General features: G+C 42.2%; 1 protein-coding gene across 1 annotated transcript; it reads left to right on the top strand.

Moving 5' to 3' along the window:
- The first annotated feature begins 16,903 nt into the window (after nucleotides 1-16,903).
- Nucleotides 16,904-38,084, top strand: RHBDL2 (rhomboid like 2). The gene is made up of 8 exons (XM_075195383.1): nucleotides 16,904-17,088; nucleotides 24,280-24,500; nucleotides 29,568-29,716; nucleotides 30,990-31,102; nucleotides 32,633-32,733; nucleotides 33,284-33,344; nucleotides 35,500-35,561; nucleotides 36,404-38,084. The coding sequence occupies exons 2-8, from the start codon at nucleotides 24,285-24,287 to the stop codon at nucleotides 36,581-36,583; spliced, it is 882 nt and encodes a 293-aa protein (XP_075051484.1). The 5' UTR covers nucleotides 16,904-17,088; nucleotides 24,280-24,284; the 3' UTR covers nucleotides 36,584-38,084.
- The last annotated feature ends 34,005 nt before the right edge of the window (nucleotides 38,085-72,089 follow it).

The raw sequence follows: 72,089 nt of genomic DNA, 5'->3' as shown, positions 1-72,089 counted from the left end.
CCACGATTTCAAAAGCATCTTGAGATCCATGCTAAATTCGGGTGGGCGTACGCAAAACCTAAATGCGTGCACATAATACTGAACGCGGGTTGCGCTCAGGATGCGTGCCTTGATGAATCAGGCCCTTTATTTATACTTTTTGTGCCACAGCAGCATACTTGGGTTGTAGATAATAAAGTAACTATATACATCTCTTGCCTCCTCCTTCACAGTTCTTTGACGGTTGACAGCTTTCACTTGCAAAATATACTTTTCCTTATTCCTCCTACACAGTACTTAAAGCGGTGACATGGTTATGGTAATAGGACAGGCACATATAAAGTGGTGTCTTGCTCTTATTGTTATAATATAATTAGTGACAGAGTACTCTGTTCCTTACCATGCCACGCACTGCCAAGACAAAAGGGGTGCACAGCCCCTCTCTTCCCTAGCTCCACTAAGTTTGAACTGGGAAAATTGACTTTAAACTTTAAATTTCCAGTCCGAATTACTTCCAGACCTTGTGTCCCTAAAGTCATGTGCCCCTCCTCACCAAATATGGCTCCAGGAGAATGGGACCCAGATCTCGGAGCGGCACTTCGTGCACGGCTGTGGTGCTTTGCTCTCTGGGACTCCCAAAGGATTAATTAGAATCCTCCAGACATTACTTGAAGGGGAGCCAGTGCTGTTGCTCTTCGATCCCTATGAGGGAACTCTGGTTGCTGCATCCCATATACTGCCAACAGACAGGAGTTGGGAAAGGCAGCCCAAACATTTCTGTGACCCGCTGAGCTCACACTCTGCCACCAGAGTGAGTGGTTCTATTAGTTTTCTATCTTTAAACATTAAAGACATTTAAATATGGCTATGAGAATGCTTAATTGAACCCATAACTGTTTTTTTAATTAGAGAATGTTTTATAATGGTGCTAAGAATAGTGGGCCGCAGGATAGGAAGATCCAGAACAGAAGCTCTGTCATAGCATGGAGCTAATAATTGTGTGGCTTTGGATGCAAATACTTTTTTTTTTTTTAAAAAAAGGCTAAATTCCCAATAATGCTCCATTTTAGCCATTTAAATCTTCTGAGTTGAAAAAAGCAACTATGTCAAGATAATTATTGTATAAGATGTAGACAGTTATTTGTAGCCTAACTGGTCTTAAGGATTTTCATGAACAGCCTATTTCTTATACTGAAATGAATTTCCAATTCCCCTGTAATCAGGAAAATCTCTCTAGCTACAAGCTCAGCTTTGTGTGACCGCAGTTTGTTTTCATAATCAAGACGGCAAACTTAAGCAAACAAAGTCCTTTTTAAAATTGCAGTCTCGTTTTACAGAGAACCAAGTGTGAGTCATGTTTTCTTGTTGGTTTTGCCTGTGTAGGTTGAATCAAGTTTTTCTTCTGTAACCTGGGGAAAATCGACTCACACCAGTAAAACTGATAAATAGTATTTTTCGTGTCAGAGTAAAAGGGGCAAATGCTAACCATTAAAATGTATAAGTTCCCCCCAAGTTAAGCTGTTTTAGTGTATGTTGCAGTGTAGGCTAAATTGAACTGCTCAGAGCTTTGTTTACTCAGAAAGAAATGCTTATAAATTGCTCAATAGATGCTGAGATACCTACAAGAAAGCCCATTTCACATCCGAAGTCACTGACTGGGGCTGGGGCTATTTTATAAATGGTCCCATAAAGAGCAATGTATGTTTGCTTAAGATGAGTGAAATTACTGTGAAACTGATTATTTGGCAAGCCAGTCTAATTTTTGAGTTCTTCTGTAGCTTTGTCTTTCCATTTACTGCCATTTCACACAGTCTGTGTGTAAATTGTCATTAAGCAGAATGTATAATCTATAAACAGAGCTGGGATGATGATGGTCAATTTATTGTGTAGTATGGTATGGTTGGGATAGGATTGGGAACACTTAATTTCTACTTTTCGTTATACATGCACACCTCCTACAGTATATAGCTCAGGAGTCCGTATGGAAGAAGGTAAGTATAAGAGGGCACTTACTGGAATATGGATGCTGTTGGCGGGTGGGATGGAGTGGGCTATTAATTTAATGATGTGGAAAGGGTGGGTGCTATTAATTTTATGGGGGGTAGGGGCTATTAATTTATTAGTGGGAGCTATTTATTTAATAGTGGGATTATTGCATTGGTGAGCGCTATTTAATAGTGATGTCATGGTGTTACCTATTAATTTTAGGTGGGCTGATGGGACTATTAATTGGATGCTGGGGTGGTTTGGGTGTTTTTAATTGAATGTCGGCCGAGTTGGGGTAGAATATGATCTATTTATTAAATGTGAATGCTATTAATTTAATTTCGGGAAGGAGGCTAATTATTAAACATTGCTATTGATTTAATGTCAGGACAGTTTGGAGAGAAGGGGTCCTAGAGTGTTCACTAGTTGCTTTGCATTCCAGCATGTGAATAGTACCTATCTCTTCTCTAAACCAGGCCCAAGATTGAAGAATCCAACCAAGCAGCAACTAAGCTTAAGACACCAGCAGGAGCACCAAGTAGTCAAACTTGCAAGCACAGGTAGTAGAAAGCATTACTTCACTGTGTCAACTATCCCGATTTTCGTGGGTCAGTTCCAATTTTGGGGATTCGTGTTACCCAGTCAGGGCTTTGCCCTGAACATGCTGAATAGGACAACTGTGCAATGCTGCAGGTTCCCTGTAATAGTGTGACAAGCCCAGCCTCTCATAGTCTGGTGCTGGTTGTGGCTCTTGTCAGTGGGGACAACGCTTTTTGTCCCCCAGATTAGTGGTAATCAGGCCTGTTGTTTTTTGGGTTTTTTTTTAAGAATTTTTATTTACTGCTATACTAAACTAAATGGTGTGGATGAGGGTATCTGGGCATTAGGGCCGGACTGGCCATCTGGCAAATACCAGAAGGGCCGATGGCCAGATGGGCCGGTCCGCAACATGCCCGCCGAGCAGCAGCACCCTGCGCGCTGCTCGGCAGGACGATGATTCAGTGACTGCCGATTATGTCAGTAATCACATGGGACGGCACCACGTGACAGGTGCCGTCCCATGTGATAACTGGCATAGGCGGCAGTCACTGACTCTCCGTCCGCCGAGCAGCGTGCAGTAAGGACGTAACAAGATAAGTGTCTGTCTACAGTGTGTGTGTGGCTACAGTATGTGTGTGTGTGATTGGATGCATCTTATAGATCAGCAGTTGCAGATTGACTGCAACTGCAACATAACCTATCCAACATAGCTTGCATCTTACAGACTACAGGGCAACAACAACAGATCATTGCCTTTTCTTCAATGGGTAATACATACTTATTATTTAAAACATTGAAAACAATGTAATGACATTGTATACATTAATAAAAAAAAAAAAATACCCAGAAGCATTGCAATAGGCAAAGTTGCAGTACAAGGACAGCATCAGAAGTAAAGAAACAAGGGCAGTACAATAGACAAATCAGGCCAGTATAGCTTTGACTGACAGGAGGATGATGGTACTCAAGATGAATCGGATTACTTCTAAAAGAAAGAACAAAAGAAACTTGTCTCAAGTGTGTTTGATAAAAACAGATGTAAGAAAGTAAAGTGCCAATGGGCTCTGGTTGGAAGAATAATAGAATGTATAGCCACCAAGGAACTCTATACTTGTGAAACCTGGACAGTTGCATACATGCTTTCATAAAAGTCATGAACAGTAAACATAGAAGCTATTTTTTCTATTATGGAAAATGGGAATTGTTCATTTAAAAAAAATATAGACAATTTAGGTGTTATAAGAATGTAATACAGATAACAATATATTTCTTTTTCTATTATATGCTTTAACCCAGTGTTGGCTTACCTGTGACACTCCAGGTTTTGTGAAACTACAAGTCCCAGCACACCCTTTCAGCAATAAGCTGCTATATATTGGCAAAGCATGCTGGGACTTGTAGTTTCACAACACCTTGAGTGTCACAGGTTAGCCAACACTGCTTTAACCTATACCTGCCTACTCTCCTGGAATTCCCGGGAGGCTCCCGAATTTCACACAGTCCTCACGGACTCCCGTAAGAGTAGGCAAAACTCCCGAAATTTGGCGAAATTCAGGGCAGTGAATGGAGGGGCGTGGCTTAATCGTGTCATTAAGCTCCGCCCCTCCATTCAATGCCGTGAATATCGGCTTTTTATAGTGGGGGCAGGGCTGTGGTGACGCAAAACACCACGCCCTACTCCTACCCCTGGTCACATGACTTCTCCCCGGATCTCCCGGGGGAAAAATCAAGTGGACATGTATGGTTTAACCATTACCATAGCTATACATTTCTATTGAAGTTCACTTTAAAATTGACAAGTAGTGGCATCGCATTTCACTGATAAGTTGATGTAGCACATTAACCCCTTAGCAACTCCTACTTAGAACCAAGCTAACAAGCACTAGATTCATGCATGCTGCTTGTCTCTTGCTTCCTATTAAACTACCATCAATGAATGTTATACGAAGTGAAGAAAAATAATATTTCAAAGATATTATTATAATAATAATAATCGTTAAATTATAATTTATAAAAAATATATACAACATAGTCTACATTACAATAATCTACAGGATATATTATCGTCGACAGAAATGTTCGGTAAACATATTCGTTAGTTGTATCTAACAAATTCAAAAGTTGCTACTCTGTTTAACTTCAGAAAAGCTTAAGTTCTTCAAGGACATGTACTCAATAAGGCGTTGAAAGAGCAGAACAATAGGATATTGACTCAAGTTGACTGCAATGTGTCCCATTAAAATTTAGCTAGAGGTGGATCTCTACTCCAAACTGCTTGTTTTATCTCATCTCACAGATGCTCAATTTATCTAAATTTACTGCCATGTTCCTTGCACTACTGCCTGTGAAGGCAGCGCTGTGTGCTTCTAACAGTAGCAGGGGCGGATTGGGAACATAAAGTGGCCCTGGAAAAAAATCTGGAAGTGGCCTCATGTGGGCGGGACCAAGTCAAGTGTAGGCAGGGCAAACACAAAAAGAGGTGGGGTTAATACAAAGTTGATTATGCCATCAGAGGGCTGAATATTGCTCATACCACTGTTGTCCCAACATTCCCACTCATGGGACAGAGCCCTAAATCAGGACTGTCCCGCTGAAACATATTCATGTTTATTTAATAACATGTTGCAGAGGAACTGCCAATATAGAAAAATACAGTTGGCAGACTGTCCTGCTCTCTCCTACCTGTTCTTGATGCTTTCCCTACCTGTGGTTGCTGGTGTCTCTTGATCAGTTGCTGCTTGTCTGGATCCTGGAATGCTGGGGGCCCTATTTGGAAAAAAAATAGTACATAAAATTTAGAAAACTCCAACCAGCTTCGGTTTAAATCAAAAGCACCCACATTTAATAAATAGGCTTCCCTCCAGCCCCAACATTAAAATGCTAGAACTCACATTTACTTAATAAACATATTTCCCTCCCTCCAAACAGCCCCAGCAATAAATCAACAGCATTTACATTTAATAAATATAACCATTTCCCACGACCATGCCGGCATTAAATAATTCATATTTAATAAATAGCCCTCTTCCCAAACTCACCCCCACATTCAATAGCCCCCAAATCATCCCATCTTAAATAGTCCTGCTATTAAATTGCCCCACCATCAATCCACAAACCAAATAGCACCCATTAATTAGCCACCACCTACCTCACACCTATATTACATTGCCACAAGCTCCCTTTGCCAACACACACCATTTCCACAAGCCCCCTTTGCCAACACACACCATTTCCACAAGCCCCCTTTGCCAACACACACAATTGCCACAAGCCCCCTTTGCCATCACACACACATTGCCATCAGCCTCCCCCTGCTGCCTTCACATACACATTGCCATCATCCCCTCCCCTGCTCCCTTCACACACACATTGCTATCAAACCCCCCCTGCTGCTGCCTTCACACACACACATTGCCATCATCCCCCCCCCCTGCTGCCTTCACACACACATTGCCATCAACCCCCCCCTGCTGCCTTCACACACACATTGCCATCAGCCCCCCCCCTGCTTCTGCCTTCACACACACATTGCCATCACCCCCCCCCCCCCGCTGCTGCCTTCACACACACATTGCCATCAACCCCCCCCTGCTTCTGCCTTCACATACACATTGCCATCATCCCCTCCCCTGCTGCCTTCACACACACACATTGCCATCAACCCCCCCCCCCTGCTGCTGCCTTCACACACACATTGCCATCATCCCCTCCCCTGCTGCCTTCACACACACACATTGCCATCACCCCCCCCCCCCCCCGCTGCTGCCTTCACACACACATTGCCATCAACCCCCCCCTGCTGCCTTCACATACACATTGCCATCATCCCCTCCCCTGCTGCCTTCACACACACATTGCCATCAACCCCCCCTGCTGCTGCCTTCACACACATTGCCATCAACCCCCCCCTGCTGCCTTCACATACACATTGCCATCATCCCCTCCCCTGCTGCCTTCACACACACACATTGCCATCAACCCCCCCCCCCTGCTGCTGCCTTCACACACACATTGCCATCATCCCCTCCCCTGCTGCCTTCACACACACACATTGCCATCACCCCCCCCCCCCCCCCCGCTGCTGCCTTCACACACACATTGCCATCATCCCCCCCCCTGCTGCCTTCACATACACATTGCCATCATCCCCTCCCCTGCTGCCTTCACACACACACATTGCCATCAACCCCCCCCTGCTGCTGCCTTCACACACACATTGCCATCATCCCCTCCCCTGCTGCCTTCACACACACACATTGCCATCACCCCCCCCCCCGCTGCTGCCTTCACACACACATTGCCATCAACCCCCCCCTGCTGCCTTCACATACACATTGCCATCATCCCCTCCCCTGCTGCCTTCACACACACATTGCCATCAACCCCCCCTGCTGCTGCCTTCACACACATTGCCATCAACCCCCTCTGCTGCTGCCTTCACACACATTGCCATCACCCACCCCCCCTGCTGCCTTCACACACACATTGCAATCAGCCCCACCTCCACTCACATACACACACTGGTATCAGCCCCCCTTCCTCTCATACATACATTAGAATCAGCCCCCCGCCGCTGCGCACACATAGACTAGAATTAGTCACCCCCTCTGCTCACACACAAACACTGGAATCAATCCCCCCGCCGCTCTCACACACACACACAGGAATCAGGCCCCCAGCCGCTGCGCGCACACACTAAAATCAGCCTCCTCTCACACACACTAGAATCAGCCTCCGCTCACACACGCTAGAATCAGCCTCCGCTCACACACGCTAGAATCAGCCTCCGCTCACACATGCACACTGGAGTCAGCCCCCCCTCCACACACGCACACAGACCCTGCCATAAGCCCGCTGCTGCCGCGCTCACTTACCTGTCAGCTGCATCCAGCTGCGCTTCTCTGCTCACGTGGGACGGCACCTGTCACATGGTGCGCGTCCCATGTGTTTGTGGAATAGGCCACTCACAGGGGGAGATCCGCGGCACTTGTTTAAAAAAAAAAAAAAAAAACAGACAGGCGGCCTCATTAGGTCATCAGCCTACCGGTAAAGTTCCCGGTAAGGTCTATGACCAATTCGCCCCTGAACAGTAGTGCCTGTGTATTTGTCTAAAATGATAACCATGTTACATAATAGGGGTCCTGCTGTCTTAAATACCCTGGGCCCCTGAGCCTTAATCCACCTCTGTGTAACACTTGTGTAACGTGCAGTAAATAAGTAATAAATATGGAGTACTTGCCTTACTCTAGATTAGCGCTGGCCGGTCAGTGGTGCTAACAAACCCCCTGGTGTTCACAAAGGACCGCCGCAAGGTGGGATGGGCTTTGCTGCGGAGGAACGCAGGTCGCGGTCCACTGGTCTGCCTCTAGAGGTAAGGATGTGGGAGATATAGCCGTGGTCAGCAAGCCGGGGTCTGGTACACTGGAGCAGAGATACAACGTAGTCAATCAAGCCTGGGTCTGGTACACTTTGAGCAACGAGGTAACGTAGTCAATCAAGCCTGGGTCTGGTACACTTGGAGCAAAGAGGTAACGTAGTCAATCAAGCCTGGGTCTGGTAAACTTGGAGCAAAGAGGTAACGTAGTCAATCAAGCCTGGGTCTGGTACACTTGGAGCAAAGAGGTAACAAGGTCAAACAAGCCTGGTCTGGTACACTGGAACAGAGTCTGGAGGATCAGCAAGATTCACTGGGAAGCACAGGAAACGTTTAGTCAGGAACAGGAGGAAGTTGCTCTGACGCTGCCCAGACGTCAGAGCAGAGTTTTTATAGAGCATCTTTGAATTCCCTGCCTAGCGTGTCATGTGACCGACTGCCGAGACCCGGAAGCAGCGGGGATCGCGGCGCTGGAACGGGGACAGGTAAGTGTGTAACACTCTGGTTAGGGGAAGGGAACTGATAGCTGCTCCCAGTTCTCTGAACAGGACACAGACTGCAGAGCAAGCCGAGGAGCTCTAAGTATCACAAGATTTGGTAATCTCGTGAGACAAAGAGCTTCCCTGCTCACTCTACAGTAAGTGTCCACCATTAGGGATGTCTGTAGCACCAGAAGCATAGATTAGTACAGTGGGTTGGGGGTGTCATAATGTGCCTGTGGGGATGGCGTGATGTGGCTGGGAGGGCGTGATAAATGTAATGTTTTATTATAATGTATGTTTCACTGCCCCATGTTGGCCACACCCACAACATAATGTGGCCACGCCCTCACATGGTTTCTTTCCTGCTGGAACTGAGGTGGGCCTGTTGGGCATGCACAGTGTTCACCCAGCTTTTAGGTGTGAAGAAATATTAATTTATAAATGAGGAGGGAGCTAATTTGTAGATTGTAGGTTGGCGCCAATAACCCAGCCATGGCACTTATATAAAAAACAGTCCTTTCCCTTCCATTCAGGGAACACATAAGGTGACATTTCAATGGTGAAATATGTGAAATTTCACAACTAATTGAGAAACAAGATGCTGACCAGTTTAGAAATTGGAATCATCATAATGTTTAATAAATTTAATAAATAAACAATAAACTGCAGACCCGTTTTATTATCATATCATTTTATCTTCTCTTCATATACCACAAGGAACAAGCAAAGGATTTTGGAGGCAGTGAATTCAGAATGTAAAAGTTATAACAGAATGCCAGCTTTCACAGGGACAAGGAAAGACGTTTCATGAGCATTATTTTACACATAGTTGATATAGCATTCTGAAAATTTAGCTTGACATGATCAGCACACTGATCTGTTACTCAAGGGCCAGTTTGTTGGGTGTCACCCCATGGTTTGGAGCACAAGATATAACTTGTTTGAAAAGGGATAGAACATTTACCGCATTTTTTTTTTTTAATACCATGGCATTTCCTGTATTTTGTGAGGGCAGAGTGTGTTAGGGCTCATCTGTACAGGGCTTCAGCCCTCTTGGGTGTCAGCAAGACCTGTATTTTTTAACACCTATATTCTCTTTTCATCTCTGCTACTCTGTGCTCTTTTCTAGGATAGCTGCCAAAAGGAGCTGTCATTAACTACTACTATCCAGTGTTCAGCTGCTTTTGCCATTAAATCTGTCAGACAAACTTACCACACCAGCTCAGAGCAGCTAGCAGGGGTGAGCACAATAAAAGCAAACTGAATTTAACTCTGTATGGGGTAGCAGCCTCCAGGATACAGTCCTACATGGTATACTAGCTACACAATCATAGTCTGCATAGCATATTAACCACTGGAATTGTGCCAGAAGAACAGTATATGCTATGTGAGTGTATACCCTCTCCATTGTTTGGGTCTCTGTTGAAGAGAAAGATATTGGCATCTTGTTACTTATGCCCCCTGGCTTCTACTGTTGGTAACATGTAAGTGCTGATGACAGGAAGTGTGTCTTTGGATTCCCTAGGTGGGTTCCTTCCAATGATGGAAAAGTTGTGGTGTCAGATTCAGTTGATTATATCACTAGCTTCTGATTTATGCTGACAACACTCTAGCCACACTCATTAGGACACTTTGAGCCAATGACAAACTTATAGCAACTGCTACTTTGCAGGGCCATAACGAGGGCAGTGTGGCCACTCAAGGAGCAATGTCAAGGAGCAATGTCAAGGGACAAACAGCCATCCCCAATGTTCCGCAGTCATACATGGTGTTCCACAAGGCTCCACACTTCAGCAAGACCCTGTGCTTTACTGCCCATGAGGCACCTGGCTCCAAGCTCTCTGAAGCATCTGTCACTCACTGGAGTGTGAGTCTCTCCACTCTGGTACGTGGTTCTCCATCTTTCCCGCTCACACCTGTGTGGAACCGCGGCCGTCCGCCATCCTGTCGCACTGGGCATGCGCAGGTCCCTTTAACAACTACACCTGACCACTAATGTGATTGATGGATCAATCACCCCTCCCTACTTAAGGCACCTGCAGCCTTAGGTAGTGGCCTGATCTTGAAGTCTCACTCCCAGTGAACTTCTATAGGTGTGTGCAGTTTCCAAACTGCCTCCAGCTCTACTCCTGTGTGCAGTTTCCAAACGGCTTCCAGCTCTACTCCTGTGTGCAGTTTCCAAACGGCTTCCAGCTCTACTCGTGCTTCAGCTTCCACGCTGCTCCCAGCTCAACTCAGCGGCGGTTCCCATACCGCTACAACGCTTCACTTCTCAGCTGATTCCGGATCTACACAACTGGGTATGCTCTACTGACTATTGACTATTGCCTATTGCTCGCATACCATTTGTATCCATTGTTGTTTGCTGCACAGGGTACAAGTACCCATATAGACTGTGTTACTGCATTGCTTCATTTAGGACAATCTTTCACTCAAGCTACGATATCTCCTCACGCTACTACTTAGCGTTATTGTGCATATCTGCTGTGACCAGCTTCTCCTCCCTGCAAGGCATCTACTCTATACAGACTATTCATTGTGCCTTCCATCTCTGCCTCACAAGACATTGCTCTACTCGCGCTGTTTCCATACAGCCACAGTTTGCTTTTCAACTTCACTCTCCTGCACCTGGACAAGTCCTCATTCCTTCTCACAGCAGTGGTACAACTTGCTGCACGCAGACCACTGACTTCCCTGCTACCTACCCGCACCTGGACAAGTCCTCCTATCACAGCGGTGGTACAACTTGCTGAACGCAGACCACCGACTACCCTGCTTCCTACCTGCACCAGTACTATTCTTCCCATCACAGCAGTGGTACAACTTGCTGCACGCAGACCACTGACTTCCCTGCTACCTACCCGCACCTGGACAAGTCCTACTATCATAGCGGTGGTACAACTTGCTATACGCAGACCACTGACTCTCCTATTACCTACCTACACCTGGACCAGACTCCTCACCACAGCGGTGGTACAACTTGCTGAACGCAGACCACCGACTACCCTGCTTCCTACCTGCACCAGTACTATTCTTCCCATCACTGCAGTGGTACAACTTGCTGTATGCAGACCACTGACTCCTCCTCTACCTACCATCACCTATCCACGTCCACTCCTCGTGTCTACATTATCTTCAGCCTCCGGTTTACTGCTCCAAGTTGCTGACTTTCCTCTAACCATAGCTGCAAGTCGCTGACTTCCTCAGACTATCTCTACTCTCCTGCTGTTGTGTCGCTCCAATCATTCACCTGCCTGCTTTGAGCTGCGTGCCATAACCCCGCCTCTCTAGCAGAGTTCCATCTGGTGAAACTCGGGTAAGCAACTCCTAGTGCCCGTGACAGCATCACAGATGCGAAGCAGTAAGTGAAGAGTAACCGAGAGTAGCCAGCATAGAGGAAAAGAAAAGAAAAAAAGAGAGGACCCAGCCTAGAAGAAGAAAGGAGTTCTAAGGTAAGTAAAAGCTACACAAAGGGGTAAAGAGAACGAGGACAGATGGGGTTTACTCATACTCACCAACTTTTGTTTGTGGTCTTGCAGACGCTGGAGAGGAGGTCAGCTGTCAAGTGTAGGAAGGGTGCGTGGTGACAGCATTGAGTCACCATGCCACCTGGTCATGATTCACCATGCATTGTGCTACAGGGTGGAGCCTAATGTCATGAATTGCATCTTTAAGCCCTGCCCCCTCCCAGGATCCTGAAGACTGCCTGCTCTTCCGGGAAGACTCCCCGAAATTTGGGAGACTCCCGGACAGGGGCGGATTGGGAACTTAAAGTGGCCCTGGAAAAAATTATTGAAGTGGCCTCATGTGGGCGTGGTCAACTTAAATGTAGGTGGGGTCAACAAAAAAGTAGGCGGGATTTAGAACTTGCAATTTGGTTGGGGAAACATTTAGGAAAACCTAGATATGATGACTTAATACACAGTGGGTCATTTCTAAAGCAATGCAGGAAAAAAGCTGTAGCCCCCTCACATATAGTTTTTCTAGATGCAACCGCCTTACATATAGTTTTCACAGATGTAGCCCCCACACATATAGTTTTCACAGATGTAGCCCCCACACATATAGTTTTCACAGATATAGCCCCCTCACATATAGTTTTCACAGATATAGCCCCAACACATATAGTTTTCACAGATATAGCCTCCTCACATATAGTTTTCACAGATATAGCCCCCACACATATAGTTTTCACAGATATAGCCCCCACACATATAGTTTTCACAGATATAGCCCCAACACATATAGTTTTCACAGATATAGCCTCCTCACATATAGTTTTCACAGATATAGCCTCCTCACATATAGTTTTCACAGATATAGCCCCCACACATATAGTTTTCACAGATATAGCCTCCTCACATATAGTTTTCACAGATATAGCCCCCACACATATAGTTTTCACAGATGTAGCCCCCACACATATAGTTTTCACAGATGTAGCCCCCTCACATATAGTTTTCACAGATGTAGCCCCCACACATATAGTTTTCACAGATGTAGCCCCCTCACATATAGTTTTCACAGATGTAGCCCCCACACATATAGTTTTCACAGATGTAGCCCCCACACATATAGTTTTCACAGATATGGCCCCCTCACATATAGTTTTCACAGATGTAGCCCCCACACATATAGTTTTCACAGATATGGCCCCCTCACATATAGTTTTCACAGATGTAGCCCCCACACATATAGTTTTCACAGATGTAGCCCCCACACATATAGTTTTCACAGATGTAGCCCCCTCACATATAGTTTTCCAAGATATAGCCTCCTCACATATAGTTTTCCCATATGTAGCCCCCTTACATATAGTTTTCCCATATGTAGCCCCCTCTCACTTACCTTAAGTATCAGGGCCGGCGCGCTCTGCAGCGTTGCTCCGCACACATGATCAGACAGACAGGAAGTGAATACTTCCTGCTTCCTGTCTGATCGGTGCACAGCGCTGAAGGACCCACAGTGCTGCAGCACCAGGCAGCCTCGCGATGCGCGCCGGGTGACCCCCAAAAAAAAAAAATAGAAGGCGGCCTCGTTAGGCCAGTGGCCTCCCGGGGAGCTTCCCGGTAAAGGTAATGACCAATCCGCCCCTGCTCCCGGACATTCCAAGAGAGTAGGCAGGTATGGGAATAATATGACACTGCACAAAGTATTTTCACTGTTAATAAAACCTGTGCCAAGTAGGGGCAGACCTAGATTATTTTTTTTAAGGGAGGGGGGGGGTGATATTACATAGCCGTGTCCTCCTTCACTCTGATAGGTTGCTCCCGGGTTGGCCCCACCCCCTTTATCCCGATGATCAGACCACTCCAAAGCAATTTAATAGGATGAAGATTGCTGCTAGGGGGGCATTATGTATTGCTGACAAAATGTTTGGCAGCAATTGTGGAGGGAATTGTAAATGAATGTTGGCGTGCATTTTGGCAATTTTGTTTGCCTTGGCTTAGTGCCAAAACCTGTCCTGCCACTGGTTCTTACTCAAACCAGGATAAAGAATAATCCAGTGAACCCAACAGACACACCTCATGAGAGGATATGTGTAGAAAGGAAAAATATCTACTAAGGACATTTTAAGTATCTTGGACCAGAACTATTTATGTAATCGATATAAATAGGAAATTACTTTTATCAGTATGGAACAATTTCTCCAAAGAGAACTGAGAGAGGTCCAGGGAGAATGTACCCTCAAAAGGTGTAGGGGCAGGATTTCAGCCAACATGAAAATTACAAATATAGTCAATGTAATGTATCTCACATCCAGAGCTTATTATGCTGCCCTCTATATACCTATACTCATGGGACTGTCCATGATTCAGTTGGTGCAATATATAAGTAAATGCTTAAACCAGTCCCATCCACCGCTGCATATTTAGAGACAAGATTGCTATTACTAGACTGGCTATTACTCATAACATAGCTTAAGGAAAATATTATAAAAAAAGAAAAGGATACAGGAGCTCAAATAATACTAAGGAATTAATCCATCAAGTAGACAAACAGTATATCTTTTATATATTGAGTATCCCTTAACTGGCTCCAATGTTTTTATATTTTGCATACATTTTAAGGAAATTAAATAAAAGTTAATTTTTTAAAATTAATTGAGAGGGATCCCTTTCGCCTTTGTAAGATTTACCTTAAGGTGTCTTACAAGTTTAACCTAAGGAGTGCCTCTATAAGAGTTCTTCTTTCTCCTCTTATGTTTACTATGACAATTTACTAACTACTTTGAGAGCACCCGGATCTGTAAAAGTCACCCATTTCAGGGGAATACAAGAGATGTCTTAAGGACAACAGTCCTATATGAATTACTGAATTCTGCTGCGTTGGTTTCATCTTTTGTATTACCTTTGGTAATATAGGTAAATCCCTTCCGTAATATAGACATTTGAATGTTTAAGAGAGACCAACAGTTAAACAAATTATCTGCATATTGATGACTAATTTACTGGCTTGTAAATGTGATTATAAAACTTCTAGTACTCGTACATTGATTTCTTTTTCTGGCTTTCTTCTGCATCTTGGGCCAAATGCTTATAATACCAGACAGGCAACTTTGTGTTGAATCTTAAGGCAATAAAAAGAAACAACTCTAGACGGATAGACAAAAACCCGGCTGAAGAGCACACAAGGCAGCCAGAAAGGTAAAGTGATATATTTAGCAAAAGCTGCAGGAGGGTGTGAAGAAACATACAAAATTACTGTACAAGCTAAAAATAATCTAAATTTTATTCAACTGATAAAAGTAAGGACATATTGCAATATCACTGGATGTGTAATCCCAAATCAAGGATAATGCCTGATAAATGAATGCTTTTGACTGAATCATAATCATACATTCTCATCCGAAGTGGTGAACTGAACTTGTCCAATTTGTGTGCAGCAGCAGATCTTGTATCTTTGTGTTTGGGCTAAAATGTATTATTATCCCACGAGTGACCAACTTTATTGCTGCACTTCCCATCTAGTATTACTTCCTAATCTGCATGCATTTTCCATGGATCCGCCCTATGCTAATCAAAGCATTAGATGTTACCAGCAATAGATATCTAGTTTTCTAGTTTCCGTTTAGCTTTGAAGTGGATACTAGATGTAAAGGGCCTGATTCAAATCCATATGCAAGTTGTATTTTAAAAAAAAAAAACACGGATCATGGTTCAAATCCAAGCATTTTTCAAGTTGCCTTTTCAAATGAATCTGGGTGTACGTATGCTCTGCATAAACAGTACTTGCTGTACATAGACACACACAAGATATGTACACATGCATATGTACAATAAAATGTCATATCAGAACGTATAAAAAAATGGTAACATAAAAATCAACAATTCTATTGCACTCTATGATCTATAATCATTTATAGATTCCCCCCACCCTCCCTGGCAACTGTACAATCTAATCTAAAGGTTAAAGTTAGGTGCTGGGACCTGATATTGCCGCTTTAAATAAGGAAATCCCAATGTCGCTATATTATGTGCCCAGGCGCGGGCTGGGAGGTTTCAGCCCGGGAGGCGCACAGGCGGCCGCATCACATGGCACGTGATGCGGCCGCGTCATAAGCCGTTAGACTGAGCGGCCCGGGTGCCCGCTGCCCCCCGGTCCAGCCCACCCCTGTATGTGCCGCTAACGTGAAGTGCCGGCATTTACTCTATTCAAAATTGATAGCAGGCAGTTTGCAGCTCGTGTCTGTTTTATAGTAAGTGTTCATTTAATTCATATCGGACTCATTCTTTTCGGAATTATTTTGTCGGTATATTAATTAGTTTGTCACAAAAACTATCATAAGAATAATGAGTACCACCGCACTGCACAGTAACACTTCTATTTATGTCATGTTCAATATGTACATATGGTCACTGCACATTACCACTTCTGTTTATGCAATTCTTATTCTGTAGATACAATGTACAGTACACTTATCTTTGTCATTCTCACGCTGTACATTTGGGAAAATCTCCCCTGCGCATGCACCTACAAAAATCTTGAAAGCCCTTTGCTGGCCATGTTTTTTAAAAATAAAATATTTAAATAAGCACAATAAAATTGCCAGGATTTCATGAAAATTTCCTGCTCAGGTCAAATTTCTAAAAAAACGGGAATAAAACTGGCAAGTGGGAACAATGGAGCAAATGTCTGTCACTTGCTGCTTCTGCATCAGGTAAGTACATCTTACACTCTGTCCCTTAACCAAACTTCTTATTTACAGTCAAAAAGTTCATTGCAAAAAAGTGTTTGTTGCCAACTTATTGCAGAAAGCTTTATTTATTTATTTTGCTTTGTTCCAAAATCAAACATGTGGCTCCCCCTCCCCAGATATCCTGTGTTTAGCCCTAAGTTTAATAGAAAATATACAATAGTGCAACCCCTTGAATAACATTTAACCCATACTAAACAAACAGTAAACATTTACTCACATATTTAAACTTCGACTACCAGTAATCTCCTACTATGCTACAAAACATCACACCCTTAACTTTTGTTGATTCCCGGATAAACTCCTCCTTGCACATTAAATAATAATGGGCGATGTACTTTGTTTTTCAATATGCAAATAGCATTGGCGCTTGAGGAAACCTAACCAGCTCTGCATTCTTTAAATCCAGTGTTGTCTGGAGGAGGAGGATCGAGTTGTGGGGGGAGAGAACTTGTACGTAGTAATAACACACCCAACTTCAGTCACACGGAGCCAAGAGTGTACATGGAAAGGCGCCTGGAGACCATCAGGTAAGAGATTTTACTCCTACTGACTGCGCTGTGCTAGAGAGATAGTAAAATGAAGTCACATATCGTCATCCCTGATAATACCACCATCGGTATCATTGATTACCAGGAACAGCCACTGTCTGACTCTGATACCATGTCGACTTTATATTACACACCAATAATACAATGTTTGAATAAGGCTACCACCTTTTTTCTATCTGCATAATAATGTTTATTGGTAGATGGATGTATAGATATGTCCCCTGTTGAAATGTATATTCTCCCACCACCAGCACAAAACAAAAAAGTTTTCTAAAACTGCTGTAACCAGAAAATGGTGCAGTGATGAACTGCTTGTACTTGATTGAAAAGACTAGATAAGTGATGCAGTTCTCAGTATTTTCTTATTATTCCATAAACTGTAAAAGTTTAGACTTTTTAAAGCTGAGAATGTAAAATGCTAAATAATTGCTCAAGTGTAGAACTAGCGCAGGATCTATCAAAGCTAGTTCCTGATTGGTTGCCGTTGCTCACATTTGAACTTTGTGAGTAAAGATAGTGGATGTGCAACTCAATCTTAATTAAATTAAATGTAGAACTAGGCTCTACATTTGTGTGGTGTGTTGCATGCAACTTCCCAAATCTTATTCAATGAAGTATGAACAGAAGAAAAAGGGCCTGATTGTTGGAAGAGAAGCAGAGCATTTATTTTGTAGATTTACAGTAAGCTGATCAGGATTCATGGGGCATAGGTTCCGTTATTGGAAAAAACTGAAGATGTAGACAGCTGGAACATGGTGCTGGTTGATGGAGTCACATCCTGTGTCTCCTAAGGCTCGGGGAGCGCATAAGTTATTCCTGCATCCACAAATTATACTTTTCTACTGTAAATTGAAAGCTGTTTCTAAACCACTAAAGTATAAATAGAATTAAAAGCTGTATTTTAAAATCCGTTAAAAAGAAACAAATGTCACCCTTTCATTTGCAAAAGTCCTATATCAACAACTTTGAAACTCTTATTCTTATGTAGAGCCATGAAAGTCTCGCCACTTTATTATCCAAGTGAGTATATACAATATCATTAGCCTTGTTTGTTTTTTATTTAGTGGCATTCATGCAAGTTAAATAGGCTTTAGTGGGACACTAACTTTAAATATCTTGTATGCTTAATTGTGCCTATCACATGGGAATGTACAGCATATGCCTAGGTTCATAGATTTATGTCATTCTCCTGTGTAGGCTATAAGGAAATTTAAGAAGTTGTGTCTACTACATTTTTACCAGCTTTCTGTGACACCATTGCATCTTTCTCAACCTAATATGTCTGGGGATATGATTTCGCACATATCACTAGACAATACAGCATTCCCCAACCTATTGTGACAGGCTTATCATACTAGTTCTGGGAAGAGATAAATGGACTGTAGGGAAAAGAAAGCAAACTGTACTAAATGGTGAGCTCTGCAAGTAGATTTACCTACTAAACACAAGAAACTAGTTCGCCATATAACAAGGAGAATGTAATCTCTTCATATATTAGACCAATACAAACAAATAATAACAAAAAAAGGGCTCTAATCCCAGATTTTCTAACAAAATCATAGTAGTTGTGTTCCCATTGGTTTAATGAGGATACCACTCTTGGTAAGAGATACATCATACTAAAGATATACTCACATTTGTAAAATGTTTTTTTGTAGAAGAATGGTGTCTTGGACAGGTGATTGATGTATGTAAACTATGTCTTGGCTATTATCTGAATGCATAGTTTACAATACTATTTTTAACGGTCAGTCCAGTTATGCATGTGGTATAACATAAACAATAAGACTTAAACAATTTTTTTTATGGGCCATGCACTTTGACTACTTTCTCAAGCTGGCTACATACAGTACACAAAAGTTTATTTTAGCTTTGAATGAATGGCTACATTTCTGAACATAAATCAATCTACAATTGAGGCATACATATTACAGTCTGAGGGGCCTATTTATGGAACTATATTACTCTGTTAAGATTAACGGCAAAATAAAGTGAAACTGACATTTATGATCATTGCATTGCAGCAGATATCGTACAATATCTGCTGCTTTGCATCTGTGTTCATTTTACTGAGCAGTCCCCATAAAAGTGTATGGGGACTGCTCAGCAATGCTATTTATCAATAGCCGAAATTGGTTTTTTTTTTTCATGTTAATGTACGGCAGCTGAATCTGGCGTACATTAACATAATTGAAAACTTTCATTGCTGTCAGCTCTGCTCCGAAGAGCAGAGCTGGACAGCGCATGTGTGGAGGGATCATGTGATTCCTCCCTGTCACATGACTCACCTTCTTGAAGTCCAGGATCTCTGTGCACATGCCGGAGGTTTTCGGTCGGCGCATGCGCACAGGGATTGAAAGGAGGAAACATCATCGCAATCAGTATCCCATAGGAGGAGAAGAGAAGAGCCAAGTGTAACGCAAGTTTTGTACTTCACAGGAACAGCAGTTTTTCGGAACGGTTGTTCGTGCGAAGGTTTTTTAATAAATATGAACGATGGTTCAATCCTTATCTATGCGGTGAGGATTGAAAACTAACTTTCATATTATGCGATGCGTCTTAAATATGCCCCTTAATGTTTGTAATCCAAAATCGAGTGATTGCTTAACACACAGTAGAAAGTAATTTTCAGTGCATGCACAATGTAGGACCTTTATTGTATCATTAGAATTTAATCATATGATTGTAATACACACTTCAGTCAGCTTTAAACTAGAGATGCTCAGGCTCGGTTCCTCGAGAACCGAACACACCCGAAGCAGATCCGAGTAGCGAGCCGAGCCGGCTCGGTACTTTTGCACGCCCTCGAAATTGAAAACAAGGCAAAACGTCATTGTTACGTCGTCGGATCTCGCGAGTTTAGGATTCTATAAGTACCGCCCTCCATGGCGATCAAGCGCCATTTCACAGAGGGACACAGAAGAGGTAGCACAGTTCTTGGCAGTCTCTAGTGCAGTTTGGCAGCGTCATAGGTAGAAAAGAAAGAGGAGGGGTAGCAGTGTTCTTCAAAGTCTCCAGTGACATTCAGGAGAGCTCCATTGCTAGTTGTCATTGCTGAAAGAGAAATAATAGGTCTGGCAGGCTTGGTCTTCTAAATATGCAGTCACATTGTACTGTGTTATATAGGTAAAACACAAAGAGGAGAACTCCATTGCTAATTGTCATTGCTGAAATACATATACTAGGGCTGGCAGTATTGTTCTAAATCTACAGTTACATTTTACTGTACCATAGCTCAATCAGAAACAGGTGAGGTGGCAGGGTTCAGTGCTGAAACAGAAATTGTAATAATAGGGCTGTCAGTGTTCTTAAGTCTCCAGTGACATTCTACCGTGCCATAGCTCATACAGAAACAGGAGGGGTGGCATTGTTGTTGTCACTCTCCAGTCTCAGTCATGATGATACTAATCCCTTTACCTCATGTGCTAAAGCATATGTTCAAGTGCATTGTGGTTGTAAGTCAGGAAAAAAAAAATGTAAATAAAAAGCTTGCACCTTTTTAAAGAAAAACACACCTCTAATAAAGGTGAAAGTTTACTGTAGAAAAACATAAAATTGCCAACATGCCATTCTACCCAAAAAATTACCAGGCATACCAGCATCAGCTAGCTCCCTTCTCTCGGCTAGATCTCAGCACCTGCAATCTACGCTGTCATCATATTCACCCTCATCAGTGTGTACATCATTCTCAAACAATACTAATTCATCACCGCTGGAATCGAGCATCACAGAAGTCTGTGTACTTTGATGTAATTGCCGGTAATGGCCTTCCTCATGGAATTTGTAGTTCATTTTGCGGAAGAGCTATCACGATTCCTTTAGACCAGACCAAATGTCAAAATGTTGTGCAGACTCATCTGCATTACCACTGGGTGTCTTGGGAAAGGTAAGTTTCCTAGCAGCAATTTCCAGAGAAACTGAAGGAGGAGACGTCATTGTGTCATATACCACTTGAGATCTGGGTCAGTTGGAAAGAAAGAGTAGACATAGCTCTTAAACCTAGGATCAAGCACAGTTGCCAAAATGTAATGATCCGATTTCAAGATGTTGATAACTCTTGGATCCTGGCGAAGAGAATAAAGTACTTAATCTACAAGTTCAACATAATTAGCGGAATTGCTTTGTTTCATGTCCTCCTTTAATTTCTCTTGCTGCTTTTCAAAAAGTCTAATTAGGGGAATCACTTGACTCAAGCGAACAGTGTCTGCACTCTCTTCACAGGTGACTACTTTGAGTGGTTTCAGCACCTTGCACAGCATGGAAAGTATTCTTCACTGCACTGGAATAAAGTACATTCCCCCTAAATTCTATTCTTCTTGCAGCTGCGGCATTCTCCTACATGCTGTTGCAGAATCCGAAAATGACCCTAAATATTTCGGGACACAGACAGCATCTCTTACATGTCATTGTCATTCTGGACCACCAAGTTGATTGTGTGAGCAAAACAGGGAATGTGATGGAATTCCCCCCACTGTAATGCTCTAACAATATTGGTGGCAATATCAGAAATTACATATCCTCAGGAAAGTCCAAGCAGGATAAGCCATGTTGCAATGACATCCATTAGTTTTTGAAACAGGTTGTCAGCGGTATTACCTCTGACCTGCGCCTTGTCTCGTCTCTGATAACCACCTCTCACTCCCACCTTCAAGACTTCTCCCGTGCTGCTCCCCACTTATTGAATTTAGATTTTAGAGGTGACTTTATCATCGATAACACTATTCACACTAATGCACCCTCACAACTATCCCAATCTCCATTCTGAGCCACACTCGCTCCTCTTGTTTCAGCTGTGCCCTCTTCCCTTTAGAATGTAAGCTCTCTAATGAGCATGGTCCTCCATACCCTTTGTTTTCATCTCTCCATTCATTTTGTCTGCTTTGTCTGTTCTTGTTTTACATATGTCTTGCTTTATGTATGTCCTTGTCTTCCCTACTGTACAGTGCTGTGGAGCACTGTGGTGCCTTACAAAGCTACGATGATGATAATAATAATAATGATATGCCTCTTAGTGAAGCAGATGATACACAGTGTAGCCTGCTTCTGTAAAATGTGACGTTCTTGGGTACATGCTGCTGCTGTCCCGCCTGGTGAAGGCGAATCACCAACCCGGTCGGCTGTCACAATCATATAATCTTTAGTTTGCCCAGTTCTGCTTGTCCACATATCTGTGGTTTAGTGTACAGTGTGTAGAATGGCATTTTGTAGCCCAATAATTTAATTTTTACGAACCCTCTGGTATAGGTGAGGAATAGCTTTTCTAGTAAAATGGTGTTGTGATGGAATTTGGTAACAGGGACAGAAGACCTCAAGTAACTGTCTAAAACCAGCTGCATTAATAGTGGATATTGGACGCAGATCTAATACAAGCATAGTCGCCATGGCGTCTGTGATCCGCTTTGCAACTGGGTGACAGCTTTCATACTTGCTTCCTTTTGCAAAGGATTGTTTAACAGTCAATTGTTGTAAACTACTAGTAGTCTTCTTGGTCTGCTTCTGGGTTGAAGATCCACCCCCAGCAGCAGGAACAGCAGCAGTGGGCCTAACGCTCAAGGATTCTTCTGAAGAGTCCTGGATAGGGGAGGAGTCATCTCGCCTTAGAAACTTAGATGCAGGACTAACTCTGATCACTTGTGAGGATATTGATGATGAAGGTGTTGGGAGTGCAGCTTGCAGATGCTGGGATCTAGCTGAGAGAAGGGAGGTAGCTGATGCTGGACTGTTTTCCATGAATTCTCCTCAAATGCCGTAACATGGATGAGGATCCTAGATGGTTAATGCCCCTACCTCTACTGACTGTGGCTTTACAATGCTACAAATGGCTAGACAACTGTTGTCAGGATTTGTGTAAAAATAATTCCACACATAAGAGGTGAATTTTTTGGTCTTATGCCCAGGCATGACAATGGCCTTCTTCTTATCACTGGCAAGAACTGCTGCAGTCTTTGTTTGAAAGTGTATGAAAATAATATTGTGACCTGTGAGGTGGTCAAAATTGACTGCAAATTACTTGAAATTAGTGTTATTGAGGTTAATCATAATGTAGGGGGGGGGGGGGGGGGGAAGCAAAATTATGTGATTTTAGCAACACAAAAATAGGGATTTTAGAAAAAAATACGGATCCAAAACCAAAACACGCAAGGGCGGTTTTGCCAAAACCAAAGCACAAAGTTAATCCAGATCCAAAACCAGAACACTGGGGTCAGTGAACATCTCGACTTTAAACCCATCATTTTTTATGGAAAAAAATGTTGCACCTAATCCGATCGACAGGATTATCACTCATATCAGTGGCCAAATCAGATGAGTTCTGACTTAGTCCCAAGTAGCCGGGTCACATTTGGCTCCATTGTAGCCTGTAGTGCGGTCAGAAGATGACCTCTCACACGGGATAATAGGCCTCTATGGGTGGTCAGCTTTGGACTGCACTTTTTGTTATGCGTAATAATGATTCATTTGATTTTGCCAGGATCATTATCAAGGTTCTTGGTAGTTTGCACCACAGACACTCTTTGATATTGTATAGTTGTCTGATAACAGCTGCAACTTTAGCAGCATGTCTATAAATAATATCATTTATTATCCTTTATTTATAAAGCACAAACACATTATGTAGCGCTGTACATTGCGGGACCATGATCTAAACAAATAACATACTATTAAATGTATCAGAAGGTAAAGATAGCCCTACTCAGTTCTGTTCAGTTCTGCAGGGCTTTCATGTGTCACTTTCTTTGTATTTAATTCACAAGATAAGTAGAGACTGGTTCCTACTACTCTTTTGCTTTCTTTAGCCCACAAAAAAAAGCAATTGGTGGTTTTTGTGGCCGTTATAGACTTAATCTCTCAGCCCATAATTATGGAAGCTGTAAACATGAGAACTTTCCTTCAAAGCTGAGCCTGGAATGTTTTTCATATTGTATATGCTGCACCAATGGATATTGCTAGTTCGCTGAGCTCCGATACTTTAATGATACCAGGATTTACTGGAGCACAAATTCTTGAATTTGCCCCTTTTTTTTAATAAGCATCCTTACAGTGTTAATCACGTTTTGCTTTTTAGATTGGATTCTTCTGGTATATATAGATTAATTGGATCCTTCTTGTACATATAGAATAATAAATTTATAGCTCTTGATTTATACAACTCAGCATTATTTATTTTTACAGACAAAATGACCAACGTGGAGCTTGAAGGGATGGCAGATTGGGCAGATGAGACTGAGGATACTGAGCAACCTGATAAAGATCCTCCACCTGCAACTTGCTGGGACAAATTCCACACCACAGTTTCCAACTGGATGCTCCCCACAGACCTCCGAGACAAATATCTGGAAAGAGCAAACTGTTTGCCACCTCCTATTTTCATCATTTCCGTCAGCATTACTGAGGTACATGGTATACAATGCCTTAATGACTACTGTCTTTCAATGTCTTTATTACCTCAAGGCACTGTCCTCTTCTGGGATTTTCTGGTGATGACATCACCGGGCTTCTGCTTTCTCCAGGAAGTGGAAACATTACTGCACCTCAGTTGTAATAATTGCTGTGTGAAGGGGACTGACACCCAGGGGCCATTAACAGCAGCACACATCCATCAGTCAGTACATTTACTGACAATCCAAATCGGAGAAAGTCAAATTTGTACCTTTCGCTATATAAAGTAAAATAAAACGCACAATTTTCTGCTCACATAAATTACACATAACCTGTAAAAAATCTGTGGTTTGGGGGCCTGATTAGCGTTACAAAATAATTATTTTTTTCATGTCTTACCTCAAATTTATTTTGCTTTCATATTCTTAGAATTTTTAAAATAAGAACACTGAGCATGGAACTTTTTTGACAACCATACAAATTTATAAAATGTGTCAATTATTTACAAGGGTTGTCAGCCTTCGTACATGAATACTGACATGGAAAAAGGTTAAGGGCTAAATAAATAGACAAACACTGTGTTTAATAGTTCACTAGATTCCATATGCAAAGTTTAAATATAATCTTCTGTCTTATTATAGACAATGTTTAATATCATTATAAGAAATGCAATATGTCTTACTTTGTAATATCTAATACATTCTGTGTATAAGTTGTAACACATGGCTTTTCAATGAGATATTGGGTGAAGCTACTTTCAGCAGATTAAGCTTGACCAAGCTGAATGGACAAAATTCCAGTGAATGGCTTAATCATATGTGTAAGTGACCTGATGGTTATGTATAGCTGCAAGTTGCCTTATGAGATTTGAAGAAACACACCCTGTATCCTCTAATAGCTATTGAAAACGAACTTGGACAAATAATTATTTTAAGAAATATTCTGGTTCTATCTATATGCTGAATTCGCCCTTTTTATTAAAAAGTTGTTTGTCATGTACTGTACATTGTATGTTACACCCTTAAGATGGATGAATTGGCTTTCTGTGTAAGGGTAGATAGTATTGAAACTATATACATATACAGGGAGTTGCTAGTTTCCTGGACTGACCGATTGTGTAATGTAAGCAGGTGGTGGGTCCGTCCATTGTCGCTTTAAAGCGGCGTTTTCAGTCAGACTATTACAAGTGACGTCACTTTTGACTGTAGATATTCGGGAACGCTGCTTTTGACATGTGGAGGTTATTAAAACTGCCGGATATGCTAAAGGTCTATTATATGGTAAGTGGATATTTCCACCTTGTCGCTTTTATCCCCATCGTTATTATTCTGCCGATGTAAAGTGTGTTGGACATATCAGTGCCGTATATTAGTATCACACCCCAATGACACATCCAATCTTGGTTTTTGATCAGTGCTACACATATAGGGCTTGATACAGTGTGTTCGCCTCAAATATCACCCATATTCAAAATGGTCCTAACACCACCTTCAGAGCACATGAGTATACTGATTATAGTACAGGGGTGGCTAACCAGTCCGAGATGAAGAGCCATAAAAATATTTATAGATACCACTGAGAGCGAACTTTACGTTTTTATATGTGTGTGTATACATGCATACATACTGTACACATACATTGAAATATAAGATAATTTGCAATATCTTGCTAAGCAAAAAAGAAAAGATCAATCATTTCTAAAAGGTTCATAATAATCACCAAATCTGCACTGCACAGCTGTTACTTCACTGCTGTGTCCAACATAGAAAGGTTCTACTTATAGTCTTCACAGTAGCTTAGGCTGCATCCACAATCACTATGGAGGGAACTCTTGAAATGGGAGGGGGGAGTCCAAAATGGCCAACATGCCCCTCAGACCTCTGCACATGCCCATCAGTTCTCCCAACATGCGATCAGATCTTTCCACATGCCATCAAACCTAACCAAATGCCCCTTGCATGCCCATCAAACCTTCCCACATGCCCATTAGACCTTCCCACATGCCATCAGATGTCACCACTTGCCTATCAGCATCCACCCATGCCACAAGATTACCCCACATGCCCCTTATATGCCATCAGACCTCCCCACATGCCACATCAGACCAACCCACATGCTCCTTATATGACATCAGACTTTGCCATATGCCATCAGACTTCACCACATGCCCCTTATATGTCATCAGACCTCCCCACATGCCCATCAGATTTTCCCAAATTTATTTAAAGCTAACATGCCCCTTACTTAACTGTCACACTGTCCACACAGCCGCTGGAGCCCGCACAGAGGAAGGAGGGAGAGCAGGCTACAGTCTCCTCCCTTTTACTAATTGGAATGCCTGAAACTATGACCTCCCTGTGTTGTGCAGAGGAGGTCACATGACTGGAGAGTCGGGCTGGCTGGGGACTAGTCTGTCCTTCTCTGTGCACCATGTTCAGGTCTTGGTCCCGGCTGGGAGCCACATTTTAAAGTACAAGGAGACGCAGATTGCCTACTGCTGTTTTAGTATATTCAATATATCTATAAATAATAAAAGAATATATTTAAAAAATAAGTTTGACAATGCTACGAATTAACCCATCCAAATGGAACTCTCTAACAGCTTACTCATATTGGCAACATTGTTGATCAGACTTATGCAAATATACATCTCCTCCTGAATTCTATTTGTGTGATGGGCCTACCTATTGATTATTACTACATATGCTCAAAGATAAAGGAACAGAAGGTCTGAACATATTATATAATTTTGGCATAAATCAGGCTTGCCTATTGAGAATCAGCCCAGAATATAAAATAAAAATTGAAGAGGGTTGAGTTGCCAACACCTATGTGTCAGCGAGATAGATTAAGAGGGGGTATTTAAAGCTCCAGCTCCTACCACAATTTCAGGGAAATTAACATTCTTAATTTTGTTAGAGCCTACCTATTGATCAATAAATACACTAAAAGATTAAAGAACTCAACGATTGAAAGGATTAAAGATAACTTTGGCTTAACATGACAAAGTAGTCTGGATTTTGAGGGCCAAAAGGGGCAAGCTTTGATCTTGAAAATGTATGTTAAAACAAACAACATGCATGCATAAGAAATTTTCTGAAGCAGAGTTTATTGATAACATGACCAGGAACTCCTATTTCTGGAAGTAGACATGACTGCTCCTATGGTAAATAAATTGATGAGGGAAGAAAATAGGTTAGATGTTTGGTCCTGAGATGAGTACATTGATGAAACAGGATTAGTGATTAGCGATTAGCTAAGAAATGGCTCACTAGTTTCACTCTGTTATAGAGTGAGGTTATCCGGAGTGTTATACTGTGACTAAACAGAGTGAAAAAGTAATACATGTTTTTGTGCTTTGTGTTTACATTTGGTTCCTGCAGGAGTCAGGAAGTCAGAAAGTACTTGTTTACAGCAGTTTTATTTTAGTTTTTTAAAATGCCTGCACTAATGGGACCTAGTCAGTGTAGAAGTGCACTAGTCACCTCTAATAACACCCCCCCAACCCCAGCCTCCACTTCAACAAAAAAGAAAAAACAGCAACAATGTGGTATATATATAGAAATATCCTGCATCTTCTCTTAATTTGAAACCACACATGTAGAGGAAGTATCTACTGCTCCACTCACTACTTCTCCTCTTACTGTACTATCTGCCCCCTTGACCTTCTCCTTCACAAATCGGGCATTTGCTGTATATTTTACTCATGCCAGCATTAACCTACATCTGCAGTCTCTCTCTCTCCACTGGTACCTTCTATCATTATTCAAGCATGCAGTACTTACTCCTATTCTGAAAAATACTAATTCTGATCCAAACACTCTCGTAGATTACTCTCCCATCTCTCGACTCCCATGCCCATCCAAGCTTGTTGAGAGGTCAGGCTTTCATTCCCACCATCCACAGAGACTGAATTGATGACTGATAAATCTAAAGACTAATTACTCTGTCCCAATTTTCCTTGACCTCCCTGCTGTATTTGACATTATCAACCACACTCTTCATTAGACACTACATTCACTTGGTCTTAAAGACCCTCTCCTATACTGGTTTCCATCCTACTTATCAAATCACTCCTTTATTGTTTGTTTCTCTAGAACCACCTTGTCTCCGCTTCCTCTATCAGTTAATGTTCCACAAGGCGAGGAACTAGGCCATCTAGTATTCTCCATCTATACCACTTCTCTTGGAAAACTAATAAGCTCCTTTTGGATTTCATTATCACCTCTCTGCAGATGATACACAATTATATCTATCTACAGATCTCTCTCCATCTGTGTTTGGCCGTGTTACTGAATGTCTGTCTCTGCCAATTCATCTTGGATGTCCTCTCACCACCTCAAACTCAATCTTTCAGAAATTGAATTAATAATATTCCCACCAGTACCTGTATTTTTGATATCTTTGTTATATAATGAATAATGTTATTTAAGCGCACTATTACCGTAATAACGGTAATAGTGCACAGGCCGCATTACTTTTTACAGTAACGCAGCCAATTGAATTCCCCCCTAAGACTCGGATACCCACAAATTATATGGGGTAAATCTATCAAGCTGCGGGTTTGAAAAAGTAGAGATGTTGGCTATAGCAACCAATCAGATTATAGCTGTCATTTTGTGAAATATACTAAATAAATTATAACTATAATCTGATTGGTTGCTATAGGCAATATCTCCACTTTTTCAGACCCGCAGCTTGATAAATTTATCCTTATGTCTCCTAAGATTTATGTCAAGATAGGTCCAAGTGTTATTAAGCCACATCTCCAAGGAACATGCTACACTTTCTTGTCCATGCCATTACTGTACTCAACTTATACTTGCCGCCCCAGATTCACCTCAGATATAAACATGGACGTGTTCTGATACACATGCACAGTACAGAAATGTGTATTTTTACTGGCTGTAGTGATTGCACCTGAATTTATATATCCTTTGCATAGATGCTGAAAATGACCTATGATAGTTTTGTAATAAGCAAAGCTGCAATGTAAACTGTTACTGTTGTCCCTCTATAACTTAATTTTAGTTCAAAGAAATCTGTTTTGACACTTGTCTCTTTCTTTCATCTTGATCTAGCTGGCTGTGTTTATATACTATGCAGTATGGATGCCTCAGAAACAATGGATCACTCTGGATACTGGTGTTTGGGACAGCCCCTTTATTTACAGACCAGATAAGCGAGCAGAAGCATGGCGATTTATATCTTACATGTTGGTTCACGCTGGGTGAGTATAAGACCTTCTTTCTAACGTGTCTCTTTTGTTGACCACACATGCTGCAATATCTGCAAGGAAATCAGGCCAGCCTGTGTGGTTCCAAATGACCACAAGGCCTGATTAAGAACCCAATATAAACCATATAATTATTGGACCTGTTTGTGTATGTGATAATCTTTTATCTACACTAAAAGTTCCGCTGGAAGAGATTTCCCTGCTTGGACCTAACGTGATCAGCCTGATCTCATACAATCTTTGATATTGTGAACAATAATTCTGTCTCTTGGCTTTTGGGCCAGTCGTCCGGATCATACTCTATGTGAACAGCATTAAATAGCCAGAGAATGAAGTCTCCAATAGAGAAAGTTAAAAAAGGAAATTAATCTGCAGGGAAGGGTTTTCTAATTTACTCCTATGATCATTAGGATTAATTATTTTTCATATGTACTTGACTCAGAATTGCAGAATGGGTTTTCTAGGTTATATCCAGCTTAAAGTAGACTGTTTTGGGGGCTGAACAGCTATGTAGCCTATCAATTTGCTATGTACCTATGACCTCACTGAGGAGCTACCTGACTCTTATTCATGATGCCTTGTTCCTAGTGAATTGATAGGCATGTCATGAATTGACTGTCATGAATGTTCAGCCCATAAAATGACTGCTTCCACTGTGTGTAGGTGACATGTCCACAAAATACACAATACACCAGATGGATGATATAGATAGAAATAGACAGATTGCATTGCTCTCTTGTAACCCCTGTAGCCCTAGACAAGTCTTGAGCCATGACGTAAACTATTTAAGTCAGATTTATATAGTTTACAGCATGTATGAAATGTGTCTAAAGTTACTCCCCATATTTTGCATTCACTGTCGACACACATCTTTTCATTGAAGCCTATTCACATATTGTTTTCATGTCATCCAGTGTATCATCTTTTCCATGAAAATGTAGCACTTCCTAAACCTCCAATTATCATTTGTGCTCAGCTGTGCTGGCGGCCCACCTTCATCTGCTATCCAGTTTCTTGCTTCCCACTAGAGTATAAGCTCACAAGCAGTGTTCTTGTGTATTTGTATTTTTATGCTAGAGTTTTATGTTTAATATACTAGAGCCATATAATTAATAAAAAAATCATGATGATGCTTAATTGGTGCATGGTTCATAATCCCATGGGTAAGTGGCAGCATGCCTTGTGCACTGATAAGAATGACTACATTCAGTATAATACAGATGATTATTTGGCACTCCAATTGAGGTTTTATGCTTGTCATGCACAGGGTCCAGCACATCATTGGGAACCTAATCCTCCAGCTTTTTCTTGGAATCCCATTGGAGATGGTCCACAAAGGACATCGTATCGCATTGGTATATCTCGCAGGCGTTATTGGAGGTCAGTTCTACTACTGGTTATTGCTGCTCTCAAAATATAGAGGATGTTTCTTGTTAAAAATAGTTGACATTTTGTAGCATCTGTCTATTTATCTATCTATCTATCTAAAAAGTCATTTGTGGTGTGGTATAGGCAGGTGCTCTTGACCATGCAGGTTACAGGAAAATTAGGTGTAGACCGGACACAGACATTGTATTGACAGTACCGTTATAATTGACATTATGAATGGAGGACAGGCCAACTCATTGATGAAACAAAAAAAAAAAATCACTTTTATTTAATTTTTTCTCTCCTGCCCTTTGCTTGGTTGTGAGTGCATAGTCTCTATACCAGACATCACAAGATGTATCTCTGAGCAGATATCCATGCTCCTAACAGTCTGCTCTTTGACAAGTGAGGCTGACTGCACCCGCTTGGTGGCTACATCTCCGAATTGTCACAGCGGTATTACGAACTCCTCTTTGCCTCCCTCTGGGTTTTCACAGCCTTCCTCTCGGAATTCTCTATCTGGCACGCGAGTACACCACTTGGCACAGCTAAATCTCGGAATCTCCATCTCGTAACTCAAACTAGTTCACACTTGCCACTCAGTGGCTGGCACTATCTCTTGTGAAGGATATAAGGACAGCAGGAACCATAAGTTTAAGGGTTTAGACTCAAAGTGAAGGGAGTTAAAGTTAGATAGACCCCAGTTTGCCACATTTGATCATACTTTACCTATTTAACAAGAAGAGAATTACAAACCTACAAAAGGCAAATGAGGCAAAAAAGTGTTTGGAATCTGGTTGATTACTGGCATAATAGGAAGTATTCAAAGGGAATATGTGAAGTTTTCAAATTAAGTTATTCCCAATGGACCTTTGCCAGGTCTTATTTGTAATTATGCACTATTCACTCGCATATCAACACTAGGCAGAAAATAGCAGTTACAGACCATCCACCCATAGTGAATGTAGGACAGGTTGTTGCTTTTGCTTCCTTAGTTGAAAGCACCTTGTCCAGTGATGGGCAGCTTGGCATAGCTTGAAGACTGCATGTGTGGCCATCCAGCCTTCAAAGGGGCTGCACAGAGGAAGGAGAGAGTGTACACTGCACTCCCTCCATCTCCTCCGGGTGTGCCTCGTGACCTCCATATACTGTTATTATGCCGAGAATAAGATTGGGCGCCACAGGTGTAGGCTCGGCGGGCCGCTGGCCACCTGTTGCCCACCACTGCCCTTGTCTTTCTCAGACACTTATACAGCCCTGTTATTCAAACAAATTACAGTTTACACTCTTGTGTATTCTGGGTGCATACTCCATAAGATTGTATTCCCATGTGCAGCTTCATAAGCACTACATACTCTAATTTGAATATGCAGAGGATAAATTGTATTTGCCTCTCCTCCGCCATACCTATCTAGCACAAATATTTAGTTGTCGTCACCCCCCTTCCCCCATAAATGATGATGCAGCATTCGTTTAGTCTAATTATAAATAAAAAGCACAAGTGTATATGTGTGTTATGAGCAATTTATTTTTTATTACTAGGGTCTCTAGCCAGTTCCATCTTTGATCCACACCTAGCTCTGGTTGGTGCATCCGGGGGAGTCTATGCCTTAATTGGGGGCTACTTCATGAATGTCATTGTGGTGAGTTTATTTACAATTTGTCACTGAGTAGTGCTTCAATGTACGGGTAACCAATTATATTTAAAGCAAAGGTTGCCAAAAAGTAGTTGTCTAGCGTGTGCATGAAGTTAATCAAGCAAAAAGACAAGCATGCCAAGGTTCATGTTTAAAAGTAGTAGAGTGTTTGTCGTTTAGCGGTGCTGTCTCAGTAAAAGTGGGCATGGACTTAAACTATAAGGTAAGGCCCACCAGTTGCTGTTTTCATTAAGCTTAAAGAAAACAAATTAATTTTACAGTAGTTTCCTATTCATCCGCATGGTCACCTACTAGGCTGTGCGCCCAGCACTGGATTTTGCAAGGTTGCATGCACAATCCAAGAAGCAGCTGCACCTAAACCTAAGAAGCCTCCTGATGTCCCTGTATGCTGGAACGTGTATTTCCACAACAGCTTGCAAGCAACATAAACTGTTATCTTTCGAATTAATTGGTCCACAGAGTTGTGTTCTTTTAAATTGACCGGAAAACACAGCTGTTATACCTAGCTTTTAAACCACATTATTTCTTTCCACAGAATTTCAAAAATATGGTACCACTCTTTGGAATTTTTAGAATATTGATCATTCTAGTAATAGGTAAGTGATTTGTCACCTGGAATCATATACACCAATATGACATTTTGTTATTTGTCCGTATAATATGTTTGGTTATTTATTTAGTAAAGAGACCCATATGCACTCTATAAATTCTAGCCCTTAATTTATACAATAAGCAGAAATTCTGATCTCCTACATCTAGAGGCAAAAACTTACGTGTAAATTGATCAAGCTGCGAGTTTCCGGCAGGTTTGAAAAGTGGAGATGTTGGCTATAATTTAGTAATCAGATTCTAGTTATCATTTATTTAGTTCATTCTACTAAATGAAAGCTAGAATCTGATTGGCTGCTATAGGCAACATCTTCACTTTTCAAACCCATTGGAAAGTCACAGCTTGATATATTTACCCCCTGGTCTTTCACAAATAGACCATTGGCACCTTTTAATAGTCGGTATTAACGTCACATGATTTCATATTGAGGTCTACATGGAAGTGCTTCTTTGTTAATTCCTGACACTGAAACACAAGGGTTGATGCAGGTTTCAAGAAAAAATATCTTGTAAGAACTGTTCTATGTACAAGCTTGCACTTACCTGCAGGTATATATCGCTAGAGGAGAATACAGCTGGGATCATTGATCCCTCAGGCAAATGTTTCTTCATGTTGACACTTGAACAGTTACTTAGTACAAAAATAAACCAGTCTGTAAATTTCAATTTTTCACATATTCTAATTTAGGAAAGAAAAATAAATACTTCAGTGTGACCGTTTCCAATTTAACCTCTCAGGAATGTTAGTGAATTTTCCATTACCATTTCATATGCAAAGTCGTTACACAGCTTAATCGCTCTTACAGTAAGGAAGTCTTTCTTCCGTTTATAATTGATGACCCTTATATTTTGTACGGTCTTAGGTAAGAAAGATTTGTTAGACGAATCTTTATACTATACAACTATATTTATGCATATCAATTTAGGTTAGCTCTATGGTGCCTTTTTTTCAAAAGAAAGCAAACCTAGGGCCTGATTCATTAAGGAACTTAAATTAAGAAGTTTCTTATTTCAGTCTCCTGGACACAACCATGTTACAATGCAAGGGGTGAAAATTAGTTTTCTGTTTTGCACATAAGTTAAATACTGACTGTTTTTTCATGTAGCACACAAATACTTTATAGCTTATTTGTACACTGAAATTTAAAGTTGATATTTGTGTGCTACATGAAAAAACAGTCAGTATTTAACTTATGTGCAAAACAGTATACTAATTTTCACCCCTTGCATAGTAACATGGTTTTGTCCAGGAGACTGAAATAAGAAATTTCTTAATTTAAGTTCCTTAATGAATCAGGCCCCTAGTTTTTATGACCGGTATCTGTAGTTTAACCCTTTCATTTCCTGACGAGGTTGCTCGTCTTTGAAACCCCTCACTTTCTTTCTCAGTTAACTCTTGATTGATTTGCATTCCTAGTGTTGCCATGTGGTATGTCCTTGAAACAGTATTTAGTTAAAATATTTTTTTCATAAAATGTCCTATTTGTGTCTGTGCGTTAAGAGCACACGTTCCCAGTTTTTCATAGTTTTTGCAGCCTATTACAAAATGTTTTGGGTTTTTTTCAATTCAAGTAAAATGTCATCATGTTGTGGTCACTATACCCTAAATATCCTCCTCACTTGCACATTAGATATATATGTTTATTAGATCATACCAAGTCCCGAAGACAGGCCCCTCTAGTTGGCTCTTCTACCACTTGCAAAAGATAGTCTTTTAATATAGCTCAAAATTTGCTTCTTTTCTCAAACCACTAGTTTAATTGTTCTAATTTATATCTGGATAAATCACCAATGAGTAAAAGCACAAATTCTCTGCTAATCTTTCAATAGCTGAATTTTAATACAGTAATTTATGCTAAGTAGTTTATAATAACCGCAATCAGTGCGTTACTGGTGTGTTTTTCTTCACGTCTACATTGTCATGATTTTCACAGATATCCTCCTGCCTGTCAGGCCCTAAACAGGTTTTTATATAACCACAAACCCCAGACACATTCCTGTCATTGTTAACACATGATAACATTTTAACCAGTTTATAGGGAAATAGGCTGGTTGTTTTGTGATTCGCATTTGTAGCTTGGGTTTACAGTCTAAAGTACATAAAATGACATGTTAAAATATGTCTTCTTTCCTTTTGTACAGTTGGGACCGATGTGGCATTTGCCCTCTTCAGAAGATATATTTCTAAAGTCGCTGGCTCAAAGGTAAGATGGTCTTTTGCTCCCAGCATATATTCTTGGACACCATGCAACAATAAGGTCATTTATAAAGAAAACAGAATGAAATGTCTTAAAATTTATGGTTAGTGTTCAACCTTAAACTGGGATCAATATGAACATTTCTACTATATACTCTCAGGAGGCCTATTCTAAGTCGGCAGAGAAATTAGTTTCAAAACTAGAATGGAGGTTGCATATAATGGCCAATTTCCATATAATCTGCCAAAGTTCTGTATTTAACCCATAATTAAACGTAATTGTTTTTGAGGATATTTTTTCCGTAAAGTTTAGTCCAAGCGCTATACTTTCATTTCATTTGTTTATAGAGTGTGCCATTGGCATGGATTTGAACCTATCCTGGAAAGTAAACCACCTCCTTAAAATTATTATAACCATAATGCACTTAAATATTGCAATCATGCCCCCCTTCCTGCCATCACTTTGTATTTTCATGGACAGCAAGCGTTATCTTATTTATAGTCCTGCTTTGGATCTTTCTGTGTATATCTTTCTGAAGGTGAGCTCTCCAAAACTGAATAAAATACTGTAAGTGAGGTCTACCTGTGGAACAGGAGATTTAGGATTGTGTGACATGTCCATGTAAGGTTTTCAATAATTGTGTGTTCTCATGTTTATTACTAAAGACTACTTCCTATAAATACATCTTATAAAACGTGTGTATTTTATTTTTGGAACAGTAAAGTCAAATATGAAATTAAGAAAGTAAGTATGACGTATTCCATAGAATGCTGTAACCTTTCTGTAGGCTGCAATGGATTCAACAAAGACCATTATTTACTCCATGTTTCTTTGACTTCCAAATCCAGGTGTCATTTGTGGCTCACTTTGCTGGAGGGCTTGCCGGAATGTCTATTGGTTACACAGTTTTCAGCTGCTTTGACCGAAACCTAATAAAAGACCCCAGGTTCTGGATCTGCATCGCTGCTTATGTCGCTTTTCTGATTTTTGCTGCACTGTTTAATATATTCTTGTCTCCGGTGCCCTAAACTTTTATCAGATACCAAGAAGAAGAGTATGATATGTGGAGTTTTTTTTATATCGCCATCATCAATTCTTAGGCATGGATGGTCCATGTTTTATTTCTGGAAAACCAAATCATTGAGCAAGGCTGGAAATTTGGAAAGAACTGTATCATCTAAGAAGACAAAGTCGTGGAGCAGACCCGAGTAAATACTAACCAATGTGTCCTGCTTCAATTTGGTATCAATAGTTGGTTGGACTTTCCCTGTTTCGGACATTTTCCTGGCCAATTACCCTGCCTTGCATTATTTAAGCCACATATCCGTTTACTTGAAATACTGTTTACTCTGCTTTCTAAAAAATGTTTGGATCTGACTGGTCATGTACATTAGAATTCAGGAACACTGTGTCTGCTGTGCCCCAGTTGAAGGACTGCGAAGTGCCTGTATATCAGTACTATGTTACTGATACTTGATGAACTAATTATGCTCCCTGGAACATTCCAAATAAAATTCCAAAGAGTCCCCATCTAATACTAACACAGTGTCCTTTTTATCAGTAATGTTTAAATAGAATTTAAATTGTATTCCCTTGTAAATATTGCAAATACTCAGCATGTTCAATACTGTAAAAGTAATATTTGTACTTCGTAATTAAAATACTCACCTGTTTTCCGAGCTTGGCACACCAATCATTGATATATTTTTCAGCAGCCTATTCGTGTCTCAACTTTCCTCAACCTTAAGCTGGGTACACACAATTGAAAATTACTTCAGACATGATTTCTGTGATGATTTTACCTATAACTGAAAGTCCTGATGAGCACGCCGATTAATGTGTACACACCTACAGGATTTACCTTCAGATCTGTGCTCATCTCTCATAATCATCTGCTGAAATGATCGTGACTCTGCACACTCTATGGAGATTTGACTACACTGCTGGTCTTGAGTGCGTACACACTTCCACATTTGCCCGACATCGTTCCATTGTTAATCATGAATTTTAGGAAGTTTAGGATACCAAATCATAAGATACAATGTGATTTGGTACAATAAAACATGATCATGGGAGCGTACACACTAATGTGATATTGGCCTTAATAGTTGTTTATCGTATGAGTTACACAACACTACATAATTGCATAGGTGTGTATCCAGCTTTAGAGAGAGTTTAATGTGTAATCCCCTGTGCTGCCTGGTCCTTATGTTACAATTATACATTATATTGTGCTAGTTAAACTACTTGTGCAACAGCATAGGAAAGCAAGGGAGTATTTGTTTTTGAATATTTTTTCATGAGGCAAGAGGTGCTGAAGACTTTTTGTATTTACATGGGCGTCCTGTTCCCCCAGAAAACATTGCACATTTGAGGATTGGACTAATTTTAAGTGTTGGTGAAGTGTTGCAAATTATAAAGTTACTTCTTATTTAAATGACACACATAATACTCTGCTGGTCCCAGAAGTATAATTTTTTAAAACATGTTTAAATTGTTATTATTATGTTAATAAAATCTAAAAGGTTATCAGAAGTGTTGATTGTTTTATGTTGTGTACACTTTAATTAACTACATCAGTAGTACCTGCTGTACTGCACGATAATTGAATTTCAAGTGTTTGTTCGGGTTGATTCATTCTTGCTCCATTGTAAAATGCACCATTTGCACTGAGCTTACGATTGTTTTATAGAATGGCCCTAAAAAAGCATGAAGCAGTCGCTATAATCGTGAGGGCGGGGGGGGGGGGTTACTTGTCAGCTGGTTTACAGAGTAATAAGGGCTTATTTATTTAGTTTGTAGTTGTAATGAAATCTTAAGATAAAATTCAAACATGAGCTGCAAGAAAAACACTTTAAGGGGAAAGTCAATTAACGCAAAGTGTTTCTACTCACAAATACCGCAATTATGGCAAAGAAATCTTTGCTTAGTTTTGCTTGCACCTCTGTCGGTTGGGGGTGTGTCCAATCAAATGTGGATCCTGGGAGTGGATACAGGGCATGGTCTAGTTTATCTGATTTGTCCCAACGTATGTGAAGAACAAAAGGCATTTCAATGTAAGACTAAACTAAGGGGGCATATTCAATTCTTGGCGGAAACGCCGAAAATCTTGTGCTCCGCGCACTATTACCTTTATGACGGTAGTTTTCTTGCTGGATTTCAGCTCGCAGCTCCCTGAGCCGCAAACTGAAATCCAGCTTACTATTACCGTAATAACGGTAGTAGTTTTAACGCCGCGGAAAATGGCGAGAATTGAATTTGCCCCTATATCTTAATTCGAAATTTACTATAATTGAATTTAGTGAAACAATTGTGTTTTTGAACCTCACAAACGAAAAATACATTTTGTTTTCTGGTATAGTATGGATCTTGGTTTGTTTTATCAAATTTTTTTATATATATATATATATATGTCTCGTTAAATATAACACTGGATACATCTAATGTATCTATGCTATGCATTATTCATGAATTGGATGAGACATTCACGGTCACTTGCTATATATGTTTTGTGTATTGTTCAAACAGAGACCTTATGTGATGATATCATGCTGTGTGTGAGAATTTGCATACAGCCCATTAACAGGTGAAATAATGAGTAGCCTGATGATCACCTGGAACTAATGATAATCAATTAATCCTTTGGACATTTACAAGGGTTTAAAAACCTCAGTTTTTTCCCGGATTGGTATCCTGCTTCTGATGAAACGACATCTGTCGAGAAACGCGTCAAGCTTTTACACTTATAACTTTGAAAGTTTTTCTTGAAAATCTAGAGACCCCGGGGATCTCACTAGCGGATATCTGGTTTGTTTGTATCTCATGCGGACTGACGGACGAAACAACGGCTTTTCCATTCAAAGTTTTTTGCATCTAATTCCAACAATCGTCTGAGGACGCTCTGGAAGATGAAACTTTGAGGTTATATTACGCTAAGCTTCAGTGAGCCGCAATAACCGTCTGAGGACACTCTAGAGGGTGAGAGATCAAAACCACGCTACGAAAAGTGAGTTTCTTTTTTTAAAAGAACATTTCCAAACTGCAGTTTGCTACATTGACTATACTAAGCGCTCTTCTTATACTGAAGATGGTGATCTAATTTTATCAAATTTCACCAGAAGAGATTCAGCTGGTATTAAGATCAAGGGTGCACTGCCCCTTTTTTCTTTTCAAACCATTGATATTGTGTTTCTTTCCCTGGTGGTCTCTCATGCGGAGATGATGCCGTTTTGATAAATTATACCATTGCATAAACGGCAATGTGAGAACTCATATATGGTGTTTGCCATACCATCTGGACATGTATTTCAGCAAGAGTCTACCATGATACTCTACATTATATGAGTCCCTAACAAATTGTGTCATCCCCACTTTCATTCAATTCATCTATGGAGTCTATTGACTTTTATTAATATTGGTTGTCATTTCAAATCACTGTCCGAGTGCTTATAGCTGATAGTGCTGTGATTTTTTTTACCTGCTCTACCCAAGGTATAGGAGCCTTTTGTTAAAATCCCTATTTAGGGAATATATGTTCCTGGTATATGTTCATAATAATAAATGTTAATAATTTTTTAATCAAGTAATTACTAGCGCCACTTTATCTGTTTTATGATTACATAAGGTAAAGCGTTTTAGATAGCCTGTTTAGCTTTAAACCTTTTTGTCATTATTATTTATTATTGCATTGTGCTTGAGATTTTTTTTAGTCTCTCTAAAGGAAGTATGTTGTTCAGTAACAATGGGGAGGTGATTGAAAAATATTTTGAATAATAGAAATTAAACAGTATTCACTATATATTTCAAACAAATCTTAATTATTTTCTAAAATAAACAACCATAACTTTGACAATCGCAGCTAGGAAATGAATTCTAATTAATTCATTAATCACTTGCACTTTTTCCAATACCACTATATTCTTTGAGTAAGTTAGTCATATTCCAGTTGTGTACTAATTGTGTACTAATATCCAGTTGTGTCACTGAATATTGACAAGCTACGTGAGAGGAGGATGCTGGATTCCGGCACCCCGCGGATTGGTAAGTTTTTTTTTGTTCTTTATTTTTTCTATGGCTGGCGCGCGGCAGCGGGGGCAGAGTGTGAGGGAGCAAGACAGAGAGCAGAGGAGGGGACAGTGTGAGAGAGAGCAGAGGAGGGGGACAGCGTGAGAGGGGCAGTGAAGGGGGACAGCATGAGAGGGCAGAGGAGGAGGACAGCGTGACAGAGGAGGGGGACAGCGTGAGAGGGCAGAGGAGGGGGACAGCGTGAGAGGGCAGAGGAGGAGGACAGTGTGACAGAGGAGGGGGACAGCGTGACAGAGGGCAGAGGAGGAGGACAGCGTGACAGAGGAGGGGGATAGCATGAGAGGGCAGAGGAGGGGGACAGCATGACGGAGGAGGGAGACAGCGTGAGAGAGGGCAGAGGAGGGGGACAGCGTGAGAGAGGGCAGAGAAGGGGGACAGCGTGAGAGAGGGCAGAGGAGGGGGACAGCGTGAGAGAGGGCAGAGGAGGGGGACAGCGTGAGAAAGGGCAGAGGAGGGGGACAGTGTGAGAGGGCAGAGGGGACAGCGTGAGAGAGGGCAGTGTGTCTGGATGCAGAGGGGAGCAGTGTGTCTGGATGCAGAGGGGGCAGAGTGTCTGGATGCAGAGGGGGCAGAGTGACTGGATGCAGAGGGGGCAGAGTGTCTGGATGCAGAGGGAGGGGGCATTTTTGCATACAACTAAATAAGTATTTCTGTCCTGACCTAAATATATTACAATATATTACAATTTTTTGACTCAACTACTTCTAAAACAGGACAGCTCAGTAATTATTTTGGAGGGGTGCCTTGAAAAAATTATGAAGACTCTAAGGGTGCTGCGAACTGCAAAAGTTTGGAAACCACTGGCCTAAAGTGTCCTTATTTTACAATCAGGGGGTAAATGTATGAATCTCCAGATTCTTCATCTCCGGCGTGTTCAGCCTCTTCAGCGCTTACATTTAAAGCGGTGCTGCATTGTAAAGGGAAGTTTCCCTTTACAATGCAGCGCCGCTTTAAATTTAAGCGCTGAAGAGGCTGAACACGCCGGAGATGAAGAATCCGGAGATTCATACATTTACCCCCAGATATGCTACCTTACCTTCTCTGCCTTTAGCTAAAGTCAAGTCTTAAAGTGGAACAATACTTGATTGTCTGATCCAGTTTCTTAAAGGGAAAAAAGAAATACATTTATTTAATAAAACATTAGTTTAAGTTTGAATAACACAGTGCAGTCAATATGTTAGCTTTGGAGTTTCATCGCTGAACCCTCTCGGTCCAATATTCAGCAGAGGGAAGTTTTTATACCATTTAAAGAATGGAAACAGTTCACAAATATGCATAAATGATCACAGTGTTATACAATGTTCCAAAAAGAAGTCAATTATAATATGCAATGAGCTCTGTCTATCTGGATGGATGAAAATGCCGTTTATATTTGTTTTCGGTCCCTCAGGCTTTTTGGTCACTTAAAACAGGTAACTCTTAAATAGAAATATAACAATTAGTGAAGTCATATTTAATTTTAAATTTAATAAGAATTTCACACAGATAATGATAGTGACATTTTCCAAGAATCTAAAACTATTACTTAGCACTTTTCTTCTTATTAAGTTATTGAACATTGATTCCAGTCTATCTGAGCATGTTAATCAGCGTCTGTATTGCCTGTTGTACTGTGTTTACATTTGATACACTGTGAGCAGGGCTGCCAAGAGGAATTCAGGGCCCGGGTACAACAAATTCATGGGGCCCCCCTCATAGTCAAGTAAGCCCTAACGGCGGCGCAAAACATTTCAGGGGTGTGGTCATACATTCAGGGGCGTGTCAATGCTCCATTGGAGCATGGCTAGCCTAACAGTGGAACAAAAAATGTCGGAGGTGTGGTCATACATTCAGGGGCGTGTCAATGCTCCATTGGGGCATGGCTAGCCTAACGGCAGTGCAAAAAATTCCGGGGGTGTGGTCATACATTCAGGGGCGTGTCAATGCGCCATTGGTGCATGGCTAGCCTAACGGCGGCGCAAAACATTTCAGGGGTGTGGTCATGCATTCAGGGCCGTGTCAATGCGCCGTTGGGGCGTGGCTATCCTAACGGCGGTGCAATTTTTTGGGGTGTGTGGTCATACATTTGGGGCGTGGCAATGCACCATTGGGGCGTGGCTAGCACATCAGAATCTCTAGGTCCTGAATTCACCAGAGCGTCACATATGTCCTAGCACTCCTGACTTTTAAGACATCTAGCACCACAGTGTAGTATAGAAAGAATGCAGTGTGTACACAAAGAGTTTAGTCTTGGCCTGCACCTTACATTGAGCACAATACTCACCAAAAATTGCCATTGTCCCTACTAGAATCACAACATTTCACACACTGTACTGCTCTCTCCTACCTGTTCTTCTCACTTTCACGACCTGTGACTGCTGCTTTCTTTAGTTGCGGCTTGTCCGGATCCTGAAATGTTGGAGGACCTATTTGGGGGAAAAAATGGCTACATTTAGAAAATTACAGCCAGCCCCGGCGTTAAATCAATAGCACCCACGATTAATAATTAGGCCTTCCTCCAGCCCCAACATTAAAATAATAGTATTCACATTTAATAAATAAATCTATTTCCCTTCCTGCAAACAGCCTAGCAATACCTATTTCCCGCAACCATCACTGCCATTAATAAATTCATAGTCACATTTAATAAATAGACCTCATTCTCCCTAAACTCACCCCCATATTCAATAGCCCCCAAACCACCCCATCTTAAATTAATAGTCCCCACTATTAAATGTGCCTCTCCCCTTTTTTTTTTTAACTCTGTGCTTCTCTCCCCTTTTTTATTTATTCTGTTTCTCTCCCCTTTTTTATTTATTCTGTTTCTCTCCCCTTTATTATTTATTCTATGTTTCTCTCCCCTTTATTATTTATTCTATGTTTCTCTCCCCTTTTTTATTTATTCTATGTTTCTCTCCCCTTTTTTATTTATTCTATGTTTCTCTCCCCTTTTTTATTTATTCTATGTTTCTCTCCCCTTTTTTATTTATTCTATGTTTCTCTCCCCTTTTTTATTTATTCTATGTTTCTCTCCCCTTTTTTATTTATTCTATGTTTCTCTCCCCTTTTTTATATATTCTGTGCTTCTCTCCCCTTTTTTATTTATTCTATGTTTCTCTCCCCTTTTTTATTTATTCTATGTTTCTCTCCTGTCACGGGCACTAGGAGTTGCTTACCCGAGTTTCACCAGATGGAACTCTGCTAGAGAGGCGGGGTTATGGCACGCACCTCAAAGCAGGTAGGTGAATGATTGGAGCGACACAACAGCAGGAGAGTAGAGATAGTCTGTGGAAGTCAGCGACTTGCAGCTATGGTTAGAGGAAAGTCAGCGACTTGGAGCAGTAAACTGGAGGCTGAAGATAATGTAGACACGAGGAGTGGACGTGGATAGGTGATGGTAGGTAGAAGAGGAGTCAGTGGTCTGCGTACAGCAAGTTGTACCACTGTAGTGATGGGAAGAATAGTACTGGTGCAGGTAGGAAGCAGGGTAGTCGGTGGTCTGCGTTCAGCAAGTTGTACCACCGCTATGGTGAGGAGTCTGGTCCAGGTGCGGGTAGGTAGCAGGGAAGTCAGTGGTCTGCGGGCAGCAAGTTGTACTACTGCTGTGAGAAGGAATGAGGACTTGTCCAGGTGCAGGAGAGTGAAGTTGAAAGGCAAACTGTGGCTGTATGGAAACAGCGCGAGTAGAGCAATGTCTTGTGAGGCAGAGATGGAAGGCACAATGAATAGTCTGTATGGAGTAGATGCCTTGCAGGGAGGAGAAGCTGGTCACAGCAGATATGCACAATAACGCTAAGTAGTAGCGTGAGGAGATATCGTAGCTTGAGTGAAAGCTTGTCCTAAATGAAGCAATGCAGTAACACAGTCTATATGGGTACTTGTACCCTGTGCAGCAAACAACAATGGATACAACTGGTATGCGAGCAATAGGCAATAGTCAATAGTCAGTAGAGCATACCCAGTTGTGTAGATCCGGAATCAGCTGAGAAGTGAAGCGTTGTAGCGGTATGGGAACCGCCGCTGAGTTGAGCTGGGAGCAGCGTGGAAGCTGAAGCACGAGTAGAACTGGAAGCAGTTTGGAAACTGCACATACGAGTAGAGCTGTAAGCAGTTTGGAAACTGCACACAGGAGTAGAGCTGGAAGCAGTTTGGAAACTGCACACAGGAGTAGAGCTGGAAGCAGTTTGGAAACTGCACACAGGAGTAAAGCTGGAAGCAGTTTGGAAACTGCACACAGGAGTAGAGCTGGAAGCAGTTTGGAAACTGCACACAGGAGTAGAGCTGGAAGCAGTTTGGAAACTGCACACAGGAGTAGAGCTGGAAGCAGTTTGGAAACTGCACACAGGAGTAGAGCTGGAAGCAGTTTGGAAACTGCACACAGGAGTAGAGCTGGAAGCAGTTTGGAAACTGCACACACCTATAGAAGTTCACTGGGAGTGAGACTTCCAGATCAGGCCACTACCTAAGGCTGCAGGTGCCTTAAGTAGGGAGGGGTGATTGATCCATCAATCACATTAGTGGTCAGGTGTAGTTGTTAAAGGGACCCAGTGCGACAGGATGGCGGACGGCCGCGGTTCCACACAGGTGTGAGCGGGAAAGATGGAGAACCACGTACCAGAGTAGAGGCACTCACACTCCGGTGAGTGACATCTCCCCTTTTTATTTATTGTTTCTCTCCCCTTTTTTATTTATTCTCAGCTTCTCTCCCCCGTTGTTTTACTCCCCCTGCTTTATAGCACTGTCCCTTTCCTCCCCTTGCCTCTCCGTTTCTTTACTTACCTCCTGTCAGCTTCTTTCTTTTTCTCTTCTGTCTTCTCTTCTTTCTTCTAGCTTTGTCTTGTCCGGCGCTCCTCACTGACTGACGGGCGTGACTTGATGACGTCACGCCCAACAGTCAGTGTGAATGGAGAAGAGGAGAGGAGGGACGCAGCGCCGCGGTCACGTGAGTATTTTTTGTTGTTGTTGTTTTATTGTTCCAGCTCCCCCCACCAACGAACCGAAAAAAATTACAATTAAAAAATTACAAGCGAGGGCCCGGCCCGGGCCCCCTGTCAAGCCCGGGCCCGGGTAAAATGTACCCGCTCCCCCCCCTCTCGGCAGCCCTGACTGTGAGTACAACAAAAGTCTGTGTTTATACTAAATATATCTGCAAATCTAGGTTTTTACATATAGATTTTTTTCACAAGTTATAAATGAGACCCGTTATTAACTAATTTTAACACAGAGACAAACTTTCTGAATGAAAGTTAATTTATCCAATATAGCTTGTTTTTTTCCTAGTTATTAAGCGCAGATATAGTGTCATAGTGAAATGCAATGAAATGACGATTAAAGATACAATCATAGCGATTTATTAACAATTACACCTTAACACAAGTGTAGTTTTGTCCTAGAATGGGGGAGACACCATTCACAGATAGGGCAGAGTGTGTTCCTCTGATGCAGCGTCGGACTGGCCCAGCGGACTACCGGTAAAACTACCGGTAGGCCCGGCTACCATATGGCCACACCCCCTTTTAGATGTGGGCGGAGCTCACCTGGAGGCCCGTTGTTCACACCAGGGTGCTCGCAGTCCTCTCCGGCGTCCCCGCTGCTGCAGATGACTGGCTGTCACTCACAGCCAGTCATCTTTCACATGCGATCATGTGACCTGCCCCCTCCCCCTGTCAGCTGATGTTCCCGCCGCCGCTGAAGGGAGAAGAGCAGAGAGGCTGCAGCTATCAACTTTTGGGTAAGTAATACTTAGTTTAACCAGTTGTTTATATTGTTGCATATTTTTTGGCAGGCTTTCCAAACATCTTGACTAAGATAGAAGTATAGTATAACATTACGGGTGTGTGTGTGTGTGTGTGTGAATGGAGGCTCCTGCTATACTGTGTGTGTGTGTGTGTGTGTGTGTGTGTGTGTGTGTGTGTGTGTGAATGGAGGCTCCTGCTATACTGTGTGTGTGAGAGAATGGAGGCTCCTGCTATACTGTGTGTGTGAGAGAATGGAGGGCCTGCTATACTGTGTGTGTGAGAGAATGGAGGCCCCTGCTATACTGTGTGTGTGAGAGAATGGAGGCCCCTGCTATACTGTGTGTGTGAGAGAATGGAGGCCCCTGCTATACTGTGTGTGTGTGAGAGAATGGAGGCCCCTGCTATACTGTGTGTGTGAGAGAATGGAGGCCCCTGCTATACTGTGTGTGTGTGAATGGAGGCTCCTGCTATACTGTGTGTGTGTGTGTGTGTGTGAATGGAGGCTCCTGCTATACTGTGTGTGTGAGAGAATGGAGGCCCCTGCTATACTGTGTGTGTGAGAGAATGGAGGCCCCTGCTATACTGTGTGTGTGAGAGAATGGAGGCCCCTGCTATACTGTGTGTGTGAGAGAATGGAGGCCCCTGCTATACTGTGTGTGTGAGAGAATGGAGGCCCCTGCTATACTGTGTGTGTGAGAGAATGGAGGCCCCTGCTATACTGTGTGTGTGTGAGAGAATGGAGGCCCCTGCTATACTGTGTGTGTGAGAGAATGGAGGCCCCTGCTATACTGTGTGTGTGAGAGAATGGAGGCCCCTGCTATACTGTGTGTGTGTGTGTATGTGTGTGTGTATGTGTAGGGGGGGGCCTGCTATACTGTGTGTATGGGAGAATGGAGGGCCCTGCTATACTGTGTGTGTGGGAGAAGGTAGGGGCTGCTATACTGTGTGTGTGAGAGAATGGAGCCCCCTGCTATACTGTGTGTGTGTGTGTGTGTGTATGTGTATGTGTAGGGGGGGGGGCTGCTATACTGTGTGTATGGGAGAATGGAGGGCCCTGCTATACTGTGTGTGTGATTGAAAGTGAGGGGCCTGCTATGCTGTGTGTATGGGAGAATGGAGGGCCCTGCTATACTGTGTGTGTGGGAGAAGGTAGGGGCTGCTATACTGTGTGTGTGAGAGAATGGAGCCCCCTGCTATACTGTGTGTGTGTGTGTGTATGTGTGTGTGTATGTGTAGGGGGGGGGCCTGCTATACTGTGTGTATGGGAGAATGGAGGGCCCTGCTATACTGTGTGTGTGGGAGAAGGTAGGGGCTGCTATACTGTGTGTGTGAGAGAATGGAGCCCCCTGCTATACTGTGTGTGTGTGTGTGTGTGTGTGTGTGTGTGTGTGTGTGTGTGTGTGTATGTGTATGTGTAGGGGGGGGGGCTGCTATACTGTGTGTATGGGAGAATGGAGGGCCCTGCTATACTGTGTGTGTGATTGAAAGTGAGGGGCCTGCTATGCTGTGTGAGGGAATGGGGGTTCTTAATATGATGTGTGATATAAGGGAAGGGAGGAGTGCTGTCTTAATAGTGTAATGGTGGGAGGTAGGCTATTAATTTAATGGTGAAGATTAGGTGGGGGCTAATGGGTGCTATTTTATTTGTGGGGTGATGGGGAAATTTAATTTATTGGTGGGCTATTTAATAGTGGGGCCTATTAAATTAGGATGGGGTGACAGGACCTTTGATTTAATGCTGGGGTGTTATGGGGCTATTAATTGAATGTGGGGCTGAGTTTGGGGAGGAGGGCTCTTTATTAAATGTGAATAAGAATGATTTAATGCCGGGGATGGTTGTGAGAAATGGTAATATTAAACGTAAATGATATTCATTTTTGCTGGGGTTAGTTGGAGGGAAATGGGTCTATTTATTAAATGTGAGTACTATTATTTTAATGTTGGGACTGAAGGGAGGCCTAATTATTAAATGTGGGTGCTGTTGATTTAATGGCAGGGATGGTTGGCGTTTCTAAATGTACCCATTATTTTTTCCAAATAGGGCCCTCAACATTCCAGGATCCAGACAAGCCCCAACTAAAGAAACCAGCAGCCACAGGTGGTAAAAGTGACAACAACAGGTAGGACAGTCTGTCAAATGATCTGAGTCTAGTGCAGGCTTGGCTAACCTGTGGTACTCCAGGTGTTGTGAAACTATAAGTGCCAGCATACCCTTACAGCAATAAGCTGCTATATATTGGCAAAGCATGCTGGGGCTTGTAGTTTCACAACACCTGGAGTGCCACAGGTTAGCCAATCCTGGTCTAGTGGGACAATCCTGATTTTTGGTGACTGTTCTGCCCAATCTAAGGGGCAGTTCAAGACTGTGTATTCTTTATACACACACTGCATTCTTTATGTACTTTATATACTGCACTAAGGTGCTAGCTGTCCTTCTTGGACTGACCACTCCCCCTCTAGTGTCTGGTCCCACCTCTATGATGGCTGACCACACCCCCTTTGGTGGGCCCCTAGTGTTGCATTCCCCGGTGGGCCCTTTATGCCCCAGTCCGACACTGCTCTGATGGCAGAATTCCGGTGGTGTCTGGATCTCGAGGTTGTAAATATGCCCCCAATAATCAGGTCCCGGAAAGTGGGGGGCGGGTGAAAATCCACTGGTGGAGGGAGAACTGGCATTTCACAAGTGCACAGAGTATGGCATGGGCACCTGCCCATCTTTATCATGATATCACCTTTTATTTCTTTGGCTTCTTCTTTTGGTCTGGCAAGAATACTTTTTAAAGCCTATGGGGACCTTTATTTATTTTTTTGTTTATTAATGTGCAGCACTTAAAACATTTAGCACTTTCTTCACATTTTTTTGTTTGTGTGTTTTTGTTTGTATGCACCAATGGGTTTAGGTACAGACCCTTATGGGTTACCTTCTCTCCAAGTTTTCGGAGTCTCCCTCCTTATGGGGAGAGCTGAAGATCCAGTTCCATAAGGGAAGTTTTGTCAGACCTCGGGGAGAAAGGCTCTCACCCGAGCCTTACGATGGTGGCAATGGCCTGAAGGCTTTGCCCCATGGACTATTAGGCTACGGGGTAAGGGATGTCAATGACCCCCTATGTTCGGTGTAAGAGGGCCTGAAGACTCATATCCCCCTATGTGGCCTATTGGCTCAAGGGAATGCTAGGGAACAGGACCCTTTCTCTTTAAGGAATGGTCCAAAAACTCATGGCCCAAGCAGAGGCTTTTTGCACTGCACTGGGATACTTGGAGCATGGACCACAGGCTTCAATAAAATTGGTCTGAATATTTCATGTGCGTTTTAGATTTGGAGAATACCTCTGTAAAATGAATAGCACTTTTAAGTCAGTTTTGTTAAGGTTCACTTGTCCTTTAAGGAAGGAAAGCGAAACAATTGAGGCCTAGAGCATCTCTCACACAGGCTGTAAGTATGGCTCGGTACACATTACAGGATTTTGCGACCAATGTGTTATCTAAAACAATTGTACCAACAACTGAAAAAAATAAAATAAAGATCATCATGCCGATTCATGCATACACGCTATACATGTTTTAAAAGATTTACCGTGAGATTTGTGATCTTCAACTGTCATAACCATCGGCTGAAAAGATCATGACTCTGTAAACTCTGTAAACTCTATGGAGATCCTGATCGTGAGTGCATACACACTGCAGGATTGGAATGACATTGGAATGAGATTTAAAGTTCTACTGAACAATCAAATGACATGACGATCGGTAATTTGGAACGACTGTCGATCATCGTTTAAGTATACACACTTATGAGATATTGGCCCGAACGGTCGTTTATCACTCAATTGACCCAATAGTCAGCTTAAAAACCTGTAGTATGTACTCAGCCTATTTCTCCAATTTAAAATTGCAGCATATTATCTTGTCAATTAGATCTTTTTACCTTTAACACTGTCCTGGTATTCATTTTTATTCATCAATACCGATAACAAGAGCAATAACAGAGCTAAATGTACTTTCCCAGAGGAGGTCATGTATAAATGCAGAAACCTGCAGCACGCTCTGGTGCTCGCTTGCTAGCTTTCCTCCCGCTGTGTTTGGAGCAGTCCTTTTAGGTCAAACCAATGTAGGAATATAAAATCAATACTATTGACGACATTGCTATTGAGCGGGCACAATTAAAATGCTTTTGATCTTATTATACAAACTGTATCCAGATGTATTTTCTGCATTACTGGTGCAGGTCTCAAAATTTTAAATTTACATTTTAAAAATGACATCTAATGATTAACAGCCATATATTGTTTTTATTCCATATAATTATTATTACTTTTTGCTACATTTAAACTCATTCACACACAGTAATGATTTTGGAACTATGTTTCCAATGGATGTTAAACAGGCCTATGTTTCATTCCTCTTTACTCATCATTTTTGCATGTACATTATATGGTGTCATGCAATGGCCATATTTATTTATTGTTCATTTTAGTGCGTGGGTGTTGCTGCTATCGTCCTTCATATATTTTGCTTCCATTAGGAGAAATCTATTGGAAATTACTTTCTGAAATGCCAGACTGCACTGCTTTCCTGGTCAAAAAATGTGTCCCTTTGCCATTTTCCTGTGATCACTAAACCTATGCATGACCTCTAATTAGTTTCCTTTTAATCATAGGGTACATGTAACAATACTTTACAATATTAAATTACAATAGAGAAGAAACTCAATATATAACTGTTTCATATAGAGATGAATTTGACCTCAATCTGCCAGTGTCGGTTTAACAGGAGCCTCACACCAGTACTTTATTGCTGTTAATGATCAGTTTGGCTACATGCTGGTATAGTCAATGGAACATAACATTTTCTAAGAAATGAAAAAGCAGGAGTTTGCTGAGCTCTACACACTCTGCGCTGCTGTTAACAATGTAATGATCTGACTGACTGCATAAGGCTGTAACTCTTCCTAATCCAGTGTTGGCTAACCTGTGACACTCCATGTGTTGTGAAACTACAACTCCCAGCACACCCTTACAGCAATAAGCTGCTATATATTGGCAAAACATGCTGGGACTTGTAGTTCAACAACACCTGGAGTGTCACAGGTTAGCCAACACTGTTTAATCTATCCCTTACTTGTCCATGTGCCCCCAGTGTTGAAAAATTAGTGAATTTCGTGCTCTAACCATAAAAAAAAAAACACATTTAAAACTAATGGGTTATATTTGGTAAGGTGAGGGATGGAGCCCCTGGTCTGCTTATAGCACTCAGGCAGGTTGTTCCCTCCTGCAAACATGCTATGGAGTATGAATATAATCACTACAGCTGGTTCTGCACATTATCAGACTTCTCAAATACCTTATTGAGAAAAGTTATGAAGTAATAATGCAAATAAATTATTCCCCACAGGTACTCCAACATAAAGAAAATGGATCAGAATACTTTATTAAGTATAGATGTGAAATGGGAGCAAAGATCCAATAACATGAAAACCAATAAAAACAATTTTTATTCAGGATCCAATTTGTTATATTTGGCCAGTAAATCTGTAAGGGTGTTGGGGCATGGGTTGAGCGGGGGAGGTTTTATAAGGCTGTGTATATCCTGGTTTCACTCTCCTGCCACTGAAAATTTCCCCACCCATCTGGTCCCTTATTTTGATGTTCTTGTTTAATCGCTTTTTCTTCCAGAAGCGTCTTGGTGGTGGAAAAGCATACCAATCATCAGCCATAAATGACACATTCGGGTGATGGTGGAGAACGCTCATTTAAAAGGGAGGTTCATAGTTAGTAACACTTCCCCTCGGGGAGTTATGGGGCACCATCTTTCTGGGCAGGTCCTAGCTACTGAGCCAAAAAAGGGAGAGTGGGTCCCTCTAGAAGCTGCCTTCTAGTGGGGCCGCCTAGAAGAGTCTCAGTAAGTTTTCGTTGCGACAATTTTTGACGTTGGAATAGTTGATAGCTGATGGGTTGTGATTTTTATTTGTCACCACTTTAGTTTATTTACACTAAAATTTGGTGATCTTTCTTTGCCAAACAAGTGTCAAGTGTCTTTATTTTATTAAGTAAGATGTTCTTGATAAGGGTATTCAGGTAAAAGTTAATGTATAAAACAACCACTAGACGACTTATCTGCCTTCTCTTGTCTGCATTCAAGTGTTCTAGCTGTGGTCTTCTAACTACTCTTTATTTTAATGAACAAATTATAAAATAGACCTATAATGTTAACAAAATCTGACATTTTAAAGTCCATCTTGCCCATTAACTACACCAATGTTCAGGCTTCTGCATTGTTTCATCAGAACTAACTTTTTGGTTTCTTGGTCTACACAAATGATTTTATGTATTTTTATTTCAGACCGATAGGGCTTTTTATGGTGGCATTCTGGAATGCAGAAAAGCAAACACAGGAGAATAAAAAGTCTAATTTTTCCGAATTTAGTGATATAAAATGTGTACTTTATTCAAGGTAGGTCTGATGCAATTGTAGGCCCATAAACATATTTTATTTTTATATATTTAAAAGGGGTTTACACTATTGTATCACTATTCTTACCTGGGGATTTCTACTTTCCTCTTCCAGTATCTTCGTGCCTGAAGTTCCAGTTTTACCCCCTGTGCATCCCTGTAACTTCTTTTTTTACCACATTACCATAGTACCTGCTTCTGCTATCACATACTTGTCAGTCATGTCTGGTGCACATGGGGGGGAGACGTGACCTGCATAGCATTAGCAGCCAAGCCCATACCTCCTTGTGAGAGTCCCTGGTGAACACATGCGCCATGTTAAACTCTGCGCCTTCGTTGTGGGTAGCACCAAACCAGACTGATTGCATTGGGTCCACTATTCTCCTATGTGTTTCTGGCATACAGATTGGGTGTAGCATACATCAAATTAAACTCCACACAAATTTATTGAAACCTCATATGCCCCAATTTATAATAGGGCAAATTATTGGCATTAAGCATATATGAAGTTTTTTTCTAAACAATACAGAGAACAGGGAGCCTGGACTTTCACTATCCCTTCCTTCCCATCCCACTACAATAGAACTTAGCTACTGTTACTATTTGTATTGTTGGAAGAATATGTTCTCTGCAAAACAGCATAAAAGATGGTAATTGTATTTAATGTGTTCATCTATAATAGCGGATAGGCAAATGTGGACAACCCATATAGGTTAACAGGAAATAATTAATGATATAGTAGTTAGCTTTAGGTCACTGTTCAGGGCTGCCACTACCATTAAGCGAATCTAGGCTTATTCCTATGGTGCCAATGGTTAGGGTGCACTTAAAATACTGTATGAGTGACATTATGTCAGTTATCCAATGTTTTTAAAGCCTACGTGGCACCACCACACAGAGCGCTAGCCACTGACTATGAAGGAGAAGCTCCTCCATGTCAGTGTTAAACTGAGAGTGTTGCACTATAGGGTAATGTCACAGCCAAGCACCACACTTTCAGTCCCTGGAGAAGAGGACGCTGCCCCCACCTACTAAGTTAAGCAGCAGGAGTATCCACCATGGGTGCAGGGTGTACAGTGCAGACAGGCCCATGAGTCTGGGGGCCTGTACCAGACCCTTGACTTGCACCTATAGGATGAGCCACGTCCACATTGCTCCAGTGCACCTAGCTTCATCCACTCTATGTGAAGCAGCCACATCAAGTCATTGATAGCTGGGAGCACCACGCCACATGGTGATGAGGTGACGAGTACTGATGGCTTGCTATGGCTCTCTTATCACCTAAGTTTCCTTGTTTTTGAAAAATGAAAATAAGAGGAACTGCTACAGAAAAGTGTTTAGGCTGTGATGGCAAGAACTTAGGTAAAATTGTATTTAGGGCAGATTTTTTAGCGCATTTAATATTATATAGCATATAAAGGAGTAAAAATAAAAATAAAAGGTTCTAAGGACCTCATTCATTAAGGATCTTAAATTAAGTGGTATCTTATTTCAGTTTCCTGGACAAAACCATGTCACAATGCAAGGGGTGCAAACTAGTTTTCTGTTTGGCACATAAGTTTAATTCTGACAGTTTTTTTCATGTAGCACTTAAGTTCTTTGTAAGTCCTTTGGCTTGGCTATTAAATGTTACCAGTAGTTAAGTATTTATTTATAAAGTGTTCTCCCACTCCCAGCTAGTGTTATAGGAGTTGCTGCAACTACAGTGTGTAAAATAATTTATTTTAACTGTTAACAAACAATTCTTACTGACTTGTCCCCACTGACATAGTAAGAAAACTACTTACAGCAGATGGTATACATCTGGCTAATAATGTTCTTAAACAGATATATAATGGAACAACTGTACAACTTCACAACATTTTTCATTAAAAATATTTTTTTCCAATGTAAAAACATTATTTTCTTAGTAGCTTTTTCTGCTATATCTACAGATTTACACATTTTTTAATGTAAGTTTTGTATTCCTAGATTTGTGACAAGGTCTGTAATGTTTGAATTACATATTTTCTGCTGTTATAAGTAATAACTTTAAAAAAAAGGTAAGCCCACTAACCCCGACGATCCAATGCTGTCCAATAAGGGACTGAACGGGAAGGGGCGCCTGAGAGTGGGGGGGTGTTTCTCTTCTAGTCGACTGTTGGGGGCCCCATGAAATTGCTTTACCGGAACCCAAAATTTCTCTTGGCGGCCCTGTGGATGGGGTGCACATGGCCCCCAGTCCAGCCCGGCTCTGGATATATGGGAATTATTATCAGTTCTTAACATGGCTTTAACAGCACATATTATTAGATTTCTCCTTTGGTTAAAGAAGACCTGCCCCCTCTATTGTTGAGAACAGTTTGCCATGCATTGCCAGGCAAAGGTAACTTTGGTCTAGTTTTGAGGCACAGTATACTCTACCTTGTTGTCTTTTTTTGGACCATTCTGGATCTATGTAACCTCTATTTAATAGTTGATTAATCAACAGAAGCATATCTAGAAATTACTGAGCCCCCTTCCAAGCTCCATAAGTAAATTCACTTTCACCTATTCTTCAGAATGTGCTAGGTGCACTATGAATTACTTCTCACCCCAAATTGGAATATTTATATATACTGATACACACAAAATATCCCCAAAGGAAGCTGTCAGTGGATCACATTCATGACTGAATGAACATACTTGTAGGCATCTCATTTTTTTTATAGTCTCTTCTGTTCCTGTCAGCAATGTTTACTGTGTATCAGTGGAGAGCAAATTTACCTTTTCCTCCATATTTATTTATTTCTAAAGTATTTCACCAGGAGAAAATTCATTGAGAATCACCTCTCTTTTCTAAAAATGTCCTGGATGAAAATTGCCAGAGTATTACTGGGCTTATGCTACTCGTGTTTGACTAGTGTATGTATAGTCGCAGAGATTGAAGCTACTTAAATTCAGAATTAATGGCAGATATCTAGCTCATGCTGTACTAGAGAGAGTTGGTTAAGTCATCAAGGAATTGATAAGATTAAAATGTTTGAATGACTGAAAGTCTTGTGTACCGGACTTGAAGATTTGATTTCAGAAGTATGAGTTTACATACACAATACAACATTGTATTCTGCGTGTGTATTCTACCACATTTGCTGTCTATCTCTGTTCTACAGGGTCAGTGCAATAGACTCTGTTTTATCCATAACTGCCTTAACAGTGCCAACGCCTCAGTGTATCTTATTGCACACTACGCACTGTTCAACCAGTGCCAACACCTTTGTGTAACTTATTGCATGCTACATGCTGTTCAAATAGTGGCAACACATCCATGTACATCATTACATGCTACTCACTCTTCAACCAGTGCCAACACCACTGTGTACCTTATTACATGCTATGACCTGTTCAAACAGTTCCAACACTTCCGTGTACCTTATTGCATGCTACACACTGTTTAAACAGTACCAACACATTCATGTACCTCATTACATGCTACAAGCTGTTCAAACAGTCACATGAGTGTATCTTATGGCATGCTATGCACTGTCCAGCTAGAGCCAACATGTTTGTGTAACTTATTCCATGCTAAACGTTACTCAACCAGTGCCAACACATCCATGTACCTTGCTCCATGCTCTGTGCTACTCAACCAGTGCCAACACCTCCATGTATTTCTCACTAAATTCTGTCCAACAGTTCAAAACCATCCATGTACCTCAGTATACAGTACGCACTGCCCAGGCAATGCCTACAAACTCTATGTACTCCGTTGCACGTTACCAAACCCCCTACAACTCGTGTACTCAGCTCTACTCTCAGCATTTTGCCTACAGTGTCAAACACCTCAATATATTCCAGTGGGACAACCTCTTTTTGTATCACATCCATACACCTTCTTGTGTGTTCCCCCATAGATACAAAATCGCAAATTCTCTCATTTGCTAGGGTATCTTTGTGTGCATATTTGGAGAATTTGGTGTTCCATTGATCAGAACAAAACTAAGGGCCCCAAGTCTGTAGTATCTTAATTGTGCAATGAGATGTACAGGGATAGACTGGAGTGCAGGCTCCCAGTTTCAAGTTAGTGAAGCTGGGAAAACTAAAGAAAGTCACAGAAATACAATCCTTGTCATTATTGAATTTCTCATGCCAGGTAATTCCATTGTGGAAATTGGGTTGATATTTAGCAGGTTTCTGGAGAAATTCATGGCAGGCATTAGAAGGAGATATCATGTGATATGAAGTAACAGGGAGCTTAGAGAGAAACTATTGGTTTGGGAGTGTTTTATTCAGCAGTTCAATGGCATGTGTTTATGGCAAAGAGCAGCGCAAACTAAATATGAGTTCCACCTATTTCTGACACGGCATGAGCCACAGGCTTCAGGGCCTCTTAGATAGAGAATGGTGTGCTCAGCCGCGGACAGCTGAGTAAGTCAACGAAGAGGCTGACCAGAAATTTAGTTGTGCTGGAGCTTTTTCCGATAGTGTTAGCACAAACTAGTCAATAGACACATCCAACTCTGGTTTAAAAACCAGGAGCAGTGCAGCTTAAGAGTCAATCAGCAATCCCACCAACTTTCAGATTGCTAAAGTTGGTTAATTGTAACATGCCTCTGTCATAACAATACATTCAGAGCTTGGCATGTGTTGGGTGAGCGTAATATGATCGTTGATGTGTGCTCGTGACAGAAGTTGGTTTTTATATAGTGAAGTCTTTGGCACCAAAGACATTGAGAACCTATATGACTGCCATTGGAAATTGGAGGCACTTTAGGTCTGTAAGAAGGTCGGAGGGTAAGTTGTGCCTATAGATACTCTTAGCATTCAGTATTATACATCCAGGGTCAGTGTAAGCATTTTGCTATCAGGAATTTCATTTTCCTGTAGGCTGTATGGCAAATGAGAGGTGGACCAGGAAAGAGATCAGAAATCCAGACCCCCAGGAGTCAGTGAAGGTAGAAAAGCTATAGGAAGTACTGTATGCATATACTGGACCAGTGGTATGCAAGAACAACAACAAGGCAAATGGTTTGCAACTATGGCGTTTAGTGGGTTCCGTTTAGTGGGGTGAGTCACTTGGTGACAGACTCTAGTAGGTCCTTGGCACAGGTTTGTTGCAAAGAAACATGGTGACATGCTATGCAAGATCTACAAATCCAAGATGGATCAGGTGGGTACAAATGAGAAGGCACTCAGATCTGGCGGTTTTCTTTTTGGTGACAATGGATTTATATATGGGCTCTAGGCCAAGAGGTGAAGAGTTTTTTCTAGTGCACTGCTACTTTAACTAGGTTTCAGTTCCCAGCCATTTCTAAGCGATGCATGCAAGCTTTGAGCTGGAATGGGACAAAATTCTGGACACACTTTTTCAGAATATGTGCAACAATGTCAGAATGATAGGGTGGATGAAAGGGGCTTCTGCACCAAGCACTGGTTCCAGGGGTGTTTTTGCAGTATTTACATGGTAAGTAGAACATGAATTGAATGTCTTAACCTTGCACATGAATGTTCAGGTTAGTCTAATCTTCTTATTATATTTTTTTATGGAGCAAGGAGCCCCTATGCTGCTCAGCCCCCTACTTAATTTCTGTTAGATTTAATTTACAGTTAGGCACCAAACAAAACAGTGGCAACTGTTGATACCACTCATCACTCCTCTTTGAGGATTATCGTTCAGGTAGGTTATTGAACAATTGAACACCCTGCTATAAGCTGATATGAGCACGGGTGTCCAACAAATTGAAGCTTTGCAGCATCCTGCGATCAAGAGGAGAAATGCCTAGAAATGGATGGTTGGTAGCGAAACCAGTAAAAGCTGAATCTCTTACTAATCGTAGACGTTATTACTATCCAGCCACTTAAGTTGGGCAATGATAATAAAAATATTGTTAAACTAATGACTGGGAGACCAGGATGGAAGCTGTGTTGCTGCAGGGTTTACCTTGGATGGCACTGCTTAGCCAGTCTGGACCAGTACGTGGGGATATGGATCAAGGCAACAAAACCATGTATATGGTTTTGGAAAGTACTTTGGCTGTCTATTATTTTATTTTTTTTAAACAAGAAGTGGGGTCTGTCTCTGTTTTTTTTTAAAATTACTTTATTTATTTACTAATTATATCAATGGCATGTGGAAAAAGGAGAATCCTGAATGTGACATTCAATGCTTCTTCTGGGTTTCATCATTCATCAACCCACCGGTACCAGAGGGACCACCAGCATTAGGCTGGGGGACATTTACTTTCTCTATTCCCACCACCTCAAAAGGTGACAGGTAGGGCCTCCACTCTTTTGCTCTGTCCTCCACTTCTTCCAGTGTGGTAGGGAAGAATCCCAAGCAAAAGACATGTAGTTGTGTATTAAATATTACCCCATCCATACGCAGCACCACATCAGGAAAACCATGATGCTATGTGGGGATGTGAAGAATCCCCCCAAGGTCATGGGGAGGCTTATATACAGTAAATGAATCCATTAGCCTATAGCATATCCATGGCACATGAGGGCCAGGAACAGAATGTTATTGATTTTTCTGCCATTTTCTTAGGTTTATATGTCTGTGTATTGCATGAAAGTGCTATGACCAATATTGCAGCATTCACCACATTCCCATAGGAAGTAATTAAATAAAGAGATTCATTCAACTATACAGAGGTGTCCCAGTCTGCTCATCACATCTTAAGCTAGGTACACACTACACTGTTCATCCAATAATCGGCTCAATCAGCCGACATACGACCGCTCGTTCAAAAGTTGGGTGAGTGTGTGCGGTGACACGATGGTCGAAAGTCTGCCCAAATGGACGATTGTCGCCTCATTTGGTTGGTCGTACCGTTTAATATTTTCATTCCAATCTCATTTCCGCTGTGTAGTGTGTATAAACTTCCGACCAATCCACAACAGTGAGTACGAAATTACAGTCATTGCTCACGACAACATGGCTGTAAAAAGTCACTAAAGGGACGTCCGCTCTTTCCTTTATCGTCCTAAACAAGGCTAGTGTGTATGCAGTCCATGGACCGAGCGATCGGACCATCGATCGCATGTAAAATCGATCGGCATAAAAAGTTGGTTGAAATTTCTGTAGTGTGTACCCAGCTTTAGTCAATAGGGGAGGTTTCAAGAAACACAGAGCGGTTAATCTTTTTCATAATAGAGACAATAGTCTTTTGTTGCAGTATTGTGGCAATCCACCATATCACAGCAATGAAAGAGGATACCTTCATCTATTGCTGGCAGTAGGGGACCTATTACAATTTCAACTGGCCCCCTGAAGGTCTCTCTTTTTTAATTAATCTGAGCAAAGAATAACTAAGAAAAATGGACTGTGCAACAAAGTGAATACAGTGAAGGTGCAAGAGGCCAAACGTATGTAATGCAAATATCTACATTGGGTTGAAGTTATTCCACCGGGAATTAATATTTTCTTACAAATTATGTCATTCACACAAAATGTGCTGTTTTCAGATAAGATTTTTTTTTTATTATTATTGCAATGCCCCTTAAAAATAATTTGGATAAGGTGGAAAATGATAGGTTTCTTGTTGTCAGGCATAAACCAGTGTTTGCATAGAATAGATTCTCAAGCAGTTTCTTAGTACAATAAAACTCAAATGGCTATTTGTGTTAATTTAGACTGTTTAATGCCTCCTGCTGCTTGATTAAATTGGGGCAGGGTTTCCATTTAACTATGAAATCGGACATGACCGATTGATTGACTTTCTGTTGCTCACTGCCAGACTATGTGGTTATTGATTCAGCTTAGTCCTGTGCAGAGTAAATGCTGGGAGTTAAGCAGAACTACCGGCTTCATTGCTGTAGAGTCTGAGTATAGTGATCATGCTATGATGCCCATGCATTTAATGATATGTCAATTAAAGGATATGTAAAACTAGTCTTAGATTATTAATTTCTAAATACAGATAAGAGTGATGTTTAATATACTGCTTGTATATTGCTAGTACATGTAATACAAGGTGATACTTAACATGCTGTTTGTGGTGAGAACTATGTTGCAGACGAGTGAACTATAATAGAAAATTATACCTGCTTACCCACACATGCAATCATTACTCCTTAAACAATGTTCAGAGGGAGATTATAACTTTGCCAAAATATTAATATTCAATATACTGTACATACCTATATATAGCAAAAATCATATAGACTTCCAGCACTGAAAAAAAAAATCACAATCTAAAAAAAAGGAGTCTATGCAAGGGCTATTGCAGTGAAATAGATGGCAGTGTAATAGTATTAATTACTGCTTGGGAAGAATTATTCACAGGTAAAAAAAAATCAGTGCCACATATGAAATATTTAAAACAGTGTGTGAATTAATTTATACCTACATGGAATAAGCTATTTTTTCAGCAACTGGCAATGGGAGTGTTAGGAACCCCACTAGCCGGCACAACACAACCCGGAGTCTACTTTACCAGGCAGTAACAGGGTCCAATAGACAGGAACAAGCAGGGAGCAGGCTAGCAGACTGGATACAGAACTATAACCGGCAATGAGACAGCAGACCTCATTGCCTTAAATACCCAGCTGAACCAATCACAGGTTGAACACACTCCTGCAGGTTAATTAATGATAGGAAACGGCCTGATGAACTTAGGACCCAACTTCTTGCAAGGCTGTCTGAGCCTGATATTTTTTGTAGACAGCCACACTTTCTGGCCAACCTTAAGGGAGCAGGTGGTACGATGTCGGTCCGAAATTTTTTTTGCCACAAGTGAGGCTTGTCTCAATGATGAGTGTACTTTCTTCCAGATAACTCTGAGATCTCTTGCAGTGGAGCGGATCTCCTGGATACCAACGGACTGGAGCGAATACAGGGAGTTAGATCTGGGGTGAAAACCATAATTGCAGAAGAACGGAGAGATTTTAGTAGATGAGTGACAGAAATTATTACAGGCAAATTCCGCCCAGGGTAACAAGGAAGACCAATTATTGTGGAACTCCGATGTGTAGCATCGTAGAAACTTTTCTAGGGACTGATTAACCCTTTCAGTTTGCCCATTTGACTGAGGGTGGTATGCGGATGATAAACTGACCTTGATTCCGAGAAGGGTACAGAAGGATCTCCAGAATTGCGCTATAAACTGAGAACCCCGATCAGAGACGATGTCAGTAGGGAGTCCATGGAGCCTGAAAATATGTTGAATGAATAAGAGAGCCAAATCCCGAGCAGAAGGCAGTTTGGTTAACCGAATGAAATGTGACATTTTGCTGAACTGGTCTACCACGACCCAAATCATATTGTGTCCTGCAGGAGGTGGTAAATCCACTACAAAGTCCATAGACAAGTGAGTCCATGGTTTCGCAGGAGGGGCCAAAGGAACTAATTGGCCTACTGGACGGATCCTAGGAACTTTGTTTCTAGCACAAATCTCACATGAGAGGACATGACTCTTGAAGTCGGCAGACATGGATGGCCCCTAGACCGTGCGGGAAAGGATTTCTAGCGTCTTGTAAATTCCAGGGTGCCCAGCAGCCCTACTGCAATGTGCTTCCGCAAGAACCGTCTTTCTTAAGTGGACTGGAACAAAGAGTCGTTGCTCCGGAGTAGCATCTGGGGCTAATCTCTGGAATCTCTAAAGTGTGACACTCAGATCTTGGGTTAACCCGGCATGGATTACGGAAGGAGGAATAAGAGGCTCCGGGTTAGTAACTGGAACATGGTGTGCCAGGAAACTCCTGGACAGAGCATCTGCCCGGACATTCTTGGAACCTGGTCTGTAGGTGATCAGGAAATTAAACCGGGTAAAAAATAATGCCCAGCGGGCCTGTCTAGGGTTTAAACGCTTGGCTGACTGTATATATTGCAAGTTCTTGTGGTCGGTAATGACAGAGGTCTGATGCGAAGCACCCTCCAACCAATGCCGTCACTCCTCGAAGGCCCACTTGATTGCCAATAGTTCTCTATTACCGACGTCGTAGTTGGCTTCCGCTGAAGAGAACTGACGGGAGAAATAGGCACATGGGTGTAGACGATTAGTATGAGGATCCTTCTGTGATAGGATGGCGCCGGCCCCGACGTCCGAGGCATCGACCTCAAGAACAAATGCTTTAGCTGGATCTGGATGTTTAAGGACCTCAGCTGAGATAAAGGCCTTTTTCAGGCTTTCGAATGAGGCTACTGCTTGGGACGACCAATTAGTTGGGTCCATTCCTTTACGGGTCAAAGCGACAATGGGAGCCACAATGTCAGCGAAGTTGTAAATGAACCTTCGATAATAATTGGAGAAGCCCAGAAACCTCTGTACCGCCTTTAGATTGTTGGGTTGTACCCAATCCACAATAGCCTGGACCTTTGTTGGATCCATAGAAAATCCCTCAGAAGAGATTACGTAACCTAAAAAGGATACCTTCTGCACCTCAAACTCACACTTTTCCAGCTTGGCGTAGAGGTGGTTTTCTCGCAATTTTCGTAAGACTTGTTTGACGTGAGTCTGATGTGCGAGTAAAGATTTGGAATAGATGAGGATATCATCTAAATAGACGACCACAAAACCACCCAAGAAGTCTCGGAGAACCTCGTTGATCAAGTCCTGGAACACTGCAGGCGCATTGCTGAGACCAAACGGCATGACCAGATACTCGTAGTGGCCAGAGTGCGTATTGAAAGCCGTCTTCCACTCATCTCCTTCTTTGATACGGATGAGATTATACGCTCCACGAAGGTCGATTTTAGTGAAGACAGTAGCCCCTCCTAACTGATCAAACAATTCTGAGATGAGCGGAAGGGGATAGGTGTTTTTAATTGTGATAAGATTCAATCCCCGGTAGTCTATACAGGGTCTTAACCCTCCGTCCTTTTTTGATACAAAGAAGCATCCTGCTCCTACGGGAGATTTAGATGGCCTGATAAAGCCTTTCTCCTGGTTTTTATCGATATATTCCTGCATGGATTTTGTTTCTGGAGCAGAAAGGGAATACAAACGCCCCTTAGGTAACTTGGAACCAGGAATAAGTTCGATGGCACAGTCAAAGTCACGATGTGGCGGTAAGGTATCAGCAGCAGGGCCTGATTAAGGGTTCTGGCCGCCCTAGGCTAATAGGGCCGCAGCGCCCCCCCCCCTCCTTTCGAATATATAGGTGTATAGGAACACTCCTGAATATGAATGTTCAGGTGTATTCTCCAGCATTCAAATTTAGACAGATTGTGCCATTGTCTCTTACCTGTTCTTGCTCTTCTCTCTTGCAACTTTGTTATCCTCTCGCTGGCTTCTGGAAAGTTGGCGTCCTGTTTTGAAAATGCAAAAATGTATTATAATGCAAACCCTGAATGATTAGGCCCTTTAATTAAAACAAAACACTCCATTATGGCCAGCTAAAAGTACCCCATTGAACAGGCATATATAAGCAAAATCTGAATATTTGTTGTCAATCAAATACAAACCTCTACCAGCCCCATCTCACTAATATTTAGTATTCTAGTGATTGCTGAGACCACCCATGTGACCACCACACAATCATGAGATTCTGCCCCCCAAAGCTGCTCTATTTTTTAAATACCCCCTGCAGCCATTTTCCTTAACCACAACCCCCCCCCCACAGCCATTTTCCTTAACCCCTGCTGCAGCCATTTTCTTTACCTCCCACCCTGCATCCATCCCCCTTGCAGCTATTTCCCTTACCACCACTCTGTAGCTATCCCCCCGTCACATCAAAACTCCCCCAGTCACATATAACAGCCCCCCTCCTCTGCCCTCCTTCATACATATCAACCTCTCTCCCTCCCTATAGATTTTCATGGTAGCCCCCCCCCCCCTCCCACCCTATAGATTTGTATGACAGTCCCCCCTCTCCCTCCCTATACATATGCATGACAGTCCCCCCTCTCCCTCCCTATAGATATGCAGGGTAGTCCCCCCCTCCCTATAGATATGCAGGGTAGTCCCCCCCCCCTCCCTATAGATATGCAGTGTAGTTCCCCCCCTCCCTATAGATATGCAGTGTAGTTCCCCCCCTCCCTATAGATATGCAGGGCAGTTCCCCCCCTCCCTATAGATAGGCAGGGCAGTTCCCACCCTCCCTATAGATATGCAGGGCAGTCCCCCCCCCTTCCTATAGATATGCAGGGTAGTTCCCCCCCTCCCTATAGATATGCAGGGCAGTTCCCCCCCTCCCTATAGATATGCAGGGCAGTTCCCCCCCTCCCTATAGATATGCAGGGCAGTTCCCCCCCTCCCTATAGATATGCAGGGCAGTTCCCCCCCTCCCTATAGATATGCAGGGCAGTTCCCCCCCTCCCTATAGATATGCAGGGCAGTTCCCCCCCCTCCCTATAGATATGCAGGGCAGTTCCCCCCCCTCCCTATAGATATGCAGGGCAGTTCCCCCCCTCCCTATAGATATACAGGGCAGTTCCCCCCCTCCTTATAGATATGCAGGGCAGTTCCCCCCCTCCTTATAGATATGCAGGGTAGTTCCCCCCCTCCCTATAGATATGCAGGGCAGTTCCCCCCTCCCTATAGATATGCAGGGCAGTTCCCCCCCCAATAGATATGCAGGGCAGTTCCCCCCCCCCCAATAGATATGCAGGGCAGTTCCCCCCCTCCCTATAGATATGCAGGGCAGTTCCCCCCCTCCCTATAGATATGCAGGGCAGTTCCCCCCTTCCTATAGATATGCAGGGCAGTTCCCCCCCTCCCTATAGATATGCAGGGCAGTTCCCCCCCTCCCTATAGATATGCAGGGCAGTTCCCCCCCTCCCTATAGATATACAGGGCAGTTCCCCCCCCTCCTTATAGATATGCAGGGTAGTTCCCCCCCTCCCTATAGATATGCAGGGCAGTTCCCCCCTCCCTATAGATATGCAGGGCAGTTCCCCCCCTCCCTATAGATATGCAGGGCAGTTCCCCCCCCAATAGATATGCAGGGCAGTTCCCCCCCTCCCTATAGATATGCAGGGCAGTTCCCCCCCTCCCTATAGATATGCAGGGCAGTTCCCCCCCTCCCTATAGATATGCAGGGCAGTTCCCCCCCCTCCCTATAGATATGCAGGGCAGTTCCCCCCTTCACTTACCTGTAGTTGTGCCAGGGTAGTGGATAAGTGGAATAGCTTACCATGAGAGGTGGTTGAGGGAGAGGCTAATACAGTCAGAATTGCTGAAAGGGCCCTTCTTTATGGGTAAAATATCAGAATGGTCACGATTACACATACCACTCGTGGATGGACTCTCCTCAGGGATTGGTTGCCCCAAAAAGAAGAAAACATCTCCTTCTCCTGTGGAGGGCCCAGCATGGAAGGCCAGTACCGGCCGTCCTGTATGCAGGAGGACCTCAAGAATGCCCCAGATACAATCTGCAAGCGGTTAAGGTAGGACACCAAGTCGCACTTGGGATGTTAGACTCTGGCACAGACCTGACTCTTGTACATCCAGCTCTAGTGAGCCCAGTGAACATTATTTCTGGGAAGACTATTGATGTGCGTGGAGTTGAGGGCCTACATTTTGCAGTACCCCTAGCCAAAGTGTATCTAGATTGGGGATCTGGCAGAGGAATACGAGACATTGAGGTTCTAGACAATCTGCCTGCCACGATACTGTTAGGGAGTGAATTAGGAGGGATGCACGCTGCTTATATAAATGAAAGTGGTGTAATTTCTGATGCACTGGTGCAAACTAACCATAATCTTTTCCAGGTGAACTCTGCTGACCAGCATAAAATAGGTGCAAAAATATGTAACAACATTTCATGTGCTGCTAAGAATATGCATGCAGATTTGCAGGTACCTGCGATGCAGAGGGAGGGATTTAATGATAATGCTCTTGTTGGAGACACTAACCCTTTAAATCCCCTAGGTTGTCAATTTATCAGGGCAAAATGTGTGAGATTGTGCTGTGTGAGATTGTGCCTAAATGTCATACCATGTCTGCTAATGTTTTAGCTAAGCAGGTCAATTTACCTGTACCCAATTCTGAAGGTGTCCCAAAGTGTGAAAATATATTAAATGTATTAGCAGTAGTGACCTGGAGAGCAGCACAGAGGAGCTGTGCATTAACTCCGGAAAGTGTGGAGGGAAGTTCACTAGAAACTAAAATCCATCCTCTACCTCACTGTAGGAGCTGCAGATTCAGGCAGTGTTTTGAAAGAGCTACCTCATGCTGTGTGCAACACTGACAAGCTTTGAAGTGATACCTTCAAGGCAGAACAAAACACTGATTCTAGTTTATCAGCAGTGAGGGGGAGGTTGAGCCAAACCTGCCTTGAAGGTGAAGAAGACAGAATGTTTTGGGAAAATGGCCTTTTGTACAGAGAGAAATATGTCATGAGTATGCATTCAGATGTAGTTGCTGACACACAGCTCATTGTACCATGAACCTATAGGGAAGGGTTGCTGAAAGTGGCCCATGAGATACCCCTAGCAGGACATTTGGGTGTTCCTAGAACTAAAGCTCATTTGGTACATAATTTTTAGTGGCCTGGCATGCTGACTGACATAGCCAAGTACTGTCGTTCATGCCATGTGTGCCAGGTTGTTGGGAAGTCTGGTGATGTGGGGAGGGCCCCTCTCATTCCCCTGCCTGTCATATCAGAACCCTTTGAACGGGTTGCTGTGGATATTGTGGGTCCTCTAGCCATTCCCAGTAGCTCAGGGAAAGAGTACATTCTGACTACAGTGGATTATGCTACTAGGTACCCAGAATCAGTAACTCTTTCCTCCATTCGCTCAGACAAAGTAGCAGATGACCTTATAACTATCTTCTCCAGGATGGGGTTCCCAAAAGAAATGTTAATGATCAAGGTACCCAGTTCATGTCTAACCTAATGCAGAGTCTTTGTAAAAAGATGCAGGTGAATAATTTAATTACTTCCCGGTATCACCCGCAGGCCAACGGGCTGTGCAAACACCTTAATAGCACCCTAAAACAAATGCTTAGGACTTTTATGGAGTCGCAGGGAAGAGACTGGGAGAGGTTCCTGCCGCACCTCCTCTTTGCATACCGCGAGGTACCACAGGAATCCACTGGCTTCTCACCCTTTGAACTCCTGTATGGGCGCCGGGTGCGTGGCCCAATAGATTTGATTATTGAAGAGTGGGAAGGGGAATTGATCACCCCAGAAACGTCAATGGTACTTTATGTAGTGCAGTTTAGGGAAAAATTGCAGTCCTTAATGGGGATGGCACAGAGCAACCTGAAAGCTGCGCAGGCGAAACAGAAGCTGTGGTATGACCGCAATGCGAGAAAACGCATATTTGAGGTGGGGCAAACAGTTCTGGTTCTGATCCCTATGCAGCAGAACAAGTTGCAGGCAGCCTGGGAGGGCCCCTACACCATAGTACAGTGCATCAATGATGTCAATTTTGTAGTGACAAAAGTTGAGGGCTAGAAGAGGCAGAAAGTATATCACATCAACATGCTCAAAGCTTATCATGACATGGAAGCTTGTGTATTAGCTGTGTGTAGTTTGCCTGAGAGTGATCAGGAGTCTGACCCCTTTGATAGATTTAGCAGCTGCTGCCAAAGAGGCAGGGTCCCTAGCAGACGCCCACTGCAGTGAAGAGCTGTCTGACTCTCAGCTAGAGCAGCTAGCTGACATGCTACGGCCCAATCAGTTCAATTTTACAGGGAAACCTGGAAAAACACACTTGGTCACACATCATGTAAACACAGGTAACCAGACACCCCTCAGACAGCCAGTATATCGTACTTCCCTAGAAGTGCTAGAAGCAATGAAAATGGAAATAGATGAGATCTTGCAGCTAGGGGTAATTCAAAAGTCTCACAGTTCTTGGGCTGCTTTAGTGGTACTGGTTCCAAAGATATGTTGGGGCATCCGGTTCTGTGTAGACTATAGAAGGTTGAATGACGCCACAGTGTTTGAGGGTACTGGCAGTTCCCATTGTCACCCGAAGCACGTGAGCGGTCCACATTTATCACCCCATTTGGGCTGTGGAGCACCTGATCCATTATGATTAGTGTGTTAAGCCGAATTACTGAGGCAGGTCTGACGATCAAGCCAGAGCAGTGCCAGCTTGGCAGCGTGAAGAGCAGTACTTGGGACACCGTGTAGGGGGAGGTATCCTCCGCCCAGAGCCATGCAAGGTAGAGGCTATCACTGCGTGGCCGACCCCTACCACTAAAAGGCAGTTATGTCTTTCTTAGGTACAGCTGGGTAATATCGAAAGTTCGTGCCCCATTATAGCACCCTAGCCAAACCTCTGACTGACTTAACAAAAAAGAAATTACCACAGGTGGTTAATTGGACAGATTGTGAGAATGACTTTACAGCTCTGAAATTTGCTCTGGCCCAGGCCCCAGATTTCAAACGAAGATTTATAGTAAAGACTGACGCGTCTAACTATGGATTAGGAGCTGTCCTTAGCCAGGTGATGACGCAGGGGGAGGAGCACCCTATCATTTTCCTGAGTAGAAAACTACTCCCCCGGGAGGTGGCGTATGTTACCATTGAACGAGAGTGTCTAGCCATCATATGGGCACTGCAAAAGCTACAGCCCTACCTGTATGGACAGGATTTCACAATTATTACAGACCATAATCCTCTAAGCTGGTTGAATAGTTTCTGGGGATAATGGAAAGCTGCTAAGATGGAGTTTAATTTTGTAGCAATAGAACTTCACCAATCAGCACCGGAAGGGTGCAGAACATGGAGACGTAGATGGCCTCTCGTGCCAAGGGGCAGAAGTGGTGAATGGGCAGGAGAAACAGTGACAGGTCACAGTTCTCCTTGCCCTAGGTTAGGGGGAGGTGTGACGATTATGCATTATTGTTATTTTCCCTTAATATTCAGGTCTCTCTCAAATTACCGTCCCATCTCTCAGCTCCCTTGCCCCTCCAAGCTTCTAGAGAGACTTGCCTACACTCGCCTCACACGCTTTCTTTCCGCAAACAACCTGTTGGATCCTCTTCAGTCTGGCTTTCGTTCTCAACACTCCACAGAGACTGCGCTGACCAAGGTTGTTAATGATCTGATCACTGCTAAGACTGAACGCCATTACTCTCTCCTAATTCTCCTTGATCTCTCGGCTGCATTTGACACCGTTGACCACTCTCTTCTCATACAAACGCTGCAATCCCTAGGTCTTCAAGACACAGTTCTATCCTGGTTCTCATCTTACCTCTCTAATCGCTCTTTCACTGTTAATTTCTCTGGAGCCACATCTGCTCCGCTTCCCCTATCAGTTGGAGTACCACAAGGCTCGGTGCTAGGTCCTCTGCTGTTCTCTATCTATACCGCTTCTCTTGGAAATCTAATAAGTTCCTTTGGCTTTCAGTATCATCTCTATGCGGATGATACCCAAATCTATCTATCCTCTCCTGATATCTCGACATCTGTGTTGTCCCGTGTAACTGACTGTCTTTCTGCCATTTCATCTTGGATGTCCTCTCGTCAACTCAAACTTAATCTTTCTAAAACAGAGTTAATAATATTCCCACCCGCCAACAAGAGCATACCTGACATTTCTATCTCTGTTGATAACATGACCATAAATCCCACCCCACAAGCTCGCTGCCTAGGTGTAATCCTTGATTCACGCCTATCCTTTGTTCCCCACATTGACTCTATATCTAAATCATGTTACATACATCTAAAGAACATTTCCAGAATCCGCACATATCTCACACAAGACACTGCTAAAACCTTAATTCATGCACTAATCATCTCCCGCATTGACTATTGCAATTCCCTCCTTACTGGTCTTCCCAAAAACAGACTCAAACCTCTAAAATCTATTTTGCATGCTTCGGCAAGACTGATTTTCCTTGCAAATAGCTATTCCTCTGTTGAATCACTCTGTATGTCTCTACACTGGCTGCCTGTCTTCTACCGAATCCAATATAAAATACTTTTACTAACCTACAAGGCCATCAACAAAGCTGCACCAACATACATCTCCTCTCTTGTCTCAAAATATCTCCCAACTCGGCAACTCCGTTCTGCAAAAGATCTGCGTCTCTCATCCACCCTCATTACATCCTCCCATTCCCGGTTACAGGACTTTTTTCGGGCTGCACCCACTCTATGGAACTCTCTCCCTCGCACAATAAGACTCTCCTCTGTTCTACAAACTTTCAAGCGTTCTCTGAAAACCTACCTATTCAGACAAGCTTATAATATTCCTCAACCACCATCTTAACCTCACTACCTTTAGCCTGTTACACAATTTCACACAAGACAACTACCCCCGGACCAACATTGTTGTGTGACAGGATCATTTAGCTTATGAGTCACCCTACCTTTGCAGTCTGGCTGGGCCAAGATGCAAAATGTATACTTAACCTCATGTGTCAATCTCCCATTGTCCCATAGATTGTAAGCTTGCGAGCAGGGCCTTCTCACCTCTTTGTCTGTTTTACCCAGTTTGTTTATTAGTTTATTACGTTTGTCCCCAATTGTAAAGCGCTACGGAATATGTTGGCGCTATATAAATAAATGATGATGATGATGATGATGATGATATTGTATGTAAACTTGTAATGTGATCTCAGCGTGTGCTTTGCTAAATCACATGAGTCTGAACCTATACAACTGTCAATAATCTTTTAAAACTAGCCAGGCCTGGGCTAGATAAGGATCTTGGAGGAGTTTGAAGCCCCAAAGTTGTAAACCATATAGCTACTCAAGCAGAACAGAGGTGAGAGATTCTCTGAGGTGCCAACATATATGTTAGTGATAGATTATTTGCAGAAATTGTCATTTTGGGAATCAATCTGACTTAATTGAAAATGTAATTTCTAAGGTGTGGGTCAAAAGCCTGTAAGAAGAGTTTAAAATCTTCTGCTTTAGACATTAAATTGTGTATTTTCATGAGGTGGTCTGTGAGGAAACAGGGTGCTACTGGACTGAGAACTTTGTATTCATCACATATTTCTCACGGTTTAATGTACATTTTAATCCTTGGCCCAGTCTAAGTATATACACAAGAACATCTGTGTATTATGTGTATTATTATTTCATGTTATTAGGTACATTTTGCCCTTGCTACTACCTGCAATATTATATGTAGTGTAAATATAAAGAATATTGCTATACTGAAAATAACAGGACTGCAGCAGTCATTTTGTTTGTGTTAGCTAATGTAATTACCATTTGTCTCAAATGTCCATTGTTATGAGGTGCAGCTTAGATTTGATTTGTAATCAGAACAATGTCTGAGTTAACTAGCTGGCAGCCTATGTTAATTAGCTAGGTCAACAGGTAATCTGAGAGGTAATGAGGTTAGAACTTCTAAATGATATGAAATGTGCCTCCACAGGTAATGTATTGGCTGAAATAGCATTGGGAAATGTATCAATATGTATCAATATAAATGTTATTGTATCAAAATGCATCACAGATTCAGATGT

Source organism: Mixophyes fleayi, chromosome 2 (genome assembly GCF_038048845.1).
Source record: "Mixophyes fleayi isolate aMixFle1 chromosome 2, aMixFle1.hap1, whole genome shotgun sequence".
NCBI classification, from domain to species: Eukaryota; Metazoa; Chordata; class Amphibia; order Anura; family Limnodynastidae; genus Mixophyes; species Mixophyes fleayi.
The sequence above is the reverse complement of the archived record's forward strand: the minus strand, read 5'-3'. Positions and strand labels throughout refer to the sequence as shown.

Excerpts from the sequence above, each read along its gene's own strand:
- RHBDL2 (XM_075195383.1), top strand. The coding sequence starts at position 24,285 with ATGACCAACGTGGAGCTTGAAGGGATGGCAGATTGGGCAGATGAGACT. Across the intron at positions 24,501-29,567 it reads TTTCCGTCAGCATTACTGAG|CTGGCTGTGTTTATATACTA; the intron begins GTACATGGTATA and ends ATCTTGATCTAG. Across the intron at positions 32,734-33,283 it reads ACTTCATGAATGTCATTGTG|AATTTCAAAAATATGGTACC; the intron begins GTGAGTTTATTT and ends TTCTTTCCACAG.